Raw genomic sequence first — 72,089 nt, forward strand, 5'->3', positions numbered from 1 at the left:
AAGATGTTTTGGATTTACATTCATGAATCGTTTAAGCTTCTGTTTGTTATTACTACTATGAGTTCACTGAGCCAACAGTTTACACGTTTGAACAAACTGGGCATGTGATGCAGCTCTAGGCTGATTTTGGCAGATCACTGTAAAAATAGAGACGTAGGAGATAAAGTTGAAGTTTTATTTGAAGTATTTGAATAATTGCACTGAGTTAGTTTCTGCTGTGTGGTGAATATCTGATCACGTCTGTCTGGTCTTTGTGCCAAGCAAGTTAATTTATTTTAAATGTACTCAAAAAGAAAAGTTTTTTTTCTATGATTTTTATTTTTTTTCTACTGTATCTGCATTTTTTAGTGATTGATAACAATGAGAACAATCCAGTTTCTCTTGCTTTGGTGCCTGCTGGCTTAAAGGCCTAATAGGAGCATCACTGGGACTGGAGTCAATCATTAAGAGTGGCTGCTGTTACAAGTGAAACTATCTTAGGTGGAAACAGTTGATAATCAGTCTGATAAGATAATAACACGAATGAGTACGTGTGCAGGAGTTTGTTTGAGTTGGCACAATGGAGGCAATAAATGATGGGTGTGTTGTTGTGTTGTGTGGACAGACCTGAGAAAACTAATCTCTCTCTGATTGAACTTTACACTACCACCGTACTTATTGGTGTTTATGTGTCACTCTACAATGAGAGACAGGTGTTAACTCAGGGAGCAGTTGAGGAGATTGTTTTCTGTTACTGTTCACAGATATCCAGGTTTATTAAGCTCAGATTTTTGATTGTAGTGTGTTGCTATTTTACTAATTTGTGTCTGTGTGTTTACTCCTTTTATCAGTCTGTGACGTCCTCTAATAATGAATGAAGGATCAAATGTAATGTGAAAATATTATTACATTTTAAACGTATTTGTTTCATTTAACCCTTTTATTTCATTCTAAATCTGTTGTCATTATTGTCATTATCATATTTCTTCACTTTCTCTATGGTCATATGCATTTTATAAAATGTGTTTTTAATGAATCATGTGATGGGAGAATTTTTTTAGGGTGATTTTTGTGAAATATCAACATTAAAAAGGTTTTGAGTCAAACCCTGGATCTGTCTTAACTGAAACCGGAGCGAACGTCAGACACGATCAGGATTAATTTCTTCTCTGTGTTATTGTTAAACCCGTAGAGTTTTATCATCTTCCTGTCTGAACTGTACGCAACTTCCTCTTTGGAGACAAGCCACTACATCTTTTAACATTGTGGCTGAGGTCAGACTTTCATGGTGCTGAACCACAGCCTTTATTTACATGCACACTACTCCTGAACTGTTCTGTTCTGGGTTTAATCATATTCAGGACCTGATATTGAACAAAACATGATTATTTAATCAGTTACTGTTTGTCCACACAGAGATTATTAGAAGTTCACAATTTGTCATTCAGTCAGAAGCAACTAGCACCCAATAACTGACAAAACACTTGGGCTTCCTGCAGATGACAGATCTGCAGTGTGTTCTTGCTGCATGACCCAGAACACCACCGCCATTGTTGTCCGTGCCCTCGTCACCTCACACCACCCAGCTTATTGCACCACCTGCCTAAATGTCCACCATGGGTTCTAGAGCATCCTGTCACTTAGCTCCACGCCTTTGGAACATTCTCCCACCTGACATTTAAAACATAGACATCTCACTTCTGTGCACTATTAAATCTGCTTACATTGTATGTTCTTGTCATGGTTCTGGGTTTTTTGATTCCCGTGTTCATGTTTTGAGTTTTGTTCATGTTTTTCAGTTTCCTGTTTTGTTTTGTTAAGTGCTTGATTTCCTGTTAGGTGTTACTCCTTGTGTTTTTCCTTTTGATTGGATCATTGCTTTCTCCTTGTTTTATGCCCTGATTTGATTAAACACAAAAGGAAACAAGACCAAAACAGAAAGCGCTGCTGAGACAGCAGGTATTACAAAAACAAAATTCAAAACTTTCAAAAAGACAAAAAATAAAAAACAAAAAACATAACATCATAAGACTAGAGATCAAGAACAGTGGAAACACAGAGAAACGGTAAAAAACGGTATGACGCAACAGAGAACAAAGGGAAAAGCAAGACTATATAGACACACACACACAAGGGCAGAGGAAACACAGGTGAAAACAATTAGGGCAGGGTTGACAATTAGAAAGGAGGGAAATCACAGGACAGGAAGGTGACGAGAAACAGGTAAAGCTAATCAAGATGGGGACGACAATCACAAAGGCTGGGAAGGGACACAAGACAGGAAACCAAGAACTTAACAAAATAAAACAGGAAACTGGAAAACATGAAACATGAACGAAACTCAAATAAAATGTATTATTATTACTATTATTACTATTATTATTATTATTATTATTATTAGTAGTAGTAGTAGTAGTAGTAGTAGTATTTTTTCTGTCATATTTTTTTTTTATAAACTCTTGTACCAGTTCTAGTCAAGTCAAGTCAAATCAAGTCAAAAGTCCTGTTGCCTTTTTTGAACCTTTTTTTTTTGGGATATTCTAGTCAAGGGGTTGCTGAATAAATTCTGTGGAATCTCTGTGCATGATATCTTTGCGATCACTGTGTTTTTTTTAGGCGAGCTTAAGCTCCCAGCAACCTAGGAAGATGATAAGGTTAACAAGTTAAAATCACGTTTTACTTAACGGCAGTACTCACCAGACTGCACAAATTGGGTTTTAAAAAAGAAAAAGTTGTTATTATGGTAATTTGCATCTGAATCTTGTCATGAATATTTCCATGATCATGCTCTAAACCACTGTCAAATCCTTCTATAAAAGGGAGTTCATTTAGTTGTGAGCTGATCTTCTTTACTGAACTTGTTTCATGTCAACAGCAACCAAAGGATTTCCAGTAATAAGCTCCTATTTATCTCCCACTGGGGCAACTGATAAATATTTCTTCCTCTCTGGCTTCGCTCCAACCAGCAAGAGTTACACCCTACGATGGAACGCTAAAGAACCAGCTCTGCCTCGTGTTGTGGATTGTCACAAATCGAAACGCAGTCTCAGGTTACGAGGTGTTTTAACCTTTTACCGGCTGAACTGAATTCCACTTGTTTGTCTTGGTGATGAGTCACAGTTCAGGATCTTTCAGTATCTTTGAGCAGGAAGGAAAACTCACCTGTAAGTTTTGTGAACACTGAACAGATTCGCTCAAGTTCAGAAACAGCAGATGGCAGTCAGAATTATCCGTATCATCATTTGTTTACCCTAGATTTGTCTTCTCTCAACCATTTAAACCCTCCTTTAATGTCAGCTGGCCTCAATTTGTGCTCGTGTACTGAACTGGGAAACAGAACCTGTCATATTTGTGCTTTTTTTGAGTTGTGTGTAAACATTTATGTTCATGCTCCAAAGTATTCTGATATTTAAAAACGCCTCCTCCATCTTGTCCTACTTCCTGAATAGTTGTCACTCTGTCCTTTGTGATAAAATGTGCATTCACATGTTACATGAGGCGTTAACTGCATAGGTTCTGCAGAAAATCAGTGAGAGAGCTGCAACATTTTATTGGTGGAGCTGCTGGTTCTTCAGGCTCAGTTCCTTGGGTCACTTGATTTGAAGCCAATGCCCTAAAACCTCTAAAAACTATTTGTGTAATACAGTGCTGCTTAAAAGTTTTTGTACTACATGTGCAAAAGTATGTCAGTCCTCGTCTTTTAGTGACTGGTCTGCACAGCAGCTGTAACAGGAAGTTCCTTGGTGGAGTTTCAGCGCATTCGTCTGACCACTTCAGCAGATGGAAAAGTACCAATTGCAACAGTAGTCTGTCTTGTTGATGTCTGTTAACAACATAGTCTGCTTTGATGACACAGTTATTACCAAATAAATAGAAAAAGGGAATCAGTTTTACACACATGTTAAAGGTTTATTGTTTTCTTATATAAATCTTTTTATAAATTTTTTGTTCATGTACAGCAGTGTAAAAGTAATAAAAGGCTTGTCTTACAGTGTATGTTAAGCCAGACCAGCTTCTATGACTGATCTAAAGCATATGTGAACTTTATCCCTTCCCACCCCACAGTTAGCCCACATCTAGTCACTTTCTGGATGAATAGTAGTTCTGTCTAAATATTCTAGGAAGGTGTCTGTGAATGTTCTCAGTCATCCAGGTCATGGTATATCCAAAAAAGGTTCAAAAAAAGCAACTGGACTTGTAGAGTTTTTTGAGAAGACATTTCACCACTCTTCCGAGTAGCTTCTTCAGTTCTGAAGAAGAAGTCCAGCTGCCTTTTTTTAACCTTTTGAAACAGGGGACTAAGATCTACATCCAACACTATTGCAAGGGTATCAAAAATTTGACGCCAAAAGCCAGTAAGGATCGGACAGGACCAGAACATATGTGTGTGATTGGCGGGTGATTGCTTACACCTATTGCAACTGTTGCTGGTGCCTTGATAAATCTTTGCCAGCCGGGCGTTTGTGTAGTGCACTCTGAAAAGAACTTTGCATTGTAGCAAACTGTGCCTAGCACACATGGAGGAGGAATGAACTAGTTTAAAAATCTGGTCCCACTGGCTGTCTAATATTGGTGCTATAAATCACAGAGATGGAGCGTTTATGGTTTTCTTGAGGGGAAATAAAGGCTTTAAAGGCTGTTAGTTAAAGCCAACTCCCCACAAGTCTTTTAGAGCTGCTGAAGTCCGGTTGATCTTGGGTGACTCCAAACCTTCAGTAACATCACACAAAGAATTTCTTCATTCTTCGCTAGCTATCCCTCACTTTGGTTTACGAGTCCTAAATAGGTGCAAAATTATTGACGTTGGCCTTTGTCATGTTTTAACAAAGTGTGGATCCAAATGCAAGACACAGAGGTGGGACTGGGTGAAATAACAAGTCGGTTTAATGGAGGTTTACTTAAGATGGTAACATAAAGTGTTGCTGTGTAAAAGCAGGTAGTCCAACTTAAAATTTAAAGTTAAAAGTTAAAAAGTACCAAGAAACAGCAAGACAATATGAACAGGGAAGTACTAAATCACCAAAGTCTTGTTATAAACCATTTACGGAAAGCTGAAAATATGTCAGTACATCTACAAAAAATATTCCAGCAAACTAGAATGAATTCAATATGCAAAACCTTTAGGGAGATTAGCACTTGAGGTTTGTTCAGAAAGAAACTTAGCAGCTCTCACCCTGTCTGCTTAAAAGTGAGGCCTACATCCACAAACATGACAATTGTGCTGTTCACTGTCACAGCAGTCGTTGTATTACTTTGAGCACACCTTCGGTACAAGTACACAACCAGTATGAGAATGATGGTGCAGAGGGCAAACAACAGGACGAAACAGATCCGCCTTGTCAAAGTCGTGAGACGAGGAGGAGGAGGAGCACATCAATTCTGTGTGAAAATGAGAAAGAGTTTAAGAAATCTATTATGCCGCAATGGTGCCTTCAGGGTCTGAATGCAGTTAGAAAAACCTCTTCCACTCTATCCGAAACAATCAATACCACATCCTGAAAAGCAGTCAAATATAAATCTAATGTTGGGATAAACTTTTCGAGAATGTGCATGAATATTAAATCTGGAAGGAAGTATTAAAAAAGAAAGAAAACAACGTGGGAACATTGCTTATTTGGTATTTTGTGATGATATGGGGATAATAGCATGAAATGAAAAGTATTAGTGTCATAACAATGATGGATTATATTAATATAGATTGACATAATGAAAAAAGAACAGACAAAATAATATGTCCTTCAATATTGAATTATTCGAAGAAGGAAAAAGGACCATTGGTGGGCTGTGAGGGTTGCAAAAGAAATGAGAAAAATTAGTACAGTGTATAATCCAACGTTTCCTTGTAACTGGTGGAGGTAGAGCGGAACGTGGTATTAATTTAACGAAAACGAGAGTGAGTCTGGAGGAAGTGTGGGTGGGGCATCGATATCACGGCTCCACGTGGCTCTACTCTTGGACCGTACTGATCAGACTCTGGCTCCAAAGTCGCAACGTGACGCCGCCCGTATCCCCGGGAAAATAGCTTCAGTTTGGCAAATACAAGGAAGTGGTAACACATTGTCCATATTTATATACAGTCTATGGACTGTCTCCTGCAAAAGAAAGAGAGGCAGACCAAAGAATACCTGGTGCAGGGACCTTGAGGCTTACATCAAGTGTAGTATGACATGGAAACAACTGGAAAAGAAGGCCCAGGATAGAGGACTCTGGCGGACTGTGATCAATGGCCTATGCTCCACGAACGAGCGATAGGCGAAGAAGAATGGGCTGTCTCCATAGCTACACTGACAAATTGTCGCATAAGCATGAACCATTTTTTTTTTCTCACCTCTGTAGAGTTTTAACTTTCAAAACTCCAGCTGTGCTTTTTCAAAACACTGGCTGCCTTCAAACAGGGTCACGAAGAGTCCATGCACGGCCCCTTCTTGTGGCGTTCATGACCTTGTCAGTGGAAAAATTTCTAGTCAAATCGTTCTTTAAATTACCGCAAATTCATGAGTTCCATTAATAACAATATCAATAATGAGAAGGGGCATCAAAAGGTCAAATGTGTTTAAACAAAGACTCTCAAGTTTAACAAAAGGGATATCCTTTTAGATACCTCATCTATTAAAGCTGATGAGGTATCAGGTTAAAACAAGAGGAACGTCTGGACAAACTGACCTTGATTTCCACCATGGAGAGGGAACTGATCAGGAACATGTCTGGTTTCATTTAGACATTTCCTAGTTTGTGTTAAGTAATGACGTTGAAGTGCATTTTTTATTTTTTTTTGTTTTATTTTTATTGGGAGTCACATGTCAATGTTACAAACAAAAATCCTCATCTCATAGTTCCTTATCTTGACCCAGTGCTCCAAATATCTTTTTAACATAGCATTTTTAAACAAAATACATAAACATGTTAATAGTACAAGAGAAATAAGTAATTGAATATATCTCATATGAAGTTGAAGGAGAAAGAAAATAAAGTAAAATAAATAATAATAATTAAAAAAAAAGAAAGAAAGAAAGAAATCCTAAACAAAGGAAGGGTGTCTCAGGGAAATATGCATTTTCCATTTATTCCAGATGTCTTCAAATTTGGATTGTTGGAGTCTCATTGACAAAGTAATCCTTTCCATCACAAATATATCATAAATAATATCATACCATTCATGTATACTCGGGATGTCTGGTTTAAGCCATTTTTTTGTAATTGCTTTCCTTGCAGCTAAACTCAGTATTCCAAATAAATATTTAGTTTACAAACCCAAAAAGAAGCTCCTCCCAGTTAAAAATCTCTAGTTCTATGAAGATTTTCTGCCAGAAAGTATTTATTTTTGGACAGTTCCCAGAACAGGTGATAATGATTGGCTTCCTGGGCCACACAACCTCCAACAGCTGGAAGAACCTGAATGGTGGCGTTGCTGAGCTGGTGTAATAAAGTACCTAGTGAGACATTTCCATCCAAATGATCTCCACAAGTTTGAGCATGTTATCCTCCACTGAAATCCACAGTAGTTCATCCAGGTACAGTATCTTCTGAAAGGTGGGTGTTGGTTTCCCTGTCCCATTTTTGTTTTATGTAAATAGTATTCATTGTTTTAATCTGTTGAAGTCCTCTATAGAGTCTAGAGATCACCTTATGTCTGGAGTCTGTCCTATAAGCACTAATGAATATTTTTAATAGACAGTTTTCAAATGCCTTATGATTTTTTGACATCGAACTGTTTAAATAATGGCTTACTTGAAGGAATCTAAAGAAGTCCCTATTATTAAGATTATGCAGTCTTTTCAGCATTTGGAAACTCTTCAGTGTTGCCTGGTTAAAAAAGGTACAATATGAAGAGAGACCGCGGTTAACCCATCCCCTGTAATTTACATCCATCTTATTTGGAGCAAAATCCAGATCGTAACAGCACCAATTCAGGATCTTTGCCTCTTCTATCATATGATTTTTAGTTATAACATTCAACCATGTTTTCAAGGATAAGTTGATCCATTTATTTCCTGTTTTCATAAATTTTTTAATTAGTCTTTTGTCTCCTAACCTTGCTTGGATTGGCACCGTCCCAGATTTTTCTTCAATTTCTTTCCATCTTGCCTTATAGTCTGAGACACACCAACAAAACAGGACCCTTAACTGGGCTGATATGTAGCAATCTTTTACACAGGGAAGTGCCAGGCCACCATTATTTTTTGCCAATTGGAGAGTTTGGAATTTTATCCTTGGTTTTTCCCCTGCCAGATGTAACGCGATATCAATTTATCCCATTCATTAAATTGTTTGTCATTAATTTCAGTTGGAAGGGTCTGGAATAGATACAGTATCCTTGGCAGGATATTCATTTTTACAGATTCAATCCGAGATTCAAAACTTAATATCGGAATAAGATTCCATCTCCGTATGTCTTCCTTTAATTGCAGGTTTAATAAATTTAAATTATATAATTTTGGTAGGTCTTTCAGGATGTTCACTCCTAAATATTTAATGTGCTCTAATTTCCAATTTAGTCGAAACTTGGTGATTATGTCCTGGCTAGATTTGTAATTGAAACATAGTATTTGAGTCTTTTGAATATTTAATTTATCATCCGATACCGAGCCAAAGGCATCTAAAAATGATAGTAGTTCCAAAATGGAATTTTCAGGGTTTGATAAAGTGATCAGAACATCAATAAATATTGCAAGCAACAATGGACTCAATGGGCAGCCCTGTCTAGTTCCTCTTTCCAGGCCAAATGAATTTGATATGACTCCGTTTATTTTTATTCTGGCTTTTGGTTTACTATATAATGCTTTAATTGTTTTAATAAACACCTGAGGAAGTCCAAATTTGTGTAGTGATCGATATTGCTTTCTATTCGTATACATGTATGACTGTATGCGATGGAGATGTCAATTTCCCTGCGGGAACCTCCCAAAGGGATCAATAAAGTTGTCTATCTATCTATCTATCTTTCTATCTATCTATCTATCTCTCTATCTAAGAACTCCCAACTAACTCGATCAAATGCCTTCTCGGTGTCAAGGCTTAGCAATATGTTTATATGTTCAATTACATGTGGTGTTCTGCGAATACTGTCTTGTGACTGTCTTTGCTGAATGAAACCTGTTTGATCAAGCAGATAGTTTCATATCACTATTTGTAGAGATTGTATTTCGAGCACAAGGGGGCGACAGACACCAATGAAAAGACGATGAAGACGATTCCTCAACCAGCAAAGCTTCACAGGGCTGATCTCCAGGTCAAAGCTACTGCTCATTAATAAAGGAAATAAAAGCAGAAAACATATAAGATATATATCCTGATATATTTCAAACACCAGTTGCAGATGTTCCTTTAGAAAATCATTATTTGATAAAGTTTTCTTATATTAATCAACCAAAAGTTTGAATTAAAGTGAAGCATCAGATAAAAATCCTGAGAGACACTTTTGTAGTATTTATACACTTCTGTGTGTCTACATACCAATAGCGTTTATAATGAGGCAGCTGTCACAGCTACTGAAAACTCTCGTGATGCTCAAATCAGTTTGTTTGAACACTTTTTTCTGTTCATCTGACTCTTTGATGAAGGTTGAAATATCCCTAGTTCTGTCTGACCCAATGGGAACATTTCTGTCAGGAAGAAACCAAATAAAAATATGCAGGTATTTTTATTTATTAACTCATTTGTTGGCAGTTTATAAAAGAATAGAACACATGTTACATTTGAGAGAGGAAATGCAAATAATATACTTTACATAAAAGGCTTGGCATCAAACACATCACAGCTTTTGTCGATTAAATGTGCCACATGTAAGCATAGCTAACAGATTATAAAATATAAAGAATTAGAATATTGGTTTATTCCAAGTAATATAATACTCTTCTTCTTCTACTTCTTCTTCTTCTTCTGTCCCAGCAGAGAACAGGACTCATCATTCCAGGATCAGATGACCAGAAGCTCTCTTTTTGGCATCAGCTCGAGCTGCAGGAAGAACAGAAGCCGTGTTTGTTGGAGGCGTTTTATGTCTTAAGAAGAACTTAATGCAACACAAACTGTGTGAACGTCAAGGAACTAATGAACATTCACGGCTCGGCCACACCTGTCAGACATCACCTGCCCTGAGGCCTGAGTAAAGCCTCATCAGGGCACCAGGAAGCTTTGCTGCTCTTTCTCTTCCTGCTTTTGATCTTTTGTTCCTGTTGCTGTTGCAGTGACTGACTTTCCTTTGACTACATCTCTTTAGCCACAACCAGTGGCCTGTATCATAAAATGAGAGCAGTAGTTCAGATGTTTAAGCTCAACTCTGGTTTTCCGATTTGTCATCAGCATTGCTTTTATTTAGGTCAATCACCATAGAAACTGTGTTCACCAATGAGGTTGGTGAACACAGGTAGAGGTAGAAATGAACAACAACTAGAATGTGGATATTTTAAAGTGACATTAAACCATTTGAAAACTTAAACTTACTAAATGATTCACTGTTGAATTTGCAGATTTGTAATTATCATTCAACAACAGGAGAACAACATGGTACAAATTCTGTCCCTGCAGCGAAGAGACAGAATGTCTCCACAAGGACAGTTAGGAGGTGGAGTGAGGAGGCTAGCAACACTCAGCAGGACTGCTTTGAAACCACCAACTGGGACGTGCTCTGCCCAGTTGGTGGTCCCCACGGGAATGACATAGACAGCATGATGGACTGTATCACGGACTATGTGTAACTTCTGTGAGGATACAGTAATCCCTACAAGGACGGTCCACTGTTATCCTAACAACAAGCCCTGGATCACCAGCCAGCTGAAGGATCTGCTGAACAAGAAGAAGCAGGCCTTCAGATCTGGAGATAAGGACGAGTTGAAGAGGATACAGTGGCAACTCAAGGTCAAACTGAGGGAATGTAAGGATGCCTACAGGAGGAAGCTGGAGGCCAAGCACCAGCAGAACAACACCCGGGACGTGTGGAAGGGCATGAAGCTGATCACTGGTTTCAACATGAAAGCCAAGCAGCAGGACAGCGGCCCAGACATAGCCAGCGATCTTAATGCCTTTTTCAATAGATTCAGCACTAGATCCCCTGCTGGCTCTTCACCCCCACCACGCCAGTCTTTACATCCCCCCCAGATGGCCAATCAACAACTCACCACCGACCCCTTCCTGCCTATTACCTCTGCTATCCCCTCAACTCCCACCCCACTGAGAAGACCAGCCCTATGACTGTGACGCCTGGCCAGGTGAGAAGATAGCTGGGGACAGTCAAGCAAGGCAAGAACTTGCGCTTCACAGCTGTCTGGCATCCTGCACTTCATCTTCAACCTGAGTCTGAAGCTGGAAAGGATACCGGTGCTATGGAAAACATCCTGTGTAGTGCCGGTGCCCAAGAAGCCCATCTGGCCTCAACGACTTCAAACCGGTTGCACTGACGTCACATGTCATGAAGGTCCTGGAGAGACTCGTCCTGGCTCAGCTGAGACCCCTGGTGACCCCTGTCTTGGACCCTCTTCAGTTTGCGTATCAGCCTCATGTTGGTGTGGATGATGCTGTCATCTACCTGCTGCACCGTGCTCACTCTCACCTGGATGGTGGGAAGGGCTCTGTGAGGATCATGTTCTTTGATTTCTCCAGTCCTTTTAACACCATTCAGCCCTTTCTGATGAGTGAGAAGCTGCTCAGTATGGGTGTCAGCTCCTCCACCGTCTCGTGGACAGGAGGTGGAGTACAGGACACTGATCGGAGACTTTGTAGAGTGGTCCCAAGCAAACCACCTACTCCTGAATGTGGACAAGACCGAGGAGCTGAACTTCAGGAGGAAGAGGACACCAGCGGAGCCCATTGTAATGGTAAATTCAATTTCTTTGTCTCAGCCACTAGAGATGGCCAACCTCCCCCTTCCTAACGTGAGATACTGGGCCCTTTTGTCTTTGTGGATTGCAATGTCTGGACTTGGCCTTGCACCTAAATGCAAGATCCTGCAGGATACCTCAGGTGTAAAACACACCAACGGGGGGTCGGCGTCGATACCTGCAATAGACAAATGGGTGTGACAACACTTCCTGGTGGGGCCACCCCTGCAGCAGACAAATGGATGCAAAGGGGGTGTTCCTCAGGTATAAATGTTTAAGTTTCCCCAGATTCGGGGTCTTCACCTTTGACCGCTCGCGTGTTGATTGACCTTTTCTTTGCAAAGAAAATAAAACCTTGTCGGCCGGCAGAAGTCTCTATTTCATTCTTCACCAGCAGCAGAGGAAAAAACTTCCACAACACCATTACCATCCAGGGCCTGGAGGTAGTGGAAGTAGCTGGGAGTCCACATTAACAGCAGACTGGACTGGAGGGACAACAGTGATGCTGTGTACGAGAAGGGCCTGAGTAGACTCCACTTCCTGAGGAAGCTCAGGTCTTTTAACGCATGCATCAAGTTGCTGAAGATTTTCTACCAGTCTGTACTTTGCTGTGGTTTGCTGGGGAAGCAGCACCAGCAAAAAGGACATAAGCAGGATCGACAAATTGATCCTAAAGGCTGGTCATGTTATTGGCAGTGAGTTGGAGATGTTTGTCTCAGTGAGGGACAGGAGGACACTGGACAAGTGAATGCTGCAGGACGTCTTTTATACCAAACTCTATCCAGCTGGACAACAACTCATGTTAATGGACACTATTGCACCTTACTATCATTCTTATGTATATAATATATATTCTCCCATCTCTGTCTTGTACATGTTCATATGCTAATTCTGTACAATTTTGGCTCATACTAGTTTTATTTTATTTTACTAGATTTTACTTTTATTTTATTTTATTTAATCTTTCTTTTGTCTGTCTCCCTGTGTTAGCCCTGCGATGGACTGGCGACCTGTCCAGGGTGTACCCCTGCCTCTCATCTGATGACAGCTGGGATAAGCTCCAGCAGAACCCCGCGACCCTTAACAGGACTAAGCGGGTATAGAAGATGAATGAATGAATGAATAATCTTTCTTTTACTAATGAATAATCTTTCTTTTACAGCAAATTACAGGTAAACAAGCTGACTGTTTACCTGCGCATGGCGCTCAGAGATGACATCATCCAGGCCAGAAGACATCATCCGGGGTGTGTAGGTAAATCTACAAACCCCGGAGGATGATAACAGGTAACTCCGGACTCAACGCGGAATAGCACTTGCGTACGAACAAAATATTGGTGAAATTTCGGTGCCCCAAAACTGAAACGTGGCACCGAAACGCAGCCTCTAAATAACGCATTATCTGCTGCTAAACTGCATGTATATATCTAAATATCTCCTTAAGGAATACAAATTTCGCAAAACTTATATGAGTGAGTAAATTATTTTATGCCAGAAATAAGGTCCAGGTTGTAAAAAACTGTAGTTTCCCTTTAAATGTGCAACACCCTGGACGTGTGGAAGGTCTTGAATCTGTCGTGAATCTGGGTGGTGGTGCCTGATGTTTGTCGGCATTGACTCTCTGCAGCTTAGTCCATTTAGCAGTCTCCGCAAGGACTTTTTCATGCTTCCACCTGTAGCGCCCATCTGTGAGTGCCCTTGGACATCCAGTCAAGATGTGGTTTAAGGTGCAGAGACTGGCTCCGCACTGACTGTAGGATGCGTCCTCTTCTTTGCCCCAAATCTTCAAGTTGTTTGGAGCAGGCAAGAGGTCAGCCACGGCGTGCAGCAGAAATCCAGGCCCAGAGAGGCCAGCCCCACCGCTTCAACACGACAGTCCTCTTCTGCTGTCCCCGGACCCTTTGCATCACGAGTCCCTTCTTCTTCTGGAGTTGGCCTTGCTCCAGCACCTGGCACTGTAGTTTCCGTGGTCTAGGCCAATGATTTCTTGGTGCCTCCAGTAAGCTTCTGCTTCCTTCACCGCTTCCTGTGGCTTCCACTTCCTGCCGCACTTGATGGCATCGCTTGCATGCCAGACTTTCTCATCCTTGGACAGTCATAGTGTACAGGCTGCAATTGACCTTTGGCTAAGCCCCGCCCCCCTTAGTTACTGTTGCTACGTCCGACATTCTCTTCTGGGCTCGGGTTTTCTGGTTATCTATAAGGCTCTGGTATCAATATCAAGGAGCAACACTGTTCATACAAAGCTGGGTACGTCTCTATTCACTTCTATAATCGTTATTACATAGCAAACCGACTAACGTTACGCACGTATAACGTTGTATTTCTTCAGCGTGTGCTAGCGTATCAACAACTATGCAACTTAACCTGTAACGGTGATGTTTTGGTTAGCTCCACAGGGTTTTGCACGCACATCATTGGGCTTATCCATACCCTGGATGCTGGATATATATCGACAGTATAGCCTGCCGAGACCGAAAATATGAGACGCCTGCGTTAAAGTCAATGGAGATCTGTGGAAAAAGTGTCGGACCCCTGTGGGAGCTCTCTTGGCTGTGATTGGTCAATCTACATTCTAGGGCGGGGCTTAGCCAAAGGTCAATTGCCTTGGCAGCCTTGAATTCTTCCCCAACTGAGGAGAATGGTAAACAGAGCTTTGAAGACTTGCTGTAGAGATTAACTGAACTGAAAGCTGGGGGGACATCCAGCCATTTCCGGATGAACCTGCTGCACGCTCTCTCCATTGCTTCAACCTTGGTTAGTGGAAAGTCATACAACAGAAATGGCCACTGGAGTCCTGGTATGATGCTGTACTGGAAGCACCAAACCTTGAACCTGCCCAGCAGCAAACTGCTGTCGATTCTCTTCAACCAACCATTCAGTTGGACTGTGGTCGCTTTAAGGTTTCCACTGTCCTTCAGGGTGCTGTCATAATACTTCCCAAGACAGGGAATTCCTTGCTCCTGGACAGTTGGAATCTCACACCCCTGCTTACTGAAGGTGTTCTCAGATAGTTTTCCCTTTAGGAGGCACAGGCTCCTGGATGTTCCAGGTTTGAACTGCATGCGTGCCCAGGTGGCCATCTTTTCCAGAGAGCTCAGAATCCATCGCACTCCTTGAATAGATGGGGTCATCACGGTGATGTCGTCCATGAAGGCTGGATGTCTTGTCCCGTCTGCTAGTGGCCCTCTGCACTGCGTCCCTCCTGCGTTGAGTAGCAGGTTCATGGTGGCCACAAACAGAGTGACTAAAATTGTGCATTCCGCCATGATTCCCTTTTCAAGTCTCTTTCATTTGGTGGTAAAATGCCTACACTCACATGATCAGCCAGTGATACAAGTATGCATGGATTCAGCACTTTAGTGTTGATTCAACGTGCACTCATTCTCTGACAAGAATATTTTAACCTGATTACACAGTATGGAAAAGAAACCAGGTCTGATCTGCAGAGCGGAATGTTTCTAAACGGCAGAGCTGCATGTTTCTTATGGGACCAATCGATTATCCTGTCTGACAAGTAGTTTGTTTTTAAAATTATTACTGATCCGGGACTTGAGTTATTTACGATATTGTTTTCAGAAATGTTCTTACCTTGAGCCCACCGTCGATATTTTTATATACACACTACCATTATGACAGTGTAGAGGATGAACAGCAGGATCGCACACACCAGCCTCATCAGCGACGTGAAAGGAGGAGGAGGAGTAGGCGTAGGAGGAGCTCCCTCTGAGGAAGAAACATTTGAGGTTTGAGTTCATGTGTCATCAACTAACGTGTTTTTTGGACCAAAAGCCATAGGAGATGAGGTTGAGATTGTGGAAAATTCTAAAAAATAAAACGGACCAAACTCTGTTTGAGCCATTAAAGTGGCTGGTCTCATAATAATTTTCATATCTATGTAATTTACTCTGTGTGTGATTGAAGTTTCAGTAGAGGTGAGTCTGAGTGAGGTCTGTTGAGGAAGTGCTAGCTGGGTGTGAAGACGACAAGGCTGGAGGAAATGAGCTCATCTCTGCTGCAGATCAGAAACTTTAGACAAGCTCCTACTAGTTAAACACGAACATGTCTCACACTGAACTGCTGCCAGACAGGTTGAATCACGGGCAATGTAGACACCGGCCACAAACAAGAAAGCGATTGAGACTGAGTGTTGAAACTGATTAAAAATGTGTTATTAAAACTCTTTTAAGTTGCATTTGAATAAATCTAACCATTTGTTCCCCACACACATTTTGTTTCTTGTGATTCCAATTAGCTCACAGGAATTAATATTCCTCCTGTATAATTAATATATTAAGTACCTTCATGGAACATCTAATCGTACTCGGTCACTTTCAGCTACTGAGTTTATTTTAAAGATTAATGATGCTGTTAGATTATAGAGCTAATGACCCTTCACGCATTCTCACCTATCACAGCCAGAAAACTCTGTGGTGACTCTTCTTCGGGGTGTTTGCACTTGTAGAAGCCTTCATCAGACTTGGACACTGCTGGAAGGATCATCTTCCCTTCAGCTTGAGTTCCGATAAAAACATTGTTTTTGTAGAATGAAGTAGTGAAGGCTGATGAAACATTCTTCTCATATTTCTTTTTGTAGAAGCAGTGAAGTGTCACTTTCTCTCCCTCTGTCACAGGAAGTGCAGGGCTCTCCAAGATCACACGATTAACTGAAAGACAGAAAGACAAACCATGGTCTTTGGACCTGAGTTTCTGATGGTCAACACCCACAGATGTTCCTATTTAAATCCTGGCTCCCCACCAGTCTTTTAGAACTAAAGACTTGGATGAAACATCTTCTAGAAATCTATAAGTACATGTTGTTTCAGCTTTCATACAATGACCTGAGAAACCATACAGTCATGTCTAATAACACATATATAACATTATGACCACCTTCCTAATATTGTGCAGGTCTCCCTTGTGGTGACTCATCAGAGAATGGACATGGGTCTTCTGAGGGTGTCCTGTGGTGTCTGGCAACAGAATGTTGTTAGTGGGGGGGCCTTTGAGAGGAGGGGTCTCTGTGGATCATCCCACAGATACTTGATCAGTTTGGGATCTAGTGAATTTGGAGGCCAGGTCAACACCTTGAACACTGAACTGTCACATGATGGTCAATGTTATTTATTCTCCTGCCAGTGGTTTTAATGTTATGGCTGATGGGTGTTCCACATAGCTTGTTTTTTGCTTTCTCTTTTGATATGGATTTGACATGTTTTCCAATTGATTTTACCTGTCAGTCCTGCAGCATTTTTGTTCCTCGTTTTGTAAATTTTCATTAAAGTTCTTTTGTTTCCTGCTCCTGCCTCCCCATATGCCTTGTGTTTGTTTTTCTACTTCACTGCGTAACCTAACAACCTAAATAGGAAATACATAGATGAGCCTAAACATTATGGCCCGTGCTTTTAGGAAGTAACTAGCATTCATTAGTCCTTTGTGATGCATTGATTAACCACAACACGTGTAATGTCAAAGAACATTTGGCATCCAAAGCTTACTGTTCACTCTGATGTTGAGGACATTGCTGCACCCCCCCTTCTTGGACTCACACCAATACACTCCACTGTCTGACGAGTAGACACCCCGAATGGTGCAGGATGACCCCTCAAAGTCACCCCAGCCGGTCGCACATGACATAGAAGATCCAGAGGAGGTGTTTCTCTTCACTGTCCAGTCACTGGAGTTACCAGGCACTGCACAGTTCAGAGTCAAGGTTTCATAAGAGAAGAACTGCAGTCTGTTAGGACTAATGCTCAGAACAGCGACTGTGGGTTTAAACCAGGAAATGGAATAAATGATTCATTGACATGAAGGTATATTTATATTAATATAAGAGAAAGTCTGCTGTTGATTTTCCTCTCAGAATTGGACATTTACGACACAGATTAAGGGGAAATCATAATTTTTAGAAGAATTTCAGCTTTACATTTCAAAGAAAGACTCTAGGTTTACAGCAGAAGCTTTATCCATGGTATAAGTCCTGCAGAGCACAACCACTGAACACTATAGCAAGTGTGGTGTTTAGAATTAAACACATTAAAAAGAGAGCCATGGGTTAAACAATCTGTCTACCTAAGACATTCTAAGTGTCAGATATACACATTTTAAGTTTTCTTGCATTTCATTTAATGACATTTAGTCCTTTTAGAATTACATAATGAAAATATGTTGTCATTTTTACTTGAGTGGCAGATTATTCATATTAGTTGGTTTTACAAAACAAAGCTGAAATATGTGGACAAAACAAGAAGGTTTCTTACTGATCACCAGGCAGAGCGACATGATCTTCTTTCAGTGTCGATGATGTTTGTGTCACTCACTGCTCTTTCACACAGTTAATACCACCACATCCTGTGTGAAAACAAGGCAAGAACAAAAGGTAACCCATTATATACATGCACAACATTTGCACCAAAAAGTCAATCACCAGAAGAAAACACTTTTTATTCAACACCTCTAAAACTAAATGTTTTCAGTTCATTTTTAAAAACCTTTGTCTTTAGTCAGTGCTCAGGTATGGGCTTATGAGTGGCAGGGTGAGTGCGTTTGTCTTTCATCAAGACAACATGTGATACTGTAGACACCTATAAACAACCACAAACAACATATCTGTCAATGTTCTCAGTTATCCAGGTCATGATGTATCCAAAAGCATTAAAGGAAGGCAACTGGACTTGTAGAGGTTCTTAAAGACATTTCATCCAAGTCTTCAGTTCTAAAGGGGAGTTCGAGTTTAAACAGAGACGTCTGTGGGTGGTGTCCACCTGAAAATCATACGACTAGTGTTTGTTTGGTACTCTCACAACCCTTTGTCAGTCAGAAGCTCCAGTCACAAAATGTGAACAGGGGTAAGACTACTTCTTTTAACTTCTGTTCCCAAGAAATCAAGACAGCTTCTGATGTGCAACACCCTCTGATTTAAACCTCAGCTCCTCACTGGTCCTTTAGAAGTGAAGAAGCTACTTGGATGAAATGAAAGCTCCAAGCTTCAAGAAAAGCTACAAGTCCAGTTGCTTTTCTTTAACGTTTTTTGGACACAACGACAAACAATGTTTCAAAGGACACTACATTGCCAAAAGTATTCACGCACCCATCCATATAATTGAATTCAGGTGTTCTAATCACTTCCGTGGTCACAGGTGTATCTCCATGACTACCGCCCTGTTGCCCTGACATCGGTTGTGATGAAGTCTTTTGAGCGCCTTGTGCTATCTCACCTCAAGGATTTAACAGACCCATTCCTGGAGCCCCTGCAGTTTGCCTACAGATCAAGCAGATCTGTGGATGACTGTCCCTCCACCTCATCCTCCAGTACCTGGACTCCCCCAGATCATATGCCAGGGTCCTGTTTGTGGATTTCAGCTCGGCCTTCAACACGGTCGTTCCGTCTCTACTACAGGACAAACTCTCCCAGCTGACCGTGCCTGACTGCATCTGCAGGTGGATCACAGACTTCCTGTCTGACAGGAGGCAGCATGTGAGGCTGGGAAAACACATCTCAGACTCCCGTACCATCAGCACGGGTTCCCCTCAAGGCTGTGTCCTTTCTCCTCTGCTCTTCTCCCTGTACACAAACAGCTGCACCTCCAGTCACAAGTCTGTCAAGCTCCTGAAGTTTGCGGATGACACCACCCTCACCGGCTACAGGAAGAACACAGCCCTACTCCTCGCCATCACCCTGAGTGACTCTACAGTCAACACTGTGGACTCCTTCTGTTTCCTGGGCACCATCATCTCAAATGGGAGCTGAACATCAGCGCCCTAATTAAAAAAGCACAGCAGAGGATGTACTTCCTGCGGCAGCTGAAGAAATTCAACCTGCCAAAGACAATGATGGTTCACTTCTACACTGCCATCATTGAGTCCATCCTCACCAACTCCATCACCACCTGGTACGCTGCAGCCTCTGCTAAGGACAAGGACTGCTGAGTTTCAGTTTGCAACAGCATGCAGACATGACAGAGATAGAACAGACAATAGACATATTGCACAGACTGGTGTTATTACACCATAAGGTGTAACAATATTGCACATATTAGGAGTGCTCGCCATGGAGCCTAACAGCAGCAGGAAGGAAAGACCTTCTGTATCTTTCCTTCACACATGGAGGGTGAAGCAGTCTGTCACTGAAGCTGCTCCTCAGCTCCACCAGGTCACCATGGAGGGGTTCTGGACTCATCGTCCAGCATGGAGGACAGTTCAGCCAGAACTCTCCCGTCACCCACCTCCCCCACCGAGTCCAAGGGGCAGCCCAGGACAGAGCTGGACTTCCTGATGATGTTATCCAGCTTCTTCCTTTCCCTCTCTGCTACGCCACTGCTCCAGCAGACCACTCCACACAGGATGGCCGACGCCACCACAGAGCCTGCAGAGTGCAGCCAGTTTGAACGTCCCACGAATCATCTCCGGGGGGATCCCATGTCCGTCCCGAGGGAACACCAGAGCGCCATGCAGGGCGATCAGCCGCTCCCTCCTGTAACCAATGCGCACGCTGGCTGCTTCTTGCATAGTTACGCTGTCTGATCTGGATGTTGTTAAAAATATTTGGCTGTGGCGAGACTCCCAATAAAAAACAAAGCTAAAAAAAGTGAAATGCTGTCTGAAAAAGTATACAAAAGTAATCTCCACAAAAAGGGGAAGCAAAAAGTGAATTAAATTAGGAAAAAAGCTCAGTGAATTCCAGCGTGGTACTGTGATAAAATGCCACCTGTGCAACAAGTCAAGTCGTGAAATTTCCTCGCTACTAATTATTAAACAGTCAACTGTCGGTGGTATTATAACAAAGTGGAAGTGATTGCAACTCAGCCACCAAGTGGCAGGCAGTGGCGGTTCTACATTGGATTACGCCCCGGGCAAGACCCCCTTCAATTTGGGAGAGACCCAGAGGTGAACTGTCCCCCTTCCCTTTCTCACACACACAGCTTCTGTGCATGGCACCTTCTCAGCAAACAGAGATGCCTGCAGCAGCAGGGGGCGACAATTTGCCAGCTCCCCACACAGATATGACAGATAATGGAAAGCCATGTAGCGGCGCAGATTTATTTGTTTTTTTTTTTTCCAAGTGCCCCCCCCCCCCTTGTGTCATGAAAAAATGCCGCTACTGGTGGCATGCCATGTAAAATGGCAGAGTGGGGTCAGTGGATGCTGAGCCACATAGTGCATTGCCTGCATTGAGCCTTGTGTGAAGTTTGGTGGAGGGGGGATTATGGTGTGGGGTTGTTTTTCAGGAGCTGGGCTTGCTCCCAATGCTCCATGCTCCCAACTTTGTGGGAACAGTTTGGAGATGGCCCCTTCCTGTTCCAACATGATTGAGCACCAGTGCACAAAGCAAGGTCTATAAAGACATGGATGAGAGAGTTTGGTGTGGAAGAACTTGACTGGCCTGCACCGAGTCCTGATCTCAACACCTTTGGGATGAATTAGAGCGAAGACTGCGAGACAGGCCTTCTCATCCAACATCAGTGTCTGACTCTCACAAATGTACTTCTGGAAGAATGGTCAAAAATTCCCATAAACACACTCCTAAGCGTTGTGGAAAGCCTTCCTAGAATAGTTGAAGCTGTTATAGCTGCAAAGGGTGGACCAACGTCATATTAAACCCTATGGATTAAGAATGGGTACCTCGGCTTTCTCCCATCATCCAAAGACATGCTTCATTGGTGATTCTAAATTGGCCATAGGTGTGAGTGTGAATGGTTGTCTGTCTCTCTGTGTTAGCCCTGTGATAGACTGGAGACCTGTCCAGGGTGTGCCCCGTGTCTCTCCTGATGACAGCTGGGATAGACTCCAGCCCCCCCAGAGACCCTTCACAGGACAAGCGGTTGCAGAAGATGAGTGAATGAATGAATGAATTATGAACTATGAATGAATGATGGAGAGATTATATCTCTCGTCTGGCCTGGGAACGCCTGGGGATTCCTCCAGAGGAGCTGGTGGAAGTGGCTGGGGAGGGGGCTGTCTGGACTTCCCTGAGGATGCTGCTCCCGAGACCCAAATCTGGATAAGTACGAGAAGACGAAGACGAAGACAAAGACAAAGTCATGTACTGTTCAGAAGCCGTCCATTTTTGCATAAAGTGGCTGGTGCAGGCCCTGAGTTGGGTGGTGCAAAATAATATAAAAAGAGAATGGGGTCAAGAGATCAGAGAACTGGGGGCAATGTCATTAAGTGCCTTGTAGGTGATCAGAAGGATTTTGAATGTGGCCATCAATTTTACTGGAGATGCAACAGAATAGAAAAAACAACAACCCCATCTGGAGGAAGGTACTAGATATTTTTTTTTACAAACCATTATACACACTGCTCCTTTAAGCCAAAAGCTGTTTTTAAATTTTGAATTAAAACCACCATGTAGAGCACAGTTTGATGGGCTTTGTCTGTCCTGAAGCGCATTTACTTCAAGCTTTCCTACCATTTAGTCCTTTTACGTAGCTCTAAAGAGGTACAGTCTGAAAAATGCAGTTTTATTTGCCAAAAACTGCCATAGATCTGTCCCTGAATAATTTTTCCTCTGGAATCTGGCTTTAATTTGGTCTTCAAGTGAAATGCAACCTGATTAGGTTAAGATCAGGCTACTGACTCATTCATTCCACTTTTACGCCTTCAAAAAGTTCTGGGTTGCCCGCACTATACGTTTTGGGCCATTGTCCATCTGTCCCGTGAAGCGCCGTCCAATCATCTTGCTTGTAGACAGTTTATCTGAACACACTTCAGAATTCCTCTTTCCGCCACATGATCAGTAAACAGTAGTAGAACCCTTTTCTTCCTTTTTTTTGACAAAGTCTAATCTGGTCTTTCATGGACTACACATGAAAGACCAGCATTTTGTCGCTGTGCCAAATTTAACTGGCGACATGTTGGTAACAATATACAACCAAAGTGAAGTAAGTAGAATATTATGAATAATCAGAGCTCAGGCAGGAGTATTGATCTCAAGAAAGCAAATATTGCTCAGAAATTAAACAAGAAGTAAGAAAAACCTGAGATACATGTATTGCACTTATGAAATAACGTTACTGCACAGAATCAAATGATAATTAAACATACATACAATATATAATAAAATATCTGAGATACAAGCAGATATAATGTCCAGAGGATGGACCTTTAGTTGTGGAGGAAGCAGTAATGTTGATGTTAAAGATTCTGACATCTGGTTGAAGGAGCTAACAAAGGTCTAACAGTCTCAGAGAAGAGGGTGAGTTGTTCAGGATGTTTGACTCCAGTCAGGAAGGAGCTGGCCTTCATTTTATCATGGAAGAGGCAATCACAGACAGAATGATCAACTTTCAGTAGAAAAGTATACCAACAGACAATTGGCAGCCTTAAAAGGACAGCACAAGGACTTACTCTTTCAGTGACAGGGTATGAGTGACAATCCTTCAATGTGGAATCTGGCACAAGACTTCAGTGTAGTGTTGCTCAAAGTCTCCTCAAAGATGTTTAAGTAAAATGAACGCCCTGTAACTTACACCACAGGGTCTTAGTGGAATGAGCCTGGGCCGCACTTAAGACCAGTTTGAACAGTTCATAAAATACAAACCAGGAAATTAAAGCTGATGTGAAGAAGAAAAATGGAAACATGTGAGCAGAGAGTTGGAGACGTTTGTCTCACTGAGGGAGGGACAGTGGAGCTCATTCTCCAACAGTCAATGCTACAGGACGTCATTCATCCCACACTACTTCCAATATTTCCCTTGTGGATGATTGAAGTAGAAGGGAAAACGTCGCACATAACCCAGATGTATGTTACACGAGCATCCAGCAGAGGGCGGCAAAGTCCAGCCGGTGTCTATGGGGGCAGCCATATGCAGAGGTACTTATTCATTAGCCTCTCCCTGATTGGAACTTTGATCACGAAAGAACGCGTTTACTGCAGGATAATGGCTGTCACGATTATGATGTTCATCTTTTGTCTTCAGATAACGCCCACAGATCCAGGTGAGGAGAAGCAGTTTGGTAATAATCTAGACTTGTATCAGTGTTTCCTTGTTGTCTAGTTTATTTATTTTTTGACTATCCGGCGGTTCAGAAAGTGAAACGATTAAGCAGCCAGTGTCCCAACTACCGGAAAACGTTTATTATTCTCCTCAAGAAATCAAACCTTATAATTTGAAAGGCACGAAATGGTAACTCTCATGCGAGAGTGTGTGAGACATTTTCAAAATGAAACTAAGGGCCTGTCCAGACCTCCGATCTGGGCTATGAGATCGCAAGTGGGCAGCTTTAAAGTGCGTACAAACCGCTGCTTAAAAGGCCTACCTCCAATTTAATTCATTTCCTTATTTAACGTTTTGAAGTATTCCGACTTGTCTCACTTAAATGTATTTATCTCATGTAAATGCATATAATTATTTTATATAAATGTGTTTAATTTACTTATTTTGACTTCTGAAATGCTCCCACTTGTCTCATTTTAACTAATTTAATTTATTTAATAAATTTATTTAATTTCCTTGTTTCAATAAAACTTTTTTATTATTATTTCTATATTGAAAAATGACAAGTGGGAGCATTTATGTAAATATCCATATATTTGGGTGTATGCATAGACTGTGTTTCTCCATTAATGAAAACTAACCAGGTCTACCTTTTGTAAACTTGCAGATGACAATAAAAACTGTTCTCCATTAGAGGCAAATATTGGCGATGAGGTACAGCTTCCATATGATGTTACTGGCAACAATATGGCTAAGCAATGGCATGTGGACAAAGATGGAATCGATTTGTACTCTTATTCTAAAGGACGGTTTACGCCCACAAATGAAGGTCAAGCAAGCAACATCAATATAACTTTCAGCAATGGACAAATCAAGTTTCTGAAAGTGACAGAATTATATAAAGGGAAGTATAAATTATGTCATAAGGAGGATTGCTTTGGCCAATGTTGGGAGCTTGGTAAGCAAACAATTTTATTATATAAATATATACAAACACACACACACACACACACATATACATATATATATGCACAGTACCACTTAAAAAACTTGGGCTTCTCAGAATTTTCTACTTTTCTGCGTAAAAATGACTCAACCCATTGCTAGATTTTCAGTCCTGAGAGTAGACAAAGAGTACCCACTCAAAATAATGAAATATTATACTTGTGGATGTTTATTGAAGAAAATGAATCATTTGTTCATATCAGTGAGGTGTAAAAGTCAGTGTCTCCTTGTCTCCAGTATCTGCTGTGACCTCGTAACTAAATGTTTCTGGTAACTGCTGATCAGTGGTCTACACAGTGGCGGCGCCAGGGAGGAGCTAGGTGGTGCTGTAGCTCCCGCTATAATAGTCATAGCACCCGCCCAGCACCCCCAAGAAATGTCTGTGATTTTTTTATATTTATATTTTAACGTCATATTTGAATAGTCTTTTTTCACATGGTTTAAAAATGTGAATTAAATAATAATTAAAAAAATTTAGTCTAAAAAAAAACAAACAAAAAAACAACAGGCCCAAACAGGTGATCTTCTTTGGCCAATGGGCGCAGCGCACTGTGAACCTTTCCATTGAGGATGCTAATGTTCCGGTTTGTGCTGCAGGTGATATTAGCAATTATCCATCATTAGACTTGTTGGTAATTGGCTGTGTGAGTTAGTTATCGGAGCATTTTAGTCCGAAGCATGTCTGTTGCTGCTGTTTGCTGCTCCGTTGTATTCAGGCCTCAACTGTGACAGAATTGTGTGAAATATTATTTTCAGAGGTTTACATTGGCAAGCTTATGTATGTTGTATGTATAGCCCTTGTATTTAGGGTTGCCAACCGTCCCTTGAAAAACTTCAGCTGATTCAGCTGAACGGGACGCACTTTGTCCCGTACTACCGTGAGAATCCAAAATAGTGCACTTTATATGAACATTTACGGTAAACTTATTCCCAGGACGTCTCCTGCTCTGTGACCAATGAGATGACAGCAGGAATCCGCAGCAGGACAGGTTTTAAGAACGCTATTTATTTTATTTTATGTTATTTTAAAAATAAATTGTTGAATAATAATTTGTTTTCCATTTGTTCATATCACTCAGAAATATGCATCTAATTAAATTCAGGTTCGAGTCAAATAGTTAAAATATAATTTCACACACACAAATAAGGGCTAAAAATTTTCACCACGCCAGCATGGGTGAAGGCAACCAGATCGGCCGGCCCTGACAATGAGGTGTCCCTTATTTATTTTTCAGGGAGTTGGCAATCCTACTTGTGTTGAATACTTTTACATATATTCATATGTATAATATAGTTAATGCGGGCGTGTACGTGTGTGTATATATACTAAGGGTGTTCCGATGCAACCTCCATAATGAAACGCACCAAAATTTTAAGCACCTCCTCTTAAGTGTTGAGCATCCCCATAGCACCTGCAACAGAAAATCTCTGGAGTCGCCACTGAGTCAGTTCTGAGATGTTGGTGGGTTTCCTCACATCAACTGCTTGCTTCAGGTCCTTCCACAACATTTCTATTGGATTAAGGTCAGGACTTTGACTTGGCTGTTCCTAAACATTCATCTTGTTCTTCTTTAACCGTTCTTTTGTAGAACCACTTGTGTTCTTGGTTCTCGTTGTCTTGCTGCATGACCCAGTTTCTCTTCACATTCAGCTCATGGACAGATGTCCTGACATTTTCTTTTAGAGTTCACTGGTAGAATTCAGAATTAATTGGTCCATCAATGATGACAAGTCATCCTGGTCCAGATGTGAGAGAGGCCTTTAGCTGGTTAGAAGTTACCCTGGGTCCCTTTGTGACCTATTTCACTATTATGTGTCTTCCTTTTGTAGTAAAATATTTCTACTCTCAGGGCTTCAGCTGATGTTTTGAATTAGTTTTATGCATAACTGTAGAAAAATCTGAGGGGCATGACAATTTTTTAAGCAGCATTCTATGTGTGTGTATATGAAATTCAGGCACCAACATAATAGTTTATCATTTTAAAAACAGTACTTGGTTGTACAATAACGACCCCCTTTTTTTTCTTCTATAGTTGTACATCCAAAAGACACCAAAAAACAGACCCAACAAGGTAAATATGTTTTCATGTGTTGTTATACTCCTGTTTAAACAATCATGTTTCACTTATTTGTCCGTGTTAAGAAATTTTGCCATTTTGTGTAGTTATTTCATTTCCATGTTTGGGAAGTAGCAAGGATGTTAGACCTCTACTGCAGCATCTTCCTGATGATTTAAATAGTGTTTTGGACATGATGAAATTAGCCATATCTGGCTTTGAGGGCTCCCTTTGTTGCTTTAGGAGTGTGTTTGGGGCTGTAATCATTTACCTGCTGATATACAAAGTTAAATCTACAATAACGATATGTTGTTTTTTTTTTTTTCAAAACCTACTGAAATTATATAGAGAATAATCTTACAGTGCAAACTCTTAGCTTAAGTCGGAGGAGGACACATGTGGACTGGCAGTAACACATGCTCATAACAGTGTCATAACACTGGTTGTGCCTTGAGTGTGGCCTTATTAAACCTGCACTAATGAAGCCATTAGACAAACCTCAGCCCCAAACATTATGGTGCACTAACATGAAGGAACTATGAACGTGCTGTAATTTCTCTCTGGTCAAACCTAAATGTAACCAATACCCTTAATAGCAGTCTGGAATTTTAATCACAGGTGAATTATATGAGAACAACTTCTAGGCAATGGAGCAAAAATAAAGGGAAATGAGTGTCTCTACTAAGTAAATGTGATGCTTATTGTGTCAACAGAAAATAAGGGCACTGTTAAGGTAACTCCAACACCTCCATCCAACTCATCAAATAATGGTAAGTACCTTCTAAATTGTTCCAGAAAAACACAGATTACAGTACTTGCAGTTGTTCAGATACATTATTATAAGATATCAGATTATGTATGTCTGACAGCTCAAGAAAAAGAGTGAGAAATAGAAAGTGTATTAATAGTTTGTCAATAGTAAAAAGTGTCAATATGATAAATGGAAGCTTAGAAATACTTAAAATCTGCAGCTTGTTTCATCTCCCTGGACTCAACGCAGTATCTCTTACATTGTTCCAGATGACAACATTTGGATAATACCTGCTGCTGTTGTTGGTGGTGTTGCTGTTGTTGCTGTTGTTTTCATCATTGTCAAAAAATGTAAAGGTAAGTTGCCCATTTTTTCTTCCACTCATGTTGACATTAAACATAATGTACAGTATGTGAAACATCCATCCACAGTAATCTGATTATTCAGCTCAGTTTCCTCAGTTACAGCCATGATGACGTTAACATTTGGTTGGATGCAGGAAGGTGGAAAAAATGAAGTTTTGCCGTTTTCAGTGTAGTTAGTCAGCTCTTAGCAGCACTTCAGTTTGATCAAAGTCTGTGTGAAGTATAAAATCAGATCCCAGTTCTGACCGTCAGTCTTGTGGCTTCTTTGTTTTCTCTTCTTTTCAACACAAGGGCGACAAGGCGTGATTTAAATGCCAATGCAGGCGACGTGAGGAAATACCCCTACAAGATTATCTTATGGACGACACAGACATCAGACATCAAGAGCCGTCCCATTAGTGCTGTAGGTGTTTTGTGGTTTGAAACAGTGGAATCAAGGCTGCCTCCAGTCTCACCAGCCAGCACACACCAAGCTGCTGCCTTTCACTATCCTCATGTGATCAGCCTGCCTATATTTTTGAGCCTACTGAAATAAGCAGGGAGATACAATAAATCGTTACTCATCAGAATTTCGAGGTTGAAAAGCTGCAGAATGAATTGTCCAGCTGTGACTAAGTCTGGAGACACACTGTGGAAAGGTGGAATATCTAATGTGAACAAAGACCAAATAAGGTTTACGAGTTTTTAAGTTTGGGGTTTGAAATTATATAATCGATGGAACATGCATGGGCCAGCACATGTCACTCAAGAGTCATCAGCTTGCATGTGGATCCTTTTAAAGGTAGACAAAGTTAAACAAATTGAAAGACCAATCTGGTGGGTCTGGTTAAAGAGCGGGGGAGTTAGTTTGGTTACTCAGATTTAGAAACCACAAGTTGTGGAACACATCATCAGTTGTAGTGATCCCCAGGATCAGAGGATGTTTCAGCCGTTACCACTAGAGACTACATTCAGGGTCGTCCCCAAGCTAGGGCCAGGATAAGATGGTGAGGAACAGTTTAGGTTTAGGACGGGTTAGAATGAATGCTGAAGTAAACTGGTTGTGCTGCTGCCTTTTAAAGTTTGGAGGGGAGACCCTGAGAGAAAGTGAAGCAGAGGAAGATAATCTGAGTCAAGATGTTTTTGATTTACATTCATGAATCGTTTAAGCTTCTGTTTGTTATTACTACTATGAGTTCATTGAGCCAACAGTTTACATGCTTGAACAAGCTGGGCACACTGGGCATCACTCCAGCCTGAACTGGTTTGACAACAAAGCTTGACTCTCACTTCAGACTACAAAACTGAGGCACGTCTAAATAGCCTGACTCTATTCTGAAGTCTTTGTTTATTGACAGTGATCTCTAACCGCTTACAGTAACCGTTAGGGTTGGGTATCGTTTGAATTTGAACGATTCCGATTCCGATTCCGATTCCTTGTTTCGATTCCGGTTCCTAACGATTCTCGATTCCGATTCTTTTAAGAGGCAGGGTCAAAAAAAGTTTAGGATATTTTAAATGAGCTAGTGTAGTGGACACTATGGACATAATTCACCTCGTTCCGTGCTTTAGGGACGCTGTCTCTTTAAGAACACGCTGCTGGTTTGTTGTTATCATGGGCAGCGTCAGGTTTGTTTTGATATCGTTAAAGTAGGAATGAATAAACGACACGCTGTTGCGTTGTCAACGTGAGACTCTCTCTCTACCTAGTTTATTACATTCTACACTAGCTAGCCAACGGTCTTTCTGAAGGAAATAGTCTGACCTTCTCCATCAATTTTAATTCTATGAACTTTTTCCTTTTTATGACCTCTATACGTGGGCTAATTTGTTAGCTGCCTCAATGTTGGCGCAAGACATAGTATTTAATGTATATGTATTGTTTTTTAAGACATAGTATTTAATGTATATGTATTGTTTTTTAAGACATATTATTTAATGTATATGTATTGTTTTACTAACCTCCGCTGCGGACGACGGTTGGCGGATGCAGCGGAGGACGGTCGGCGGAGCGCGTCATTTATTTCTACTCCATGAATTCGGAGGTGCTTTATCATGTTCGACGTGCACCCTCCTATGCACGAAACAATCTTGTCGCAAATGTTGCATTTTTCCGAGATTTCGTTCTGTTTACAAAAGTGAAGCCACACTTTCGACCTCCGACGCACGCTATCCATGTTCGACCATAGACATTCGGTTAAGCCAACACTTCCGGTGGACGCTTCTTCGTTGGTGTTCAGCGGTTTCTTCTTCCGGTCGGCGGACTGAGAATCGAAACTAGGAATCGAAAATTAAACTTTTGAACGATTCCGGGAAAATCGCTAAGCTAGTCCCGGCTCCAATCGATTCTCGATTCTCGATACCCAAGCCTAGTAACCGTCCCAGTGTGACTGATCTGAAGAGCACTGTAAAAATAGAGACGTAGGAGATAAAGTTAAATTTTTATTTGAAGTATTTGAATGACTGCACTGAGTTAGTTTCTGCTGTGTGGTGAATATCTGATCGCTTCTGTCTGGTCTTGATGCCAAGCAAGTTCGTTCATTTTAAATGTACTCAAAAAGAAAAGTTTTTTTAATGATTTTTATTTTTTTTTTCTACTGTATCTGCATTTTTTAGTGATTGATGATAACACTGAGAACAATCCAGTTTCTCCTGCCATGGTGCCTGCTGGCTGAAAGGCCTAATAGGTGCATCACTGGGACTGGAGTCAATCATTAAGAGTGGCTGCTGTTACAAGTGAAACTATCTGAGGTGCTAACAGTTGATAATCCAATCTGACAGGATAATTACATGAATGAGTACGTGTGCAGGAGTTTGTTTGAGTTGGTACAATGGAGGCAATACATCATGGGTGTGTTGTTCTGTTGTGTGGACAGACCTTAGTATTAATCTCTCTCTGATTGAACTTTACACTACCACCGTACTTATTGGTGTTGATGTGTCACTCTACAATGAGAGACAGGTGTTAACTCAGGGAGCAGTGGAGGAGGTTGTTTTCTGTTACTGTTTACAGATATCCAGGGTTATCTGTTATGTTTTTTTAAGCTTTAATATGAAATAAACAACTACTCAGATTTTTGATTGTAGTGTGTTGCTATTTTACTCATTTGTCTGTGTGTGTTTACTCATTTTATCAGTCCGTGACGTCCTCTAATAATGAATGAAGGATCAAATGTAATGTGAAAATATTATTACATTTTAAACGTATTTGTTTCATTTAAACTTTTTATTTCCTTTTAAATCTGTTGTCATTATCATATTTTTTTACTTTCTCTATTGTCATAAGCAGTTTATAAAATGTGTTTTTAATGAATCATGTGGTGGGAGAATTTTTTAGGGTGATTTTTGTGAAATATCAACATTAAAAATGTTTTGAGTCAAACCCTGGATCTGTCTTTAACTGAAAACAGAGTGAACGTCAGACGTGATCAGGATGAATTTCTTCTCTGTGTTATTATTGAACACGTAGAGTTTTATCATCTTTCTGTCTGAACTATATGCAACTTCATCTTTGGAGACAAGCTACTACATTTTTAAAGATTGTGGTTGAGGTCAGACTTACATGGTGCTGACCCACAGCCTTTATTTACATGCACACTACTCCTGAACTGTTCTGTTCTGGGTTTAATCATATTCAGGACCTGATATTGAACAAAACATGATTATTTAATCAGTTACTGTTTATCCACTCAGGGATTATTAAAAGTTCACAGTCAGAAACAAATAGCACCCAATAACTGACAAAACACTTGGGTTTCCTGTAGATGACAGACCTGCAGTGGATGTTGGTGGGTTTCCTCACATCAACTGCTTGCTTCAGGTCCTTCCACAACATTTCTATTGGATTAAGGTCAGGACTTTGACTTGGCCGTTCCTAAACATTCATCTTGTTCTTCTTTAACCGTTCTTTTGTAGAACCACTTGTGTTCTTGGTTCTCGTTGTCTTGCAAAAACAAAATTCAAAACTTTCAAAAACACAAAAAAACTTAACATCACATGACTAGAGATCAAGAACACTGGGAACAGAGAAACAATGAAAAACAGTATAACGTGACAGAGGACAAAGGGAAAAGCAAGACTATATAGACACACACACACACAAGAGCAGAGGAGACACGGGTGAAACCTATCAGGGCGGGGCAGACAATTACAAAGGCTGGAAGATACACAAGACAGGAAACCAAGAACTTCACAAAATAAAACAGGAGACTGGAAAACATGAAACATGAATGAAACTCAAATCATGAACACAGGAATCACAAAACCAGAACCATGACAGTTTTATGATGTTTCATGTAAGGTGACTGTGTGCTCTGAAAGGCGCCCACAAAAAAAATATTTATTTTTTTCGAATTTAATTCACTTGTTGCTTCACTTTTTGTGGAGATTACTTTTGTATATAATTTTGTATACTTTTTCAGACAGCACTGCACTTTTTGGGTTTTGGTTTTTTATTGGGAGTCACGCCATGGCCAAATGTTTTTGACAACAATGTTCCCTGGGGACAGACATGAGATCCCCACGGAGATACTTTGTGGGACCCGCCGTGAATGCAGAGCAGGAAAACAACATCGGGAAAAGAAGAGACGCTTCACTTCTCAGCGCTGTTCTCCCCTCCGTTACCATGGGCAAGGTGAGATTGCTGCCATATAAGACGTTCAAGCTGGCCGCACTCTGCAGGCTGTGGTGGCGTCAGCCATCCTGTACGGAGTGGTCTGCTGGAGCAGTGGTGTAGCAGAGAGGGAAAGGAAGAAGCTGGATAAGATCATCAGGAAGTCCAGCTCTGTCCTGGGCTGCCCCTCGGACTCGGTGGGGGAGGTGGGTGACGGGAGATTCCAGGCTGAACTGTCCTCCATGCTGGACAATGAGTCCCGCCCCCTGCCCGGTGACCTGGCGGAGCTGAGGAGCAGCTTCAGTGACAGACTGCTTCACCCTCCATGTGTGAAGGAAAGATAGGCTTAAGTAAGTTAGGCTCCACGGCGAGCACTCCTAATATGTGCAATATTGTTACACCTTATGGTGTAGTAACACCAGTTTGTGCAATATGTCTATTATCTGTTCTATCTCTGTCATCTTTGCATGCTGTTGCAAACTGCAATTTCCCCATTGAGGGACAAATAAAGGTTTTCTTATTCTTATTCTTATTCTTCTTAATGCTGGGTTTGTGCATTACCAGTTCAGAGAATAAAAGAGGACTCTTTTATTCTTTACTGAACTTGTTTCATGCCAACAGCAACCAAAGGATTTCCAGTAATAAGCCTTTCATCTCCCACTGGGGCGACTGATAAATATTTCTTCCTCTCTGGTGTCCCTCCAGCCAGCGAGAGTCACGCCCTATGACACATCTCTAAAGCACCAGCTCTGCCTCGTGTTGTGAGGGAGTTTTCACAAATCAAAACGAGTTCTCAGGTTACGAGGTGTTTTAACCTTTTACTGGCTGAACTGATTTCCATTAATTTCCATTCCTTCATGCTCAGTTCCTTGGGTCACTTGATTTGAAGCCAATGCCGTAAAACCTCTAAGAACTATTTGTGTAATACAGTGCTGCTTAAAAGTTTTTGCGCCTGTCAGAATTGTCTACATTTCTGCATAAAAATGACTCGAAGCGACAATGACTCAGTTACAAAGAGAGCCCAGTCAAACAAATGAAACAGAAATAGTATACTTGTGCATTTATTTATTAAAGAAAATTCATCATTTGTACTATATGTGCAAAAGTATGTCAGTCCTCGTCTTTTAGTGTCTGGTCTGCACAGCAGCTGTAACAGGAAGGTCCTTGGCAGAATTTCAGTGCATTCTTCTAACCCAGGGGTCAGCAACCTTAACCACTCGAAGAGCCATCTGGACCCGTTTCCCACGGAAAAGAAAACTCCGGGAGACGCAAAACCCTTTGACATTTAAAATAAAGATAACACAGCATATAACGTTTTTTACCTATACGCCATGTATGAACAAACTATGGTGTGTTGAATATATGAAGTCAATGAACTGCTACAGAGAAAACAAAATTACATTTCTCCGTGTGTTGGAGAAGACCGTTAACAATCCCTTTATGACCTCGTTCCTCTTCTCCGCGCGTTCGTTTAATGGACGACACTGCACGTTTCTATTTCTCAGTTTGAGTAATTTAATAAAAGCAACACAAAGAAGTAAGCTTACAGAGCTCTGGGCCAAATCTTCCTGTCCCTGACAAACAACAAAGTCGTGTCAGTTCATGAAGTCTGACTACCTTTCTTTCCCTGACCCAGTTCTAATATACTACTACAGAAAGTTGTGTAGGATGCAGGCGAACTTGGGTGTGTTGTCTTCTGATTTGCTCGTAATCTGACTCCGTCTCTCCTCTTCACCTGCTGCTCACGCCCATAACATCTGACTCCATCCTCGCTCCATCTCCTTGAGTGAGTGCCTGCACACAACAACCTTAACAAAGAACACACTATCTTCCCTTATATGGGCATGCGGTTAATCTAGCGTTGGTCATCTCGACCTGCTGCATCCCCTTCTTTTATCTGTTACTGACATTCTTCTGTTCCTGCACGGCCTGGAATATTCTGTGGTAAAATACATTAAGCAGAACACACTCTTAACTACTATACATTTTGTAACAGTAATTATCACACCATGTTATTAAACTATGATTAACTCCTCAGGTATTTTCATCAATTATATCTACACGTGCAACAAAAATATTTTGGATTGAAGCTTACTTTCAAATAAAATACTCAATGTCTTTTTGAGTCCTTTTTGTATTTATTTAAAAAAATTAAAAATAAAAAAAAGCTTAACTTCAATCCATATTTATCATACTCGGTTAATCTGATTTATGCTCCTGAACCTCGGCGCTATTAGTGTAAAACCCGGATCTTTTGAGGGATTCGGATCATTCTAAGTCACTGATATGAGCCAGGTTTATAAGAGTCACTTGAGTCACTTGACCCAAAATTATTGTCATTTATCAGCAGTGTTTGGAATAACGCCGTTTAAAAGAACGGCGTTAGGTAACGCCGTTATTTTTTCAGTAACGGGGTAATCTAACTAATTACTTTTCCCGTCGTTACAACGCCGTTAACGTTACTGGACGTTAAATGCGGTGCGTTACTATGCATTGATTGAATAAACTGTAATCCGAACGCACCCCTGGCTCACCGCTAGTGAGGAGGTGGGTTAATAACGAGGTAAGCGATTATGATTGGCTAAGGCAGAGTCATGTTTCATGGTAGCCAATCAGAGCCAGTGTTTTTACACACATGCCAGCACACGCGCCACACACACACACAACAGCTAAACAGAGATTCGATGAAGCAACAGAGATGGCGAGTCAGGAGCAATCCGATGAAAATTTGGCATTTTCAAGGTGGAGATATAAGCACTACTTCAATAAATAAAAAAAATCATTGTGGTCAAAGGGAGGAACGTGCATGTAAGCAACTCTAATTTAATGAAGCATCACACAACGACACGCATCTACAAAGCTAGTGGCCAAAAACACCGATACCTCCACCACAGACGATAGCTCGCCGTCTAAACCCTATCGAAATATAAATATTATATGTATAAATATTATATATATAAATAATATATATATATTATATATATATATATAAAATAAATATAAAAAAATATATATAAATATCGAAAGTTATGTACAAACACCTGTCTGTTCTACCAATTTCAACTGACTTGTGAAAACTGCTCAAAAAATCCAAATTATTTGACATATAGCAACTTTTTTTTTTTTAACAGTAACGCAAATAGTTACTTTCCCTGGTAATGAGTTACTTTTATTATAGAGTAATTCAGTTACTAACTCAGTTACTTTTTGGAACAAGTAGTGAGTAACTATAACTAGTTACTTTTTTAAAGTAACGTTCCCAACACTGTTTATCAGTGTGATCATGTAAACGTGGCCACTGAAAATCATATCAAATAGCGCTCACATAAACCTTACATAAACCTAAAGCTCAAAATTAGGCTGTGCAAAAAAAATGAAAGGAGACCTGCTACGGTGAAGCAGGAATCCACCAGCAGCGGTTATGAGTCGGTTAAGTTTCGTTTCTCTGCATATTGTGCATAAGTGAATGAGTGGCTGAGTGCCTTAGTTTGCGCTGCTTGCTAGTGGTCAAGTACGGTTTGTTTCTCTGCCGAGTGAGATGTAAAATGTTTGAATGGTGCCGTTTATTGATATATCAATCAAATGTGGTAGGACTCAAATGAGCCGGTTAAATAGACTCTAGATTCAAGGTGGCCAGTTAAATGAGCCGGATCCTGAATATTTTTTCCACCGCTACTCAGCGCTCAGCGCCTGCACAGCGGGGCTGTATGACATCACCCTCATCTTCACACAGGACTGTAAGCAGTCATCTGTCAGGTAAGAGCGATGTTTGTTTTTAGGTGATTAGGTGATGTAAGTGGGGTGGAACCAAACAGGCCCATGCAAGCCTCAGGACTAAGATCTACATCCAACACTATTGCAAGGGTATCAAAAATTTGACGCCTAAAGCCAGTAAGGTTCAGACAGGACCAGGACATATGTGTGTGATTGGCGGGTGATTGCTTACACCTTTTACAACTGTCGCTGGTGCCTTGATAAACCTTTGCCAGCTGGGTGTTTGTGTAGTGCACTCTGAAAAGAACTTTGCATTGTAGTAAACTGTGCCTAGCACACATGGAGGAGGAATGAACTCGTTTAAAAATCTAGTCCCACTGGCTGTCTAATATTGGTGCTCCTATCTCCACCTCCCAGGTCCGCTTCAGGCGAGCTACTTGGTCTGGGCTAAGGGAGTCAATGGAGTTACAAATCACAGAGATGGAGCGTTTATTGTTTTCTTGAGGGGAAATAAAGGCTTTAAAGGCTGTTAGTTAAAGCCAACTCCCCACAAGTCTTTTAGAGCTGCTGAAGTCTGGTTGATCTTGGGTGACTCCAAACCTTCAGTAACATCACACAAAGAATTTCTTCATTCTTCGCTAGCTATCCCTCACTTTGGTTTATGACTCCTAAATAGGTGCAAAATGATTGACATTGGCCTTTGTCATGTTTTAACAAAGTGTGGATCCAAATGCAAGACACAGAGGTGGGACTGGGTGAAATAACAAGTCGGTTTAATGGAGGTTTACTTAAGGTGGTAACATAGTGTTGCCATGTAAAAGCAGGTAGTCCAACTTAAAATTTAAAGTTAAAAGTTAAAAAGTACCGAGAAAGAGCAAGACAATATGAGCAAGGCAGTACTAAATCACCAAAGTCTTCTTACAAACCATTTACTGAAAGCTGAAAATATGTCAGTACATCTACAAAAATTACTCCAGCAAACTAGAATGAACTCAATATGCAAAACCTTTAGGGAGATTAGCACTTGAGGTTTGTTCAGAAAGAAACTTAGCAGCTCTCACCCTGTCTGCTTAAAAGTGAGGCCTACATCCACAAACATGACAATTGTGCTGTTCACTGTCACAGCAGTCGTTGTATTACTTTGAGCACACCTTCGGTACAAGTACACAACCAGTATGAGGATGGTGGTGCAGAGGGCGAACAACAGGACGAAACAGATCGGCCTGGTCAAAGTCATGAGAAGAGGAAGAGGAGGAGGAGGAGGAGGAGCAATTAGATTCTCTGTGAAAATGAGAAAGAGTTTAAGAAATTTGTTAATGCCGCAATGGTGCCTTCAGGGTCTGAATGCAGTTTGAAAAACCTCTTCCACCCTATCCGAAACAATCAATACCACATCCTGTAAATCAGTCAAATTTCCCTCGGGATTAATAAAGTATCTATCTATCTATCTATCTATCTAAATTTAAATCTAATGTTGGGATAAACTTTTCAAGAGCGTGGATGAATATTAAGTCTGGAAGGAAGTATTAAAAAAGAAAGAAAACAACGTGGAAACATTGCTGATTTGGTATTTTGTGATGATATGGGGATAATAGCATGAAATGAAAAGTATTAGTGTCATAACAATGATGGATTATATTGAATTATGGAAACAGGGAATAAGGACCATTGTTGGGCGACCTGCCCCAGAGAGATACAGCAGGCTTTGGTCGGGGAGTTTTTTGTGAACGTTTTTTTTAATCTGAGCCGTCCCCCAACCTGGCCAGGAGGGCTGACCCATCACCACCAGATCAGTTCCAAAACAGCCACCAACACCCTGAGCAAGAAGTCTGTTTATTAGGGAACTTTCATCTATATGCATCTCAATGCTTTCCAGATTTAAAGGCTAGGGACCTTGAATTTTAGACTACAGGACTGCAGTGACCATTTTTCTGTGTGGTATATATAATGGCAAAATTAAAAGTGTTCAAAAACGGCCAAACTAAGTTCAGATCCCTGAAGGTTAAAGTGTGGTTAACACCTCTGGGACATAAACGGCATAACCTACGTACGTAGCCTACGCCGGTGTGAACCATTTATACTTGTGCCTCATCAGTCTGTCTCGCTCTGTAAAAACTCCACCCAAACACTAGTAGGTGCTGTGTCTTTTTTGTCAGTCAGGTTCATTTTGGTTTCTACTTCCTACTTCACTTTCAACAAGCGACTAAAACTAGGCGTAGCTACCATAGACAGTATGAAGATGGATGGTGGAACTGCTCCTCTAAAGTGAATCCAAAGCAAGTAGAGCTCCCCCTGGTGACTGGCTGCCGTATATGTCATAGGCTCCACCTCCTCCATGTCAGCGGGCGGGACTTGGGCCAAACTAAAACACTAAAGTATGCATCAAATAATTTCTTTTCAAGGATGGGTTCTGTCATTTTAGGTAGTTAATATAGTGTTGATGCATGTTCAAGTGTCAATTTTTCGGATGAATTTCGTTTTAGATGTGTCTTTATGGCGACTACCGGTTGCCATGCCAACCGCTCCGTAAAGCGGTCCTGTGGGGCTGTGAGGGTTGTAAAAGAAATGAGAAAAATCAGTACAGTGTATAGTCCAACGTTTCCTTGTAACTGGAACGAGAGTAAGTCTGGAGAAAGTGTGGGCGGGACATCAATATCACGGCTCCAAGTGGCTCCACTCTTGGACCGTACTGATCAGACTCTGGCTGCAAAGTCGCAAGGTGACACCTCCCGTATCCCCGGGAAAATAGCTTTAGTTTGGCCAATACAAGGAAGTGGTGACACATTGTGCATATTTATATACAGTCTATGGGCTGTCTCTATAGCTACGTTGTCAAATTGTCGCAGAAGCATGAACCATGCATAACTCACCTCTCACTGTCAGCAGGCTCTGAGGTGACTCTTGTTTTGAGGGATGATGTTGACACTTATAGAATCCTTCATTCTCCTTGGACATGTGTTTGATGGTCAGCTTCCCTGCACTTTCCTTCCCGATGAAAACACCATCTTTGTAGAAGGCGGCAATGAAGTCCGATGTTATTGGTGATTGGTCGTCTTTCCTGTAGAAACAGCCGAGTGTCACTGCGTCTCCCTCCGTCACAGGATACACAGGGCTCTCCAGGATCACAACACCATCTGACACGAGGAAGGACAAAGACAAAATTCAATACTTATTGTCCAACATCCGATAAACCCAAACAAGCTCTGTGCACACATCACGGCGTTACCAGTCACTGTGATGTTGACGGTGTTGCTGCACGCCCCCGTGCTTGATTCACACCAATACGCTCCAGTGTCTGATTTGAGTGAGTCCTCAATGAGGCAGGAGGACTCCCCTGGGAGTGCCCAGCCATGTGCACACTTCTCAGGAGTAGGTGTCTGAGTTCTCCTGTTCACTGTCCAGCCACTGGAGTTTCCCTCACACTTCAGAGAAATGGTTTCGTACGTGAAGAACTGAGATCTGTTGGGAGTGATGCTCAGTGTGGCTGCTGAGATGAAGTCAAGGAGGAAAAACATATGAATGTATACGTGTGTGAAGCTTCTCAGACATCCAGGTTATAGTATAAATAGAAAAAAAACAAGCTGAAACAAGGACAACTGGACTTGCAGATGTACACTACCTGCTATACAGCAGTGGTTCCCAAACATTTCACAGGCCGTACCCCTTCAGACATTTGACCACCCCCTACTACCCCCTACTCTCACGCACTTCAGACTCCTCATTGCTGTCCGTTGCTATGCTAGCAGCTTCACTAGCCACAGTTGAGATCTCTCTGGAAGGGCAATCTATTCGTTTTAGCCATTTATCCATTTTGGTGGTTAGCCAGGCGACCTCATTTACCTCAGACTGATGACTTGACAGCTCAAATGACAGAAAGTTATCAGAATTGTTGACGACATAATTTAAAGACCCAATCAAGAACGAGATTTGCTTGTTTCTGGGGGGAAAATAACTGTAGCGAGTATAGCTATATCATCAGGAGATTTGCACCTGCCCACCAGGCACAGACATTTCAGGGAATCCGCGTCTTTTTTATTTAGGTGACCTAGCTAGCTAGCTACATTAGCAGCAAACTGATACATAGCTTCAAAGCCAGTTGTCCTACAATCTAGCTATTAACATAACATTTAGGTGGAGAATCAGAAAATGAGAAAACAACCCGTTATCCATTTTTTCAGTTTCAAAATGTAATCAGGCTGAGTTAAGAATCAACTTTTTTGGACACTTGTGACTGGATCGCCCAGGATGGTCTAGGTGGTGCCTTATTTATATCCAGATGAATATAATTCCAATGTTTCTTTTGCCTCTGTTTTTGGTCACCACCAACTCTGAAAATGGACTCTTGGAGGGTACTGAGAGCTAAACAACGAGGTAAATGCAACTAAATGGCACTGTAGGGTTAGGGTTTGTGGATTAAGTTCCTCGCTACAAGTTTCCAACCTCTGTAGAGTTTTAACTTTCAAAACTCCAGCTGTGCTTTTTCAAAACACTGGCTGCCTTCAAACTGGGACTAAGGAGTTCATGCCCGGCCCCTTCTTGTGGCATTCATGACCTTGTCAGTGGAAATCTTTCTAGTCAAATCGTTCTTTAAATTACCACAAATTCATGAGTTCCATTTGAAAGCAGAACAAGTTATTCAGTTCACAATCCTCCATCAGCAAATGGAACATTTTTCAATTATATTGTCAATTTGGCTAAATGTTGTGGGGGGGGTTTTCTGAAACGCACAAAAAATCCCAGAATTTTAAGTTTATCATCATAGAAACAAGAGAAAATTAGAAAAAAAAAAGACAGAACAATAAATCACTGTTAACATTGTTGTCCAGGAGAAACTTTCACCAATATAAGCCAAGTTTAACTTCTTCTAGGATGATTCTTTATGTGGAAACTGTGTTTTTAAGAAAAAAGCACCAGTCAGGAAAAGGTTAAATTCTCAGTAAAAGAAATAATAAAATATTGAGGAAAAATTGGTCAGTTACTTACAGAGCATCAAGCAGAGCGATCCAATCGCCATCTTGCACCAGTGTATTCTACCTTCAACATGTAGTCTACCACATCCTGGCCTGTAAGGCAGGAAATTATGAGCCACTGCTGAAACAGCACAAACTCATTGCATCAAACAAAACAAACTAGTTTCTCAGGCTGCACTAGTGGCCTAACACCAACACAGCGAATTCGTCTTCACATCCATCCTCACACTGAGAAAACAAACACTTTTTGAATATTAAAACAGTTTTGGTTTGTAACGTCTGTCAAGATAAAAGGTTATTATTTCACTTTCATGAGGATATGAGAGTCTGGAGTGCCATTTCCTCTCTGCCCATATCACATATTGTTATTTTCTTGCTCTGCCCTACAATATCAATAATGAGAAGGGGCATCAAAAGGTCAAATGTGTTTAAACAAAGACTCTCAAGTTTAACAAAAACTGATTGCTAAAATTGAAAATTTTCCACTCAAATTTAGTAAATGCTTTGTCTGCAGGTTTGTGGTGAGAAAAAAAATAAAAGAGGAAGCAGCCTGTTCAAGTCAGCTTAGAGACGCAATCTAGTGGTGAGCTGGAATACTTGTGGGAAAAGAAAAGACTGCAACATGGACATGTTTTCAGCTGATAAAAGAGACGTCTGTTAAAGCATACCAGGACAAACTAGCCTTGATTTCCACCACAGAGAGGGAACTGATCAGGAACATGTCTGGTCCTGGTTTGTGTTAAATAATGCCGTTGATACTAAAGCAGTGTGGACACCATCAAGGTGAACTGGTTTAGTCCTGACTCTTGACTCATGGGTAATGTAGTGATTCTCCACTGACAAAGCGTCAGGTGACCAGTTTAGATTTGAAGGTATCCAGCTGTCATCTGTTTATGAGTATGATGACGATATTATCATGAAATAAATGTAGACCTGTTTTAGCCTGTTGCTATGTTGAAACAAGAATAGAATTCTACATTTTTATTCTTGTACCAAGACCAAGACAAATACCACCTCATGCCATCACCAACTCTTCTGAATCAGCCTCAGAAACTTTGATAAACTGTGTGTGATGACATGACAATTTTTTTATTTTTTGAATTGAGACACTTTCGATTTGCAGTCATGAATCTTTTAAGCCTCTACTGTAATGCCACTTTTGATTTTGATATAACCACTGCTGCTTCGAACCAGCTGACATGTCTGAACAAGTTATTCAAATATGGTGACGCAAATCTTCCTGTTCTCCTTTAAAGGGATACTACTGTCTTTTACAACCTGGACCTTATTTCTGGCATAACCATATAACTTTGGTGTCATAATATAAATAGCAAAATACCTATAATAAACAAATACCTCAGCACATTATTTCTGTTTCATGTGTTTGATTGGGGTCTCTTTGTCTACTTTCAAGACAAAATCTGTTGATGTCTTGAATAATTTTTATGCAAAAAAAAAAAAAAAAGAAAATTCTGAAGGATACAAAAACTTTTAAGGGTATGTAACATGTATGATGTTTAAATGTGAGTTAAAATCACATTTAAATTACCAGGTACCATGTAGATTCATTATTTTTATCGCATGTGAAAAATAATGACTCTACATGGTACCTGGGAGGATATTTACAACATACGCTGCCCCACAACATTCTCAGAGAACCATCCCACCCTGGTCACCACCTTTTTGAACTGTTGCCCAGGACTATCAAAGCCAAAATGAACAGACTGAAAAATAGCTTCGATTCCAGAGCTGTCATTGCATCAAACTCTGAACAATCCTGACAACACTTGAACATTCAAAGAAACCACCGTGTGCAATATTCCTGTGTGTCTATATTATTATTGTTTTCTTTTTCTTTTGTTTTATAGCTAAGGCACAGGCCCGGAGTGGCTAATCGGGAGGACCGGGACAATTCCCGGTGGACCGGTCTGACTTTCGGGCTGCGAGGGCTCAGTCAAGGCACTGAGTGGGTATCACGTGTATGCTGTTACCGCTGTCGCTGGGCCGTCTCTTGCAGCTCTTTTCTTTTTCTGTTTCTGCAGACGCAGCCTGACGTAACACGTCCGTGCACACCGCACACTGTCAGTGGTGTTTGGAGCCTGGCTCCAGCCCCAGAAATGCAAGGGTGTTTGCAAAATGGAAAATAAAAATAGCAAGGGTGGCGCAGAAAAAGCGAGAATTAAAAAGAGAAAAGCACTGGAGACAGATGCAGCCAAATGTGCAAAAATCGGCAGCTTTTTCAATAAAACGTGCTCGCCGTCTGAAACGACCAATGAAGATGATGAAACGGGTAAGACAAGATGTTGAACAAAATGCAACTTTACCTGCACCGTTCAAGTTAATCAATTAGCCTATCAAGTGCGTGGCGTTGTAACATATAGCCTGTCTACGTTAAATAATTTAAATAATAGTATGATGCGACGCCACATAACTGGCCACAAACTTTGTCTTGTAGCCCCTCAGATGCAAGATGCATCACCAACCACCAGCCATGAGCCCACAGGTCCAGAGTGTGCAGGTAGGATTGCTCATTAAGTGACTATTAGAATTAATATAATGAAGAGTATGGTGTAGACCTGCTCTATATGATAAATGCCCTGAGATAATTGATGATGATAGATGATTCAGCACTACAATAATGAAACTGACTTGAATTTTTAACTTGAAAAAGGGGAGATTTGTGTTGAGATTTATGACCATTTTTATGATTTAGTGTCAGAGGCAGAGCCAGGAGCCAGTGGTGAGGAAGAAACAGGTGAGCTAGTGTGTGAACAAGCAAGCATCAGTTCCAATAAAACCACTTTCTATGCCCAAATGATAGTAGTGGCCCACTTTTTATCATTAGTAATAGTAAAGTAATACGGAATAAGCCTGCCTATTTTGCCATTGAACAAAATCTTAATTGGTTCAGTCAAAAGTTTTGACTGAACCAATAATGTCAATAATTCCTCTTTATATTTCACAATGTTGTTTCCTTTTTTTTCTTTTTTCTTTTTTAGCACTCCTGGGATTCCATGGAATTCTGCTAGATCTAATTTTGACAAGTTGTTAAACCAGCCTTGAACAGGTTCATACAAAGGCAGGTCTCGGAAGAGTTACATTATTACATTACATTATTTTAACGTAATAGGTCGTGATCTAAGTGGGCCGGTCTGAGGCATGAAACTCCAGGGCTGAAAATGAGTCCCACTCCGGCCCTGCTAAGGCACGTTTAAATCGCACTGAATGCGGAGAACTGCTACCTCAATTTCGTTGTATTCTTTACAATGACAATAAAGACACACATGAAAATAAATTTTATACATTTAAATGCTGTATTATAACGCGACATTATCTCTATCTATATAAATATATATATATATAAATAAATATGCAAATGTGTTGTTATGATGTGTTCGTAACGTCTTCCTATAAGAAGAAAAATAAACAACAATGACTCAGATTCAAATAATAAATCCATTTCTATCATTTAAGTTATTTAACAATTATTTGTCACGTTTTATTTTATTTTCAGACTATTTAGATTTATAAGATCAGTAAAGAAAACTAAGAAAATATTCAGTCATTCATTCATTTTCTATACCTGGTTATTCCTGTTAAGGGTCGCAGGGTCTGCTGGAGCCTATCCCAGCTGTCATCGGGCGAGAGGCAGAGGTACACCCTGGACAGGTCTCCAGTCCATCGCAGGGCTAACACAGAGAGACAGACAACCATTCAGAATCAGAATCAGAAAAGACTTTATTGCCAAGCATGTTTGTACATGCAAGGAATTTGCTTTGGTGTTGTTACGCATAAAATAAAATAAAATAAAATAAAATAAAATATAGAAACTATAGAACTTGCTCTCAGATATATAAAATATATGAAAATACAAAAAATACAAAAATATATACACAGTATATATATATATATATTCCACCAGAACATTTACTGTGGGATGGTAGTGAGTTTGATGTGTTCATGTGTGTGTGTGGGGGGGGGGGGCTTGGCATTGTTCAGCACATGCACCGCGGATGGAAAAAAACTGTTCGCCATGCGAGTGGTCTTACACTCGATGGATCGCAGCCGTCTGCCAGAGGGGAGTCTGTTGAATAGTCCGTGTCCAGGGTGAGAGGGATCAGCCACAATCTTAGCTGCACGCTTCAGAGTCCTGGAAGCGTACAGCTCGTCGAGACACTTCAGACTGCAGCCAATCACCTTCTCTGCAGAGCGAATGACACACTGCAGTCTGCTCTTGTCCTTAGCAGAGGCTGCAGCGTACCAGGTGGTGATGGAGTTGGTGAGGATGGACTCAATGATGGCAGTGTAGAAGTGAACCATCATTGTCTTTGGCAGGTTGAATTTCTTCAGCTGCCGCAGGAAGTACATCCTCTGCTGTGCTTTTTTAATTAGGGCGCTGATGTTCAGCTCCCATTTGAGGTCCTGGGAGATGATGGTGCCCAGGAAACGGAAGGAGTCCACAGTGTTGACTGTAGAGTCACACAGGATGATGGGGAGGAGTGGGGCTCTGTTCTTCCTGTAGTCCACGATCATCTCCACTGTCTTGGAGGCGATGAGGGTGGTGCCATCCACATTCACATTCACACCTACGGCCAGTTTAGAATCACCAATTAACCTAACCAGCATGTCTTTGGACGGTGGGAGGAAGCTGGAGAACCTGGAGAGAACCCACGCAGACACAGGGAGAACATGCAAACTCCACACAGAAAGGAACCAGTCGGACCATGGATTCAAACCGGGGACCTTCTGGTTGTGAGGCATCAGTGCTAACCACCTCGCCAGTGTGCCGCCCTGGTTTACATATTTTAATGGGAATAAAAATAGTAAAATAGCAGCACGTTACAAAACAGATGAAATTAAATCTTATCCCTACGACTCCTCCAATTGTGGGAGCCTTTCCAAAGAGCCAGTAAGTACATTTATCTGTAAAGTGTAATCAGCCTGTAACAGTATAGGTGGTAAAACACAGCTAATAAAGTGTTACTCAGTCTTTAGTTCATGTTAATATTGGTATCCAAACAGTCAACAGACCAATTTGCACGTTGGATCATTTCTCTTTTTACACCAGGGAAAGCACGCCGGATTTGCTACTGCTAGTTTTTTGCAATGTGGCTGAATGTTTCTCTGATGCTGAGGTTGTGGACAAACATAGCAGTAGCAAATTACAGTAAACAAGCCGACCGTCGCGGGTGTGCGCGGCGTTCAGAGATGACATCATCCAATTCAGAAGATATCATCCGGGGTCTGTAGGGTCTGTGGGTTAATCTACAGACCCCGGATGATGATAACAGGTAACTCTGGACTCAACGGGGAATAGCAGTAGTGTATCATAACAAAATATTGGTGAAATGAACGAGTTTCGCGGCAGATAATGCGTTTAGAGGGTGCGTTTCGGTGCCCCAGTCACTCCCACTATATGGATATACGCTGATCTTATTATCTCCTGAAGGAATAAAAATTAAGTTATATGGGTGAGTAAACGATCGTATTTTATGACAGAAATAAGGTCCAGGTAGTTCCCCTTTAAGTTGGAATAAATTAAGATGATTTTTTGATAGAAAGAAATGATAGAAACAAGCCATAATAACTTATTGAGCTGGTCCCTTTTTACAGTGTGCTGTGACCTCCTTGTAACTAAACGTTTCCCGTAACTGCTGATCAGTCGTCTACAGCAGCTTGGAGGTCCATTCCTCAGAACAGAACCTGCTGCAAGACCCAGTTTCTCTTAAGATTCATCTAAAACATAGATTTATAACACATTTAACATCTAGCAGGTCAGTCTATAAATGAGTGAACTTTTGGACAAATACGTTCTCATTGTAACTGTTTTTTCATTGTAAATGTTTTTTCTTCTTGTTTTTAAAAGGACAATCTGATCTGATATGTTCATCTCAGCCAGTTGTTTCCCAGCTGGGGATGTTATTCTTCCCAGTCATCTTAATCCATCCATGAGCCCTGTCTCTGAGACAGTGGACCAAACCCAATCTAGAATCGAGGATTGTTCACCTCCACAAAGATGGACGGCCGTTGTTTGATAAACAAAATCCATCTTATAATGATGTCTGTAAAGAAACGTATCAACACAACCTCCAAACTGAGGGAAAGGTGAAGGAGTTATAACCAGTTTTAAACAGTCTCCTGTTTCTAGGGGCTCAAATTTAGGCAAAGTCTAATCTGGTCTCTCTATGAATCTTTTTGAAAGTGTTCTCTTTGTTTTTTAGACTTGTACAATGAAGAGTGTTTGAATTCTCCACACTATTCTTAGTTTATCTGGTCTGATGAAGAGTGGATGGGAAGCATGGACTATAAAAAAGTAAAGACACCAACAACACTTAGTAGTAGATGGATACATACTTTATTTATCCCATGGGAAATTTGGTGTCCAGTAGCTTCATCACATAGAAACAGGAGGAATTACAGTTGAAGATGTGAAAGATTTAAGTTATATAACAATATATATAAAAAACAAATAAAACAAAACATCCCTTTCACCCTCTTGGGTGCTGTATCTTAGCTGTTCCTAGGACTGCGCTCTTCTGGACTGAGGCTTCTGGTGTTGTTCCTGGGATCTGTTGGAGCCACTCCCCCAGTTTGGGGGTCACTGCGCCGAGTGCTCCTACTACCATGGGGACCTGTTCTTTCAAGCCTTGGGTGCTTCTATTCCATACTGGGTACAGATGTTCCTGTATACTATTCCAGCCACTTGGTTGTGTCTCTCCATGTACGCCGACCCAGCTAGCATCTTACACCCTGCTATTATGTGCTGGACTGTCTCAGGGGCATCTTCGCATAGTCTGCACCTTGGATCTGAACTACTCTTGTAGATCCTGGCCTCTATGGCTCTTGTACCTAGGGCCTGTTCTTGTGCTGCCATGATCAGTGCCTCTGTGCTGTCTCTGAGTCCAGCCTTTTCCAGCCATTGGTAGGTCTTTTCGATATCAGCCACTTCTTCAATTTGGCGGTGGTACATGCCATGTAGGGGCTTGTCCCTCCAGGTTGTCTGCTCCTCTTCCTCTGCACTCTTATCAGGTTTCTGTTGCCTGAGACATTCACTTAGCAGTTCATCCTTTGTGGCCATTTTTCTGATGTACTCTTGGATTTTTGATGTTTCATCCTGGATAGTGGCCTTGATGCTCACTAGTCCTCGGCCTCCCTCTTTCCGCTTAGTGTATAGTCTCAGGGTGCTGGATTTGGGGTGGAACCCTCCGTGCATGGTGAGGAGCTTTCTTGTCTTGATGTCTGTGGCTTCTATCTCCTCCTTTGGCCAGCTTATGATCCCAGCGGGGTATCTGATAACTGGTATTGCGTACATGTTGATGGCTTGAATCTTGTTCCTGCCATTCAGCTGTCTTTTCAGGACCTGCCTCACTCTCTGGAGGTATTTGGTTGTGGTTGACTTCCTTGCGGCTTCCTTGTGGTTTCCATTAGCCTGTGGGATACCAAGGTACTTGTAGCTGTCTTGGATATCACCTATGTTGCCCTCTGGTAGGTCAACCCCTTCAGTTCTGATCATCTTGCCTCTCTTGAGACGAGCCACACTTGTCCAATCCGAATGACATCCCTGTGTTGCTAATAGTTGCTCCACTTTGATTGTGGGTTTCGAAGGGACCATTGGTCCCACATTCACTGCATGTATCCCTTCTCTCTAGGGTTGCTCATATAGTAGCATTCCAGCAGTTCCGTGTTTTCCGCCCTTGTCCATCTATGTCTTGTTCCAGTAGCCCATTTCTCATCAGGTTGCCCTGGTTCCCTAGCACCTGACGCGGACCTTGTTGACCCGGGTGACGTATCAGAGTCATACCTAAGCCGGTACAGACTAACATATTTTCCACAATCACAGGATGTGTCTTTAGACATGGTTGTTTAAGAAATGAGAAGCTACTCATTGCATCAGTTGGGGTTAAATAACTTGTTGCCAGCTGAAAGATAATCACCCATGCAGTAATTATCCAATAGAAGGCTCCTACCTATTTGCTTAGTGAAATCCAGGTGGCAACAGGCAGTGTTGAGCTCACAAGCTGTCTGAAAAGACTCACACAGAAATCAAATGGTGACATCTAGTGTTGAAATCCTGGTATTGGTCTGGAAGAGACTTGAGTCCAAAAGCCTTTGTCTCTGAACAGTTTGTCCTTTAAATGTTCTAAGAGAACATTTGGCCAGATAAATGAACACAAAATAAATACACTCAACAAACAATTAAATGCCATAAAATAATACATACCAGGTAATGTGAGCTGAGACTATACATTAAATTATATCAATGGTATATTTTTTTAATATTTATATGTGTGTTGTTCTAAAACAAACAATTGCAGCAAGTAAATATGATACGAAACAAAATATGTGGAATTTTATTTATTTTTTGTTTTTATCACTTCAATTAAATAATTGACTATTGTTTATTGTCCCTGAAACAAAGAAAATGAAGAAATATTTGACAACATAACAAACAGGAATACTAAAGGTCTTTAGTGGACCCAGATGTTTCCTTAAATCTCAAGTCAGTTTGTGATGGGTTCAATAATACTTAAGTGTAACAAGCAATAGAGCCTGAACACTTGAGTTCAAGATTTAATGATTTATATTGTCACATCCTTTAATGCAGTAATGAATCATTTTCAGTAAATGGTTCGTTATCTGTTTCATTGTTTTATTTTAAATTAGAAGCTTTCTGTAGCCAAGGAGAGTCCCACATAAACCTAATGCATCGGAACATGTTATCAAACAAAATGTTATAGACCTAAATGACCACAAGAGGGCAACAGACACCAATGAAATGACGATGAAGAAGTCTCCTCAAGCAGCAAGGCTTAACAGGGCTGATCTTCAGGTCAAAGCTACTGCTCATTCATAAAGGAAATAAAAGCAGAAAACATCCAAGCTGATTTATTTCAAACACCAGTTTCAGATGTAACATTTACACACTTCTATGTGTCTACATACCAATATAATTTATAAAGAGGCAGCTAACACACCTACTGAAAACTCTAATGATATTTGAACACTTTCACATCTATCTGTTCATCCGACTGTTTGATGAAGGCTGAAATATCTCTAGTTCTGTCCAACCCAATGGGAACTTTCTGTCAAAAAGAAACCAAATAAAAATATACAAGTATTTTTTTATTTATTTACTCATTTGTTGGCAATTTATATAAAGATAGAATACGTTACATTTGAGAGAGGAAATGGAAATAATATACTTTACATAAAAGGCTTGGTATCAAACACATCACAGCTTTTGACGATTAAATGTATCGCTGACATTTAATCATGGCTAATAGATTGAAATATATATATATATGATAAAGAATTAGAATATTGGTTTATTCCAAGTAATATAATGCTCTTCTTCTTCTTCTTCTTCTTCTTCTTCTTCTTCTTCTTCTTCTGTCCCAGCAGAGAACAGGACTCATCATTCCAGCACCAGATGATCAGAAGCTCTCTTTTTGGCATCAGCTCGAGCTGCAGGAAGAACAGAAGACATGTTTGTTGGACGCGTTTTATTTCTTAAGAAGAACTTAATGCAACACAAACAGCGTGAACATCAAGGAACTTATTTAAATTCACGGCTCGGCCACACCTGTCAGACATCACCTGCCCTGAGGCCTGAGTAAAGCCTCATCAGGGCACCAGGAAGCTTTGCTGCTCTTTCTCTTCCTGCTTTTGACCTTTTGTTCCTGTAGTGCTGTTGCAGTGACTGACTTTCCTTTGACTACATCTCTTTAGCCACAACCAGTGGCCTGTATCACAGAGTGAGGGGAGTAGTTCACATCTTGAAGCTTAACTCTGGTTTTCTGGTTTGTTGCCTTGCTTTTATTTAGGTCAGTCACCATAGAAACCATGTTCACCAATGAGGCCAAACTGGACTAATATGAAATCTGAGGTCTCTGTCGAAAGTGTACTTTCACCACAGAGGAAAGTTTCCAACTGTGAGAACAGAAGTAGCTTTTATCAATGGAAAGAGAACAACAACTAGAATATGGATATTTTAAAATGACATTAAACCATTTGAAAACTGAAACTTACTAAATGATTAACTGTTGAACCTGCAGATTTGTAATTATCATTTAGAATTCATCAACAGGAGAACAACGTGGTACAAAACAACAGGACCAAGTAGAAACGTACACACAATGATTTCCTACACTCACATGATCAGTCAATAATACAAGTATGGATGGATTCAACAATTTATTGTTGATTCAAAGGGCACATATTCTCAGACCAGATTATTTTAAACTGATCATACAGCATGGAAGAAAACCCAAAATCAGATCTTATCTGCAGAGCAACATGTTTGTGATCTACAGATCTGGATGTTTCTGATTTGTTGAGCTGCATGATTTTAATCTTTGAAGTCCCTCATCAAACGCTTGTTTTTTAGTGTCTGGTCTGCACAACAAGCAATAACAGCAACTTCCCGATTTCCAGTAACTGCTGATCAGTGGTCTACAGCAGTTTGGAGGAATTTTAGCACATTCTCAGAACAGAACCACTTCAGTTCTGAGAATGTAGAGTTTCTTGAAGACATTTCATCCAAGTCTTCAGTTCTAAATGACAGTTTAGGTTTTTATTAGAAACATTTGTGGGTGGTTCTCAAGAGAATTTCACATGACCAGGCCCTGTTAACAAGATAATCTGCTCTGATCACTCGATTAATACCAAATAAACAGATAAAGGGAATTAAAACATCAGTTTTACATCAGTTAAAGGTTTATTGTTTTCCTGAGGGAAAATGCTTTAAATGCTGTTAGTTAACGTCAACTCCTCAAAAGTCTTTTAAAGACTTGAGTGAAATGTCTTTAAGAAACTCTCCAATTGATCGTGGATGACTCCAAACCTTCAGCAACATCACGCAAAGAATTTCTTCAAAGACCCCTGGTAACCTGAGCTTGATCTAAATGACCAAATTCCCATCAATGCATCATTTGTTATTCCTTCAATTCAAAGTCTTGTTGTGAATTGTAGATGTGTATCTTTCTCGTTGGCTATCCCTCCCTTTGGTTTATGACTCCTAAATAGGGTTTGGAAATCATCTGTTTTCACTCCGACTCTCTGCCTTTGTCACGTTTTAACAAAGTGTGGATCCAAATGCCAGACATAAGTGAGACTGGGTGAACAGTTTAATGAAGATTTGCTTAAGGTGGTCACATAAAGTGACACAACATGCCACAAACATGACAACTGTGCTGTTCAACGTCTACATTTATATTTTCACAGCAGTCATTTTCTTACCTCGAGCAACACTTCGGTACAAGTGCACAGCCAGTATGAGAATGATGGTGTAGAGGGCGAACCACAGGACGAAACCGATCAGCCGGTTCAAAGTCATAAAACGGTTAAGAGGAGGAGGAGGAGGAGTGGTAGGAGCAATTTGATTCTCTGTGAAAATAAGAATAATAAGAATAAGAAAACCTTTATTAGTCCCGCCATGGGGAGAGAAAAGAGTTTAAGAAATCTGTTAATACCGCAATGGTGCCTTCAGGCATGGGCGTCAGCGCGTCACACCCGTGAGGGATGGGGGTGTTGCAACCAGCCATTTGACCAAACTCACTTGTCCCGGCTGCCCGGGAAAGTAAACAGTTACATGCTAACACTGAGCTGCTGTCAATCACTGCTGCACACAGCGAACAGAGCAGAAGAATGAAACGGTAAAGTTAAGTTAATAATGTAGACTTTTCTCTGTAAATAACTAAACTATGTCTTGCTTTGTGGCATGTCAGCTAATATTAAGCAAGCCAGGTGGCAAACAAAGTTAATGCAAGCCCAGTAAAGTTAATGGTAACTGACAGTTTTCTACAGTCACTGATTTAGATATTATTCAACATTATCATTATTCTTTGTGTAGGAATGACAAAAAGGAAGAGGCAGCAGAAGATTGGCTTATTTTTCCACTCAAGTTGACACGTAATTAGGTGACAGGAGGAAAACAGAAAGCTGTCAATCCATAAATGCACTAATTAAATTTTATACATATTCTTGCATTAATGACATGTAGGTGTTCATTTATGTAACTTAAAGCTATTTCTTGGAGCTTAAAACTTTCTTTTCGATGAAGAAAATCCCCTACATCAACTCATCCCTGTTCCTGCTCTCAGAAAGTAGAAAAGAACAGAAATGAAGACAATGAAATGTAATAAAACTATTAAAATCTTAAATAATTAGAGGAATAAAATAATAATATAGAGTACGATAAAGGCTAGGATGAAAGATTAGTTAAAACAGATTAGAACAACAAAATATATGTGAAATACTTAATAGATAAAAGAACAACAAAAGAAAGGAATGTTTCCTCATCAAAATCAAGGCTGTAGAGGTTTGTTCTAAGTTTACATAAAATTGACATTGAGTTATTTATGTCGGATGAGGAAGGGAAGTCCAGGAGTCAGGACAAAGGAGAGCATGGAGAAGATGAGGGAGAGAACAGGAGAGAAGAAGAAGGGGAGAACATGAGAGGAGAGTGTTCTTCTCACTCACACTTGTTCCTAATAAAACATAAATTAATTGCTTAATACCATTGTATGTGATTGTTTGTGAATATATATCTTGGGTTATATCGCATTGTGCTATAATGTACACCCCTGCACATTATAGCACTATATAGCATTATAAAAACTTACTATAAATGACAACACCACTGCTGCTAAACACCAGTCTGTTACCATACATGCTAACATACAGACACACTGAAAGTGACTGTTAGCCAAATAACAGCAGCATGTTTAACACGGTATTAGCATTAGCATGCTAACTTAGGACACCACGCCAAAAACAAAACAAAAACTCTGTCCAGATGATCTGAAGCTTTACGTGGGCCGGTCAGAGTCAGACAAAGGGCCGTATACGGCAACATAATTACAACAATGAGACCATTTCAATAAAAATGTTATTTAAAAATAGACACCACTGACTTTCAATCCACCAAAGCTGTCTTGCGTCATTAGCGCAGTGTGATTGACAAGTGACAGCTGCAACAGCCTGAGGAAATGGGCGGGACTTACCCACATGGACGAAATGTGATTGGCTATCAGCAAAGGCAGTGATACGTGAACACAGGTATAGAATAGGCGCGTTCGACTTGTCTGCGCCTGTCTGAGCCTTAAGGTTAGATTATGCTTCCGCGTAGTGATCACGCAATGGTCACGCAATGGCCACGCAGTTGCTCGGACGCAGTCGTGAGACCGTGATGGTTCTGCGTGGGGTTTACGTGTCGAAATGCATGCCACACCGGTAGAGGGCGCTATGATTTTTTGTGACCGACCGACCGAGACTCTTGTGACGTATCTCGCCTCGTATAGTTATTTACCTTCCGGCCTTTGTCGTAGTCACAGTGAACGATGGACACCGAGACAGAGAGACTGGCGTTGGAGCTCCAAATTATTCAAGCAGAGGAAGAAATACTTCTTTTGCAAATTAGGGCACGACAAAGGAGACAATGATGTTTATGAGTGGAAACCGGAAAAGCGGTCTCCAGCGGATGTAGTTAGCGGACCAATCACAGCCAATGCCGCTGCGTTGCTGCTGCGTTGCTGCTGCGTTGCTGTTGCGTCGCCTCGACGCGCGTCGAGGATTTTTGGGAGGTGCACGTCTGGCCCTTGCGTAGGACGCACGGGGGTCCGCAAGGACGCAATAGGTCCGTAATAGGTCCGTACGCACGGACGCGCTGTGTCAACGCGGAAGCATAATTTGAGCCTTAGATGCATACGTCAGCGTGATCTTACGCCGACTGTAGGGGTGGAGCATAAAACGGCTGCAGACAAGTCGGACACGGTCAACTTCGTGTAAACAATGGCGGATCTCGCGGTGTTTGCATTCGTTGTTGCCGACGAAATAGAACCTTTGGAGTTACCGGAATTTATACCCGTGTTACAACAAGCATGCTGTATGCAAAGGATTGTGAATAGCAGCAAATCTACTGAATAAGGATTAAGTAGCATAGTGCTTTGGTCTCCAATCTTGGCGAAAATTTACTGCTGATTAGGCTACTTATTTGAATATTTACTTTTACACCCAAAGTCGTTTAGCACCTGTAACTCAACCATGAAACGAATTCACAGAAAGATATTGAGATGGAGATTAAATGCCATTTGTTTTCATTTTTGGAAAGACAGGTGTGAAGAAGAACCACAAAAATTTACTAACCGTTAACAAGATTTGAACTACAGACGGCCGATCGCCAGACTGACGTGTTACCCACTAAACCAATTTAGGATGATACTGAAGAAGCAGTACTACGATATAAGTAAAGGCTAATGGACGACACTTCTACAAATTTAATGCACGTGCTCTAGATGGTAAAACGGCCTAACGCGAAGCCTTAGAATGTAACCTGCGTTGTGTTGAGCTCTGCACACGCCCGGACTCGAACCAGCAGCACCTCGGATCGGGAGGCTAGCGTGCTGACAGTTGAGCCAATAGCCCAGGCTATTTTCATTTTTTATTTTATAGTCTAATGGAGTGAAGTCCATTATCCCGCTTATTCTACTGTTACCAAAATGTTAAAAATGCCTTTTTACTGTTTAATCGAAGAAATGAACACTGCATTGAACTGCAGTCAGATGTACAACGTTTTCAGTAGGCCAGCCTACCATTGTTTCAGAAATCACATAAGAAGGTATCCCTTCGATTTCTGTTCATTTTCGCATATTCAAACATAACGAAGCGAGAAACGTCAAAATCGTCATGAGGAGATTCCTCCCAAACTGCCCAATCACGTCTTTGACCTGACGTCATGAGGGCGGGTTTCCGGTCGTGCAGTTCGTGGAGAGCAACTGCAAGATCTGTCTGCAGGCGAAGACTCCCGCGATATTTTAAGGTCATGTGACATGGTGACGTGGTGGTAAGTCCCTCCCCGGCTGACACAAGTCGGACAGGATTTCTAACCAGCATGCATTGCGTCCATCCCAGCATGCGTCACGTCAAGTCAGACTCAGACAGATCTGCATCAAGTCGAACGCGCCTACTATACCATGGTCTGGGTGAATACTCGATTCTGATTGGCTGGAAGGTGTAGGTTAAAAAGTGTTAATGTACACCTAGGAAAGACGTTCCGTCAAATTGCCTGATGACAGTTCTAAATTATTGCGCTGGCTCAAACGCTAGATGGTAACCATGGCAACGGAGATTCAATGTTATTTCACAGTTTATTCATCGCAACAGCAAGACAGACAAAACATGAGTGATTTTATCATTTCTTTTAACTTATTTGGTGAGTTTGACAACTTTGAAGACTGGGATGCAGCAGAAGAAAAAGAGAGAAGAGAATATGAAAAGAAAAAGGGGAAGCGACACAAGGAGGTGACACCGGAGGAATTGAACGAATTAGAGGATGACAAGGACGAGATAAACACAAAGAAAACGATTAAGGAAACTATCTGTGAACTTTGATTCTTTGAAACAAAATTTCGCATCATTCTCTGGACACACACAAGTAGCACTGGCCTTCTGAAATGATACTTCGTATCTCACAACGTAAGGTTAAGCCATCATCTCACTTCCCATCAAGATCAACTGCTGCGGTCGGGTCGCTATGGCCAACGCCTGTATACGGGAGATATTAAATAGTGCGCTCGACTTGTAAAAATAAAAAAAACGCTCACGCTTTTAACTCTAAAACACGTTAAAGTATTATTAATTGATTAAATATTTATTTATTTCGTAAGTGACCATGGTATAAGCGGGATAATGCCCTTCGAGGTGTCCATTAACAGAAATTAATGGACTTCGCGTCGGACGGTTCACGCCTCCGCGTCGTCCATTCATTTCTGTTAATGGACACCTCGTCGGGCATTATCCCTTACATAGTCGCCCGACCCAGCCCCCCAGCGGACCACAACACTGTTGGCCGTTGCAAGAGGTAGACTTTTTCCCCCCTTTATTTTTCTTTTTCCCATGGCCCGGCCCACTGGGGAAATCCCCGGTGTCCCCGTACGCCAGTCCGCCCATCCCAGCCGGCACACGACCGACCTTCAACGTTGAAATATAGGTGAAATAACGTCAGTTGTTGCGTCAATGTTGAAACAATGTTGAAACAATGTTTAATGCTAAATGGTTGTAAAAGGGTACGTAGACAAACATTGAAACAATGTTTAATGTTAAATGGTTGTAAAAAGGTCAAGAAAATCAATGTTGAATTATAGGTGAAATAATGTCAGTTGTTGTGTCAATGTTGAAACAGTTCTTTTTTGTTTATTTATTTATTTATTTGTGATCGTAGTAGACAGTAACGTTACAGTAGCCCACACAGCAGCACAGACTCTTCAGTCTTCGCGGGCTTTAACCAGACGGTCCACGAGTTCCACCAATCAGATGCATCACTGTGGGATTGTGGGATTTTTCAGGATTGTGGGTAATGAAGTACTTATCCAAGACATCGCCAATAAAAGGCATTTATCTCAAAACAAGGTTAGTGCCCCATGAACTTTTGGTGTCTACATGAGCATATACAATCGCTTAGTACAGCCGTAGCTGGTTTTAAGTCAACCATGTGCAGTTAAGTTTTTATGGCTTATATCCGAACTGTCAATGGAGAAATTGCATTGGATTCTACTTCCGGCATCGGCTGTGGGCGGGACTGTGATGCTCTATTGCGCACAGCAGCGGGAAAACTAGTTCTAGGCAACTACTGGACACTACGCTGCAGCACGGCCGGCTGAAGTAAGTAAGTGATTTCATTAATGGTTTGATTTTGAGTTCATTTTCTTTTATTTTAAACAAAAAGTATTAACATAAAGGTTACTAGCTATTAACAATAACGTTATTTATTCTAGCTCGTGAGGCGCTAATTTACTAGCTAGCTAACGTAAGCTAAAGTTAGTCAGTCAGCTGCCGCCTTCTAGAGAGTTGAACGAATAATGCTAACGTTAACATTAGCTACTGAAATTTAAACCAGTCTGCGTTTCTCTATAAAGTCTCATTAGCTAGCTAACGGTAACGTTTCTCTATAACGTCTCATTAGCTAGCTAACGGTAACTAGCTATGAACTTGCTAATTAGGCGCCGCTTACTTAACACAGTGTGACTGATGGCCGTTATTTGGAAGTTATTTGAATGCTTTAATTTGACCGAAAATGTATTAACGTCAACATGACTCTGGGTCTGTCTCAAATCGCGTACTTCTGCACTTACAATACCTAATTTGAGTACGTGAGGGCGTTCACACTGAAAATTCCAACGAGACTCATAACGGTCAAAAAGCTGAGTGTGGAACGCTGCACACTAAACGGTAGCCATCTTGGCTACGAAGCGGAAGGGGAGGGACTATCAACCCAATTCAAACTTGCGATAGTGGCGGCTGATATTGGCGGCAGTGATTTGGAAGCGGTGGTGGAGCAGTTTTACAGGTCCATACAGATGTAAGTTATAATATGACATTTAATGAAAATGATACACTATATTACCAAAAGTATTCGCTCACCTGCCTTTACTCATTCTATGAACTGAAGTGCCATCCCATTCCTAACTCATAGAATTCAATATGATGTCGGTCCACCTTTTGCAGCTATTACAGCTTCAACTCTTCTGGGAAGACTGTCCACAAGGTTGAGGAGAGTGTTTATAGGAATTTTTGACCATTCTTCCAAAAGCGCATTGGTGAGGTCACACACTGATGTTGGTCGAGAAGGCCTGGCTCTCAGTCTCCGCTCTAATTCATCCCAAAGGTGTTCTATCGGGTTCAGGTCAGGACTCTGTGCAGGCCAGTCAAGTTCATCCACACCAGACTCTGTCATCCACGTCTTTATGGACCTTGCTTTGTGCACTGGTGCACAGTCATGTTGGAAGAGGAAGGGGCCCGCTCCAAACTGTTCCCACAAGGTTGGGAGCATGGAATTGTCCAAAATGTTTTGGTATCCTGAAGCATTCAATGTTCCTTTCACTGGAACTAAGGGGCCAAGCCCAGCTCCTGAAAAACAACCCCATACCATAATTCCTCCTCCACCAAATTTCACAGTTGGCACAATGCAATCTGAAATGTACCGTTCTCCTGGCAACCTCCAAACCCAGACTCGTCCATCAGATTGCCAGATGGAAAAGCGTGATTCATCACTCCAGAGAACGCGTCTCCACTGCTCTAGAGGCCAGTGGCGGCGTGCTTTACACCATTGCATCCGACGCCTTGCATTGCACTTGGTGATGTGTGGCTTGGCTGCAGCTGCTCGGCCATGGAAACCCATTCCATGAAGCTCTCTGCGTACTGTACTTGGGCTAATCTGAAGGTCACATGAAGTTTGTAGCTCTGTAGCAATTGACTGTGCAGAAAGTCGGCGACCTCTTTGCACTATGCGCTTCAGCATCCGCTGACCCCTCTCCGTCACTTTACGTGGCCTACCACTTCGTGGCTGAGTTGCTGTTTTTCCCAAACGCTTCCATTTTGTTATAATAGAGCTGACAGTTGACTGTGGAATATTTAGGAGCGAGGAAATTTCACGACTGGATTTGTTGCACAAGTGGCATCCTATGACAGTTCCACGCTGGAATTCACTGAGCTCCTGAGAGCGGCCCATTCTTTCACAAATGTCTTGTTTCACAGTCTGCATGCCTGAGTGCTTGAATTTATACACCTGGGGCCAGGCCAAGTGATTAGAACACCTGATTCTGATCATTTGAATGGGTGAGCGAATACTTTTGGTAATATAGTGTATATATTGCTGTTTTACACGTAGTACTATTAAATTGCTGCTCGATATACGCTCGTGGTCAAAATCAAAATACGGCGTTAGTCATTCGTCATTTCCAAGTATAGGCGTAGCACCCGATTTGAGACGATACTACCTTTTTGAAAATTACGCTCTACGGACGTAAGTGCATAGTGCATGATATCGAAGTGTACTGACAAAAGTATGCCATTTGAGACACACTAACATGTGGTTTTAAGCTAGGCTATATTTGTTAGCTAGCTAACGTTAGCTAATCGTGTGTTCAATTCTTCAGGAGTTCTACTGAGAAAAAGGCGCGAGCGTTAGCTGGAGAGGGCAGAACATTTTAAGGTAAGATACGCAACAGTTTTGAATGCTATTTTTTCTACACTGTAAAAAGCCTCTCAGTGGCATTGTCGATATGACTTTATTTTTAAAAGTATATTTACTCCAACAAATTGATTTGTTTTTGTTTCTTTGTTTTTTGAGTTAACCCTAAGTAAAACGTGTGTATGTTTTCGTAACTTAATATTTTCTATAATAAAATTAATTTCATTGGATTTAACCATAAATTAATTTCACAAAACTCAGTTTAAAAGCTTATGTCAGACGTAGAACGACACGCCCCGCCCACCTGCAACGGAAGTACAAGCCCGGACAGATTCTTCATCTTCTCTGAGTGTAGCTTCGCACGTTTTTCACTGAGGCTGAGGATAAAAAATACTTCACCCACCTCAGGTAAGTAACTATTTGTATTGTTCAAAGTTAGATTTTGTCCGAATTAACATGACTGTATTGCGCTTGTTGCAAAGGCATTATTCTGTTTCCTACATTATGCTAGCTACATTAGCGGCCGCCAACGCCATTTCAAATATACACAACAGTTCGTGACCTTCAACCAGTTAGCTAGCTAGCTAGCTAGCTACTGTCTATACCTGTGCGCGTTTTATGATAAGCAAATTATGTATTTGTGCAGTAGTTTATTTCATACAGATAGTGCGTAACTTCTAAAAAAAAAATAAAAAAAAACATTATCGTTGCTTAGACTTCCTCACTGTCTGTCTGGCACACACACACATGCTGGTGGTGACTGTCACATACCCGATAAACAGTGGCGAATATTACCGTTTATCCGCACAATGGCCCCGAAGGGTCGGCATTTAACAGTCATTAGCTTGTGGTGAGCAGTGCAAACTACCACGGCGTCCCGGCACCATAATACAGTATACAGTATTCTCAGCCAGCAGAGCTCGCTGCACCTTAGCACGTAGCCACATTTCCCGCCTGCAGTAACAGATAAACAGTAGTGCTCCTCCAGGTGTCCTAACAAGAAGCTTTGCTATGGATATCCAACAGTATCTGTTGGTCCCACTGTGGTACATTCACACATTTGTCAGTCATCCCAGTTGTTCCACTAACACACCTTTTCACTGAGAGGCCCCATCGGCTGCAAACATGGATTATCGGCACTGATTTGAATATACCAGTTTTACAGCTTAACAAGTGTATGCTCACCATGTACTGTACGCATAATTCATTCATTCATCTTATGTTAATCGTCTGCTTATTCCTGTTAAGGGTCCCAGCTGTCATCGGACGAGAGGCGGGGGTCCACCCTGGACAGGTCTCAGTCTATCCCAGCTGTCATTGGTCTAGAGGGGGGGTCCACCCTGGACAGGTCTCAGTCTATCCCAGCTGTCATTGGTCTAGAGGGGGGGTCCACCCTGGACAGGTCTCCAGTCTATCACAGTCTAACACAGAGAGACACTCACACCTACGGCCAATTTAGAATCACCAATGAACCTAACCAGCATGTCTTTGGATGGTGGGAGGAAGCTGGAGTACCCGGAGAGAACCCACGCAGACACTGGGAGAACATGCAGACTACACACAGAAAGGCCCAGTCAGCCCATGGATTCGAACCCGGGACCTTCTCGCTGTGAGGCATCCGTGCTGCTAACCACCTCACCACTGTTCCACCCCTGTACGCATAATTTCATTTTTCTGTGTATTTGTTGATTGAAAATGCCTCACCCAGATTTCTTGATGTGTATTAACTTTGTTGATACGTTTTGAAGCCATTTAAGTTAGATTTTTGATTAACTTGTTATTTGCATTACCATCCTTCCTCTTGATATTTTAATTAGTTAACTGCCACGTAAGAGCGCTATACGATGATATCATCACAAAAAGTCAGTGGGGGTTTTACATGATGTTTTGGATTATTGCCTAAAGTTGGATCCGTGATGAAGGACCTTTGGACACAGCCACGCCTTGCCATGCATTCATTTAGATTGCCCATGTTGTTTTAAATGCTCTGCTAATATCTTTTAAAGATGTTCTGCTAATATGAGGTCAGATGTTCATGCTTGTAAATTGTTGCAAGTGTTAATGTTAATGTAGAAATGTTTTTATTATGTACTGGTGTTTTCCTAAGCAGCACATTATAAGCTCATGTTCTTTTATGCACTGAATATGGATGGACTTGGTTTTTCTATTTACCACTGTTTGGATATGGTAGTGATTTAATAAATGTTCAAAATTGAGATCTCTCTTTATTTGTTAAATGTATGATAATGCTAACTAAAACAAAGAAATAATAAATAAAAAATAATAAAATAGAGTACATGAGTTATTAATTTTTAATTTCATGTTACTTAATTTAATTAAGTTTCATATTCTGATGCTTTTTCATTGATTTACTCAATTTCTTGCCCATTGTTTGCAAATGCTACTTAATATTTTAGCATACAGTCAAATGCATATTATTAGGTTCTCCTTACTCAAATTATTAGTTAGTTCGCTAAACTTCGAAAAAGTGGTTGGAAAATGTTGCCTTAATTTTTTTGAGTTAGATCTAAGTGACAGTTTTTACAGTGTAGACTATGATGCAGTGTAATTCCATTACTTTTAGTGGTAATGAGCATGTAACGAAGTATTTTTGTAAATCAAGTAACGCAATTACAGTTACTGAAATTTAAATTTACTATACTTTTTTTTTATTTATTAAAGAAAAACAAGCAAGGTGCTTACATGACAAGGACAAAAACACTGTAGTCTAAATTCATACTGTGTGTTTTTCAGAACTCTTTCAAATGCCTTGATGGCCAAGATGAGTATGAAAGGGGGATCGGGGAAGCTGTCATTTTCCCAGTCACGGCTCTGCAAGACCATCTGTGGTAAGTTTAAATTGAATATCATGTTTTGGAGCTATATGGTTTTGTGAAATTAACAGTGTAAACAGAATTTGTGATACATGTGGTAAATGGACTACACTTATACATATAGCTTTTATCCAAAGCACTTTACAATGAAAGACTCTCCTTCACCGATTCACACACCAACGGCAGTTACTGCCATGCAAGGCGCTATCACAGCCCATTGGGAGAATTTTGGGGTTCAGTGTCAAGGACACTTATTCGGTCTGGTGGACGGTCTGGCCGTCATGCAATCCCTCTGTCAGCCACTATGGCGCGAGGGCGCACAGCTAGGAATGCGCCAGGGATGCGCAGGGCCAGGAACACCGACACACGCGCAGTGCAGTTCCACGGGCCATCCAAATGCGCCACCCCTAGTGTTCTCCATGCATTTATTTTATTTTTTTTTCCTCAAATCAAAATAAGACAATGACATACGTATGCCATTATTATCTTGTTTTGATTTGGTTTTGAATACAATTTTTTTGAAATAGTTGTGTTACAAGCTTGGTACCTAAGAATCCTGACAATGGTGACAACTTGTAGTTATTACATCTGCTAGTTGACTATCAATGAGGTCTTGCAGCCAAAAGTGTTAAAGGTTGTATCAGCGATTTCTGGCCCAAAAAAGGCCCAAACATAAATGATCACATTCATCTAATCTTTCCTAACAATCCACTAGCTGCCTGTCCCATAAGTAGGCCGTCAAAAAAACGCGTCTGTAGGCAGCCTAGGCTCTGAGATCTGTACATAAAAATAATTGCTATCAACAAGTGTTCACCACCCACTCAAAGTCAAAACAAAGTGTTCCAACCAATAACCGACGAGATGCGCGTTTAGGAGAGTTTCAATTGCACGGGAGGGAGGGGGAGGGAGTAGCGAGCTAGCGTTCTGTTTTGTTTTAACATCAACAGAGTGACGTGGCCATTCTTTTTGTGTACAGATCTCGGAGCCTAGGTTGCCTACAGAGACACATTTTTTGACGGCTTGCTTATGGGGCAGGCAGCTAGCGGATCGTTAGGAAAGATTAGATGTGATAATTTATGTTTGGGCCTTTTTTGGGCCAGAATTCACTGATCATATCCGCAAGCATGTTAGACTACCCAACAGGTTTAAATAAGTGATCACAACCACGTAAAACGCAAAAACATGAGGTACCTAATAATTCTGCACGCACTGTACTTACACTGACCGCGAGCGGACAAAGCGCTTTACAATGACCTCTCGTTCACCCATTCACACACACATTCATACACCAATGGTGGCAACTGCCATGCAAGGCACACACAGACCCACACACTATGCAAATGGATATTTTTGCTTGTTCACAAAGGTCCTTGCGGCTGGTTGGTCGAGCGTAGCTCAGTTGGTAGAACGGGTCGTTCAGTGATCCGAATATCCCTGATTCAAATCCCGGAGAATGTCCACAGGCTTTTTCACTAGTTTTTGACAATAATGGTTTGTTGTTTCCTCTTGATGCGGTCTTCAGCGACCATAAAACCACCCTGACCCAAATAATGGACATCATGGCAAAATTCTTGAAGTATGCACCGGAGAGGGTGGGCGTCGGAAGATCCCTGCTGTTGCTGTTGCTGAATGATTCGGATAGATAGTTTATGTTGTAAAACAAAACAAAATAAAATAATGTAAAAACAAAATAAGCTGACTGGTTCTTGATGGAGGTGTTTATCATTTTGTGTGTGATAGGCCTACTGCAAGTTGCATAGGCTAATATAGGTAAAATGTTGAAGCAATGTTGCAATATCAATGTTTATTCAACGTTGATTTCTAGTTGAGGCTTTAACCATGTTGGATTTGCGTTGTTTCAATATTGTTTCAATGTTGCAATATATCATATTCACCGTTGACAATGTTCACCTATGTTGAAATGGCGGATGTTGAAACAATGTTGCAATATCAACGTTGATTCAATTTGCAAATCCAACACATAATTCAACGTTGATTCACCCTCTGTATATAACGTTTATTCAACGTTGAATCAATGTTGAAATGCCAGCAGGGATGGGTGGGGTCCACCCTGGACAGGTCGCCAGTCTATCACAGGGCGAACACAGAGAGACAAACAACCATTCACACACACACCTACGGCCAATTTAGAATCACCAATGAACCTAACCAGCATGTCTTTGGACGGTGGGAGGAACGTATTGATTGACAGTGTGTCAAATGTCTTCGGCTGAATTTCCTGTCCTCTCATTGGTCATTCCTCCAGGCTGACTCCTCCAAAGTAATATTTTAATGTAACTCGTGACGTGTTAAACTTCCCCTTCCTCCACTCCCTCCTGTGCACACCTTTATCGTCTACCTGGTCAGAGTCTCCCACGCACTTTTTACGCCGCTTTCTTCTTTGACAAATCAGCCAGATGTGAATGAACTGCATCTAATTTACTTATTTTTATTTTATTTTTGTTTGTTTGTTTGTTTAAAAGTCTGTTCTTTATCCCTGGAGAATAATGAAGTTACCCGTATTCATTTATTTCTCCTGCTTCCTGGTCTGTGCGCTGCCTCAAAGTATAGGTGAGTAGTTTGGATCACTTTGGATTCAACATCTTTATTTGTATTTTTATCAGCTCAGATTCTTCTCACGGGTCCGTCAGTCGTTTAACATAAACCCGAGAATCCAAAATCGGAAACATACCAGTAGTTAGAAATGTTTTCATGTCGTCGTTTTTTTTTTTTTTTTTTTTTTTTACTTTCGATTTTAAGCTTGAGGCCTATAAGGACAAATCGACATAAATAAATGAATGTGTAAACTATCAAGAGCAACAACAATGATATTAAATGTAGGCATTAATCTTTTAAAATAATTATTGTAACAATAACAGGATTAGAATAATATTAGTAAGAAACTTTTGTGGATAGTATGATATACTACTACTAAGAAGAATAATAATCATAATAATAATTATTTCTGTATTTTATTTTTGTATTTATTTACAAAAACAATTTCCCAGTGGGGCGGCACAGTGGCGAGGTGGTTAGCACTGATGCCTCACAGCAAGAAGGTCACTGGTTCTAATCCATGGGCTGGCTGGCCTTTCTGTGTGTAGCTTGCATGTTCTCCCTGTGTCTGCGTGGGTTCTCTCCAGGTTCTCCAGCTTCCTCCCACCATCCAAAGACATGCTGGTTAGGTTCATTGGTGATTCTAAATTGGCCGTAGGTGTGAGTGTGAATGGTTGTCTGTCTCTGTGTTGGCCCTGTCCAGAGTGTACCACTGCCTCTCACCCGATGACAGCTTTCTTCTAGTTGTTTCATCCACTTGGTTCATCAAGTCCACGCTTGACAAGAGTAAATATTGAGAAATTGTTCCTATAAATAAAGTTAAAGAATTGTCATTTAGAGTCCTACTTTCATCAGTCCTTGTTGTCTTCTAAAGGCGGAGCCACAGAGTCAAATGTCCCTTCACTAGTGTCGCAGATAGTCTGCCTGTCATGTAGAAGACTGGTTCCAACAGTAATCTAAATGCAGTGTTTGTTTCTCCAGAGATGACTGTGGTGATCGGCTCAAGTGGACCAGTTAAAGGAGTAGTCGGTCAAGACGTCATCCTGCCGTGCCACCTGGAGCCTCCATTTGATGTGACAGCTCAAACGGTGGTGTGGAGACACAATGAAGAGTTTGTTCACGTCTATCGTAGTATGGAAGATGATTTAAATTCTCAACACCAGCAGTTTAAAGGCAGAACTTCTCTCTTCCGTGATGAACTGGTCCATGGAAACATTTCCCTGAAACTGACCAGTGTAACTGAAAATGATTCTGGAGATTACACCTGCCATGTTCCCAAACTGCACAGTCAGGTCAGGAAGGGGAGCCTTTCCTTAGAAGTTGGTGAGTGCTGCTGATGTATTACATGTTAAAATGAAAGATGAAATCATTTTACATTTTAAACATGTTAATGTTTAACTCACTTTTTCTTTTCAACAGTTCAGGAGCAACCTGGTGAGTGTGAATATTTGTTTTTTCATCTCACTTTGGGTCAAAATGTTTTTTTCATTCATCACATATTTAATGTTTTATTTCATGTTTATCACCAGAAATAACTCCGATTGGAAGGGGAGGAGATGACAAAGGTAAGAACAGAAACGTGCAGATGAAAGTAAGACAAAGAAAAGTTTGTGGACACGAGAGCTGGAAGTGGACGACTGATAAACCATCACAGTTTACTTACTGAGACAGATAGGATAGCTAGCATACTACCTCTGACCATTTACAACCTTCAGGACTGAAAACTGATTCAAGATTTAAGATGATGAACAGTACAGTTCCTCCATTGGCCACTAGAGGCTGGCTCCATCACCACAGACCTCCACTCACGCTCCACCTCTTTACTGAGTTGTTGGGAGTTAAGAGGAGTCCTGGAGACGGCTGGAGCTTCTTAGCTGATCATCAGCAATGTCTTGTACGATAAGGATAGACTGCACATGTAGCACCTTTGGTCCTAACTTTAAGGTTAGAGATACTCACATCACTCTAGGTCCGGTAAGAGTTACACCAGGAAGTTACTCACAAAGAGGAGTGGGTGTTGGTTTATGAACAGGTGACACTTTAATGTCAACACACAACAATTAATTAACAGTGACAGCTTGGCTGTACATTTACCAAAATAATAAGGCGCCAGGAAAATAAAATTAAACAAAATAAGAGTCCGTTGAAGTCAAGGTTCTGGTGACCACACCTTAGTGGCACTGTAAACCACTGTAGTGGCTGAAAGCACAAAATGAGCAATTCATATGGCATAAAATAAATGAAATGCATCTTCTCAATAAAAAATATGTAACTTAGCTTTAACTTAGCCGTTAGCAAGAGCTAAATACAACAAACAATTAGCTAGGTAATCGCTAGCGTTTGCTAGGAATTAGCATATCATGGTCGCGATTCGTGTTAGCATTAAAACTAGCGATCTTTTCTCAAGCTTAAAATTACAATATAAAGTGCACAAAAGAGCAGCTAGCTAACAGCCAGCTAACAATCCGCTAACCGCTGGCTAACAATCCGCTAACAGCCAGCTAACAATCCGCTAAATCACCGGAGTGTCATCAAGTATAAGGGTAATCCTCCTCGGCTCACAGTTTATCGGTACGAAAGCTGGACCTGTCTGTGACTACCGGGGTCTGCTCAGAGATATCTGTTTCCAGTTATCTGCTCTCTATCCGCTTTCTATCTGCTTAGCGTTTTTTCCACCGTCCACCTCGTGTCTGCTGCTCAGCGTATCCTCACGTTTTTACAGGAAGTGTCGTTGCACACAGATACAGGTGTAGACCAGACAGACTTCCCGCGATAACTGACCTTCACGGGGAACACTGTGAACAGGAAATACAATAATGGTGTCTAAATGACATATACAGGATTAGTGACCTGATTTGAAGAGATGAAATGTCTGACAGCTCAGTAAAACCAGAGGCAGCCTGAAAATAGGTTTTAAACTGAATCAAATGGAAGCTTGTCAGCTGTGAATATCTGCTCTGTAGCTTGTGTCATCTCCCTGGACTCAACTCAGTATCTCTCACATTGTTCCAGGTACTCTGATTGGTGGGATAATAGGTGGTGTTCTTGGTGTTCTTGTTGTCGGTCTTCTCATCCTTGGTACAGTACTTATTGGGAAACGGAGAGGAGGTAAGATACCCATTTCTTCTTCCACACATGTTGACATTAAACATAATGTACAGTATGTGAAACATCCATCCACAGCAACCTGATTATTCAGCTCAGTTTCCTCAGTTACATTCATGATGGTGTTAATGTTTGGTGTCGAGGCAGGAAGTAGAAAGATGGAACGGATGTAGATGTCAGGTATACAGAGAATGTTTTCTTTTTAGTGTCTTTAGTCTTTAAAAAGAAAGAGACACATTCACAGACCTCTCCTGAGTCACTGAACAAGTGTGGTCTTTATTTATGTGTCTGCTGTGAGATGGAAAAGACCAGTTTTTGCCTGACTTACGTAGAACAAGCTGGGAATGTGATGCAGCTCCAGGTTTATTTTGGCATCACAGGCTGAACTGGTTTGATAAGAAACCATGGCTGTCTCTTGAGACTACAAAAGTGAGGCAAGTGACTGAATTAAAGTGCACTGTAAAAATAGACATAGGAGATAAAGTTAAGCTTTGATTTGGAGAGTTAGTTTCTGCTGTGTGCTGAATATCTCATCGCTTCTACCTGGTCTGGATGCCAAGCAAGTTCATTTATTTTAAATGTACTTAACAGGTGCATCGCTGAGACTGGAGGCAATCATTAAGAGTGGTTGCTGTTAAAAGTGAAACTATCTGCAGTGAAACAGTTGATAATCAGTCTGATAGAATAATAACACGAATGAGTACGTGTGCGTGTTTGTTTGAGTTGGTACAATGGAGGCAATACATCATGGGTGTGTTGTGTGGACAGACCTGAGAAAACTAATCTCTCTCTGATTGAACTTTACACTACCACCGTACTTATTGGTGTTTATGTGTCACTCTACAATGAGAGACAGGTGTTAACTCAGGGAGCAGTTGAGGAGATTGTTTTCTGTTACTGTTCACAGATATCCAGGTTTATCTTTTCTGTTTTTTTTTTTTTTTTTAAGCTTTAATATGAAAAAGCAGCTAATAAGATGTAATGTTGTAATTTGTTCATAGTGAGTCGCTATTTTATCGTGTGTGTGTGTGTGTGTTTTTACTCCTCGTATCAATCTGTGAAGTCCACAAATAATGAATAGAGGATCAAATGTAAAGTGAAAATGTTATTACAAAGTTATTTGTTTAATTTAAACCTTTTATTTCCTTCTGAATCTCTTGTTTTTGGTTATTGTCATTATTATATTTTTTACTTTCTCTATGGTCATATGCACTTTATAAAATGCGTTTTTAATGAATCATGTGATAGGAGATTTTTTTGGGGTGATTCATGTGAAATGTCAGAACAACATTAAAAAACATTAAACAGGTTTGAACCAGAATCTCCTCACCTCATCCATTCTAGAGCTCATCTGAGCACTATTTGTTGATCAGGGAACACAAACAGAAGAACAAAGAGGACAAAATAGAGGGACGGAAGAGACATGGCACGAGGAAATACCCCTACAAGGTAATCCAATGGATGACAGACATCAGACATCACTGGTCCTAGTTATTAAAAATAAACCAACAGCTGCATGCCCAATATAGACATCTTGTATAGATCAAGACCCTGACAGAGACAGATAACATGCCTCATATATAATGTGCACACTTTGTTAATGCACAGGCTTAATAAATGCTAAATACAGAAATGTTTGAATTACAGGAGGCGATGTACACACAAACAATGCCTCCTGTAGTGGGAATCAGTAGCATGTTGTAGTACAGATGACCTTTCAAGACGAGGAAATGTCCAGGTTCTTTTGCAACAGAAATCCTCGTTGGTTCTAAGTCCACTCTATCCACTCTGTCTCTAGAAACCCACATCAACAACGTGACTCGGTCGGCTTGCTTTCACCTCTGCAACATCAATAGACTTCACCCATCTCTACCACAGAACATCACCGTCATTCTTGTCCGCGCCCTCATCACCTCACGCACCACCTGCCTGACTGTCCACCATGGGTTCTAGAGCCTTTGGAACATTCTCCCACCTGACATTTAAAACATTGACTCCCTGACATGTTTCAAATCCAGACTCAGGGTCATCTTTTTAAAATATCTTACTCCTTTTAACGTGCTTTCCCTCTTATCTCACTTCTATGTACTTTTAAATCTGCTTTCATTGTATGTTCTTGTCATGGTTCATGCTTTGAGTTTTTTTCATGTTTCATGTTTTTCAGTTTCCTGTTTTATTTTGTTAAGTTCTTGATTTCCTGTTAGGTGTTACTCCCTCTCTATTTCTTCCTCTCTGGTGTCCCTCCAGCCAGCGAGTGTCACGCCCTACTACACAACTCTCAAGAACCAGCTCTGCCTCGTGTTGTGCTTTTTTTTTTTTTGACTTTCAAAACTCCAGCTGTGCTTTTTCAAAACACTGGCTACCTTCAAACAGGGTCATGAAGAGTCCATACACGGCCCCTTCTTGTGGCATTCATGACCTTTCCAGTGGAAAGTTGTCTAGTCAAATCGTTCTTTAAATTACCGCAAATGCATGAGTTCCATTAATAACAATGTCAATAATGAGAAGGAGCAGGAAAAGGTCAAATGTGTTTCCACTAAAATTTTGCAACATGGACATGTTTTCAGCTGATAAAGGACAAGTCTATTAAAGCAGACGAGGTATCAGGTTACAACAAGAGGAACGTTTGGACAAACTGGCCTGGTTTGTGTTAAATAATGACGTTGGAGTGCGTCTAAGCAGATAGTTTCATATCACTATTTGAAGTTGTATTTCGACCACAAGGGGGCGACAGACACCAATGAAAAGACAATTAAGACGATTCCTCAACCAGCAAAGCTTCACTGGGCTGATGTCCAGGTCAAAGCTACTGCTCATTGATAAAGGAAATAAAAGCAGAAAACATCCAAGCTGATTTATTTCAAACACCAGTTTCAGATGTTCCTTTAGAAAATGATTATTTGATAAAGTGTTCTTCAATTAAACGACCAAAGGTTTGAATTAAAGCGAAGCATCAGATGAAAATGTCTCCTGAGAGACACTTATGTAATATTTACACACTTCTGTGTGTCTACATACCAATAGCATTCATAACGAGGCAGCTATCACACCTACTGAAAACTTTAATGATGCACAAATCAGTTTGTTTGAACACTTTCACATCTGGCTGTTCATCTGACTATTTGATGAAGGCTGAAATATCTCTAGTTCTGTCCGACCCACCAGGGACTTTTCTGTCAGGAAGAAACCAAATAAAAATATGCAGGTATTTTTATTTATTAACTCATTTGTTAGCAGTTTATATAAAGATAGAATATGTTACATTTGAGAGAGGAAATGCAAATAATATACTTTACATAAAAGGCTTGGCATCAAACACATCACAGCTTTTGATTATTAAATGTACAACACAAACAGCGTGAACATCAAGGAACTTATTTACATTCACAGCTCGGCCACACCTGTCAGACATCACCTGCCCTGAGGCCTGAGTAAAGCCTCATC

The 72,089-nt window shown here is 40.9% G+C and overlaps 3 protein-coding genes across 3 annotated transcripts in view; 2 read left to right on the forward strand and 1 right to left on the reverse strand.

The window, feature by feature from the left end:
- The window catches only part of LOC311485446 (uncharacterized protein), a 7,821-nt gene extending 6,859 nt beyond the window's left edge, over positions 1 to 962 (forward strand). The window contains exon 6 of the mRNA XM_084540854.1: positions 1 to 962. This exon is cut by the window's left edge and continues 824 nt beyond it. The gene's annotated coding sequence lies outside the window, so the exon portion shown is untranslated.
- Positions 963 to 23,657: 22,695 nt separating this feature from the next.
- On the forward strand, positions 23,658 to 31,445 carry LOC311494030 (uncharacterized protein). Its single transcript, XM_084552872.1, has 6 exons — positions 23,658 to 23,731; positions 24,398 to 24,688; positions 26,769 to 26,807; positions 27,506 to 27,562; positions 27,813 to 27,899; positions 28,200 to 31,445. Exons 1-6 carry the CDS (start codon positions 23,674 to 23,676, stop codon positions 28,217 to 28,219), a joined length of 552 nt encoding a protein of 183 aa, XP_084408998.1. The 5' UTR covers positions 23,658 to 23,673; the 3' UTR covers positions 28,220 to 31,445.
- Positions 31,446 to 36,581: 5,136 nt separating this feature from the next.
- LOC311492201 (Fc receptor-like protein 5) lies at positions 36,582 to 41,303 on the reverse strand (the record flags this gene model as incomplete). Its single annotated transcript, XM_084550410.1, has 5 exons — positions 41,197 to 41,303; positions 39,440 to 39,697; positions 39,084 to 39,347; positions 37,365 to 37,494; positions 36,582 to 36,660 (listed from the first exon to the last, which is right to left on the reverse strand). The coding sequence occupies exons 1-5, from the start codon at positions 41,225 to 41,227 to the stop codon at positions 36,582 to 36,584; spliced, it is 762 nt and encodes a 253-aa protein (XP_084406536.1). The 5' UTR covers positions 41,228 to 41,303.
- Between the last annotated feature and the right edge of the window lie 30,786 nt (positions 41,304 to 72,089).

Source organism: Chelon labrosus (genome assembly GCF_963514085.1).
Source record: "Chelon labrosus genome assembly, chromosome: 1".
NCBI classification, from domain to species: domain Eukaryota; kingdom Metazoa; phylum Chordata; class Actinopteri; order Mugiliformes; family Mugilidae; genus Chelon; species Chelon labrosus.

Excerpts from the sequence above, each read along its gene's own strand:
- LOC311494030 (XM_084552872.1), top strand. The coding sequence starts at position 23,674 with ATGGCTGTCACGATTATGATGTTCATCTTTTGTCTTCAGATAACGCCC. Across the intron at positions 23,732-24,397 it reads GATAACGCCCACAGATCCAG|ATGACAATAAAAACTGTTCT; the intron begins GTGAGGAGAAGC and ends GTAAACTTGCAG. Across the intron at positions 26,808-27,505 it reads CAAAAAACAGACCCAACAAG|AAAATAAGGGCACTGTTAAG; the intron begins GTAAATATGTTT and ends TTGTGTCAACAG.